The following is a 72,089-nucleotide window of genomic DNA, read 5'->3' as shown; positions in this document are numbered from 1 at the left end:
CAGTAGTGCTGACCAATGAGACACAGCATGACATACTCCTACAACCAAGAAGTGTCTTAGCTGAACTCAACGCCATACAGCGAGTGCTTCCTGGGGCAGGCGAGAACAAGACCAAAGATCCCTCAACTGATCAGCTACAACCTCCACAAGTTTCCCCACCTGCATTCAACTTTGCAGACTCCCCCATACCTGCTGAATGGAGAGAGAGAATAGAGCAGACTCTAAGAGCAATGTCAGATGTGTTCTCACAGCATGACTTGGACTTTGGAAGAACCGACAAAGTGAAACATCACATCAACCTCCACGATGAGACGGCCTTCAAGCAGCGAGCTCGCCCCATACACCCTCAAGATATCCAAGCTGTCCGAAAACATCTCCAAGAGCTGCTAGATGCAGGTATCATCCGAGAATCCGAGTCTTCCTTCTCCTCTCCCATCGTGGTGGTCAGAAAGAAAAATGGTGACGTACGACTCTGCATCGATTACCGGAAATTAAATGCCCAGACAGTGAAAGATGCCTATGCCCTGCCCAACCTAGAAGAGACCTTCACAGCGCTGCATGGATCCAAGTGGTTCTCTGTCTTGGATCTCAAGTCTGGATACTACCAGATAGAAATGGAGGAAGAGGACAAAGCCAAGACTGCTTTCGTGTGTCCATTGGGATTTTGGGAATTCCAGCGTATGCCCCAAGGGATTACCAACGCCCCCAGTACATTCCAGAGGCTCATGGAAAAGTGTATGGGTGACATGAACCTGAAAGAGGCCATTGTCTTCTTAGATGACATCATCATATTCTCAGAGACTCTAGAAGAACATGAAAGAAGATTGGTGCGAGTCCTCAACCGCCTCAGAGAGTACGGACTGAAGCTGTCAGTGGACAAGTGCAAGTTCTTTCAGAAGTCTGTGAAATACCTGGGGCACATCGTATCCGAGAATGGTGTCGAAACAGATCCCGACAAGATCAGCGCTCTAAAGACTTGGCCTAGCCCGAAGAACTTAAAAGAACTGAGATCCTTCCTAGGGTTCTCAGGATACTACCGTCGGTTTATCCAGGGGTACTCTGGGATTGTCAAACCGTTAACTGACCTAACAGTTGGCTACCCACCTCTGAGAAAGACCAAAAGACCAAGAGAGAAGAATGGGCAGTATCACAATCCAAGAGAGCCCTTTAATGACCGTTGGATTCCAGCATGCCAGCATGCTTTCGACACAATCATCGACAAGCTGACCACTGCCCCAGTGCTGGGTTTCGCTAACCCTACACTCCCCTACATCCTGCACACTGATGCAAGCACCACTGGCTTGGGAGCTGCCCTTTACCAAGAGCAAGAAGGACAAATGAGACCCATCGCATTCGCCAGCAGAGGCCTGTCCCATAGTGAAGCTCGCTATCCTGCACATAAGCTGGAGTTTCTAGCCCTGAAGTGGAGTGTGACGGAAAAGTTCAGTGATTACCTGTATGGGAATCAGTTCACTGCCATCACTGACAGCAACCCACTGACCTATATACTCACCTCAGCAAAGTTGGATGCTACAAGTTACCGATGGCTGTCAGCTCTGTCCACCTTCTCATTCACACTCCAGTACCGTGCAGGGAAACAGAACTTGGATGCTGATGGTCTGTCAAGACGTCCCCATGGAAAGCTAACAAACGATCCTGCGTCACAGAAAGAACGTGAACGAGTCCAGCAGTTCATCACACGTCATTCTCTGGATGAGAACCTCATCGAAATGGAACCTGAAGTGATCCAGGCAGTCTGTGGACGTCACCTATTCCGGCATGACCCAGAGAACGAGTCACCTGAGCCCTGCATCACACTAGTTGAGTCCCTTGCTATTCATGCAGACGCCATCCCTGCCATCTACGAGCAAGAGGAAAGTGCAGAAGGAACATCCACCATCCAGCACCTGTCAAGAGAAGACCTGAAAGAAAAGCAAAGAGCTGACCCCAGCATCAGAGAAGTGATACTGCAATTAGAGACTGGGCAGAATCCTCCATCAGCGGTACGACAAGAGCTCCCTGAACTCCCATTGCTGCTAAGAGAATGGCCTCGGTTGGAGATGAGAGGAGGTGTTCTCTACAGGAAAAGGAAAGAAGGAGATAATACCAACTTCCAACTAGTGCTGCCTAAAGAGCTCAGAGTAACGGCGATGAAGAGTTTGCATGATGACATGGGTCACTTGGGGATAGAGAGAACAACAGACCTCCTGAGATCCAGATTCTACTGGCCCAAGATGGCAGCTGAAGTGGAAGCAAAGATCAAGACATGTGACCGCTGCATACGGAGAAAAACACCACCTCAAAAGGCTGCACAACTTGTAAACATTCAAGTTTCCCGTCCATTAGAACTGGTCTGCATGGACTTCCTCTCCATCGAACCCGACAGAAGCAACACGAGCAACGTCCTGGTGATAACAGATCACTACACCAAATATGCAGTCGCCGTCCCCACACCCAACCAGAAAGCTCGTACTGTGGCCAAGTGTCTCTGGGAGAACTTCATCATCCACTACGGGTTCCCAGAGCGCTTACACAGTGACCAAGGGCCCGACTTCGAATCCAAGACCATCAAAGAGCTGTGTGAATTGGCCGGAATCAAGAAAGTAAGAACAACTCCATACCACCCAAGAGGAAACCCCGTTGAGAGATTCAACCGAACACTTCTGAGCATGCTGGGAACCTTGCAAGACCAAGACAAAGTGCATTGGCGTGACTTTGTACGACCATTAGTGCATGCCTACAACTGCACTAAAAATGAAGTCACCGGATTCAGCCCATATGAATTGATGTTCGGGAGGCAACCAAGGCTGCCTATTGACCTGGCATTTGGAGTCCCACTCAAAGAGCGTCCTCAAACATCCCACTCAGAGTATGTACGCAATTTGAGATCTCATTTGGAGGAGAGCTACAAAATAGCAACCAGCAATGCTGCCAAAAATGCTGCTAGAAACAAGGCCAGATTTGATCGACACATCACAGAATCTGCACTTGAAGTTGGAGACCGTGTGCTAGTAAGAAGCGTCCGCCTTCGTGGGAAACACAAATTGGCAGATAAGTGGGAACCGGCAATTCATGTGGTGACAAAACGTGCCGGTGAGCTTCCAGTGTACACCGTAAAGCCAGAGAACCAGAGCGGACCCCTGAGAACTTTACACAGAGATCTCCTATTGCCCTGTGGATTTCTCCCTGCAACAGAGAACCAGTCAGCCCCACCTGAAACAGCCACATGCCCCAGGACACGTCAGAGAGTTCGCTTGAATCCTGCTGAACAAGATGTAGAAGAGGATGGATATGAGTCAGACGAGGATGTGGCAGTGCACTGGAATGCTGCAGAGTCAACACCTGTGGAAAGTAATTGGCATCCCTGCGGAGTAGAACAAATTCCTGAAAGAGAACCTGGAAGAGAAACAGAACTTGAAGAGGAGACCTTACCTGAGAGAGAACCTGGAAGAGGAATCTTACCTGAAAGCGAACCTGGAAGAGGAACCTTACCTGAAGGAAGAGGAGCCTTACCTGAAACAGAGCCTGAAGAGGAAATCTTACCTGAAGGAGAACCTGAAAGAGAAACCTTACCTGGAAGAGGACTTGAAGGAGAAACAGAATCTGAAAGAGGAAACTTACCTGAAGAGGAAACTGGAACTGGACAAGAAAGTGGTGCTGAAGCAGACGAGCCAGAAGTAACTGGAGTGGCAGCAGACGAAGATGTGCAAGATGCTCCTCAGAGACATTCCAGTAGACACAGAGCTCCACCAGACAGACTGCACTACACTAAATTGGGGAATCCCCTTGTATCTATTGTACAGTCACTTTTTCAAGGCTTAAGTACAGCATTCACAGAGACATTACAAAGTACGTATGTCCCTCAGTCAGTTGTGGTTAAGCAGCCAAGTAGGTGTAACGGGACGTACACACCTTTGAGAGGGGAGAGTGTAACCCCCGGTTACTAGACCGATTAAATAAATAAATAAATAATCATTTTATTTAGGTGACTACTATTGATATTTAGGCTACATTATTTAATTTAATAAATAATTAAATAATTAATAAATAATAATTAATTTAGGCATGTGCAGTAACCATAACAACTGTCCCTGTATAAAAAGCCTGGGTGAGCCCGGAATGCTCACTCTAACTGCACTTGAGGGGAAACTAGAGACACAGAGACAGAGACGAGATCAACGAAAAAATAATCGATAGAGAGAAAGGAAAAAAGAGAAGAACAACACCAATCCTGGAGCAGTATACATCCTGCTGCTAAAATCCAAAGAAATAGCCTACTTGGTGAGTGGAAATGTTTATTTTGTCAAAAGTAGACCAACTTTTTAGCTAACTGTAAAACCCAGTAGCAGCAGTACCTGCCGCCATAGCAACAGAGGTTGAACATTCCAAAGCAACAGTTAGGATGGGTGGCAGTTACTGGCCTTTTTGTATGGTGTGTTGTGGTGTTTCATGAATGTAATAGCCTACTGTATATATATTTTTCTGTTTGTTTGAAATATTAATAATATAAATAATATTATAATCGCAAGGTAACATAATTTAGAGTTAGCGTTTTAATAATTATTTGTACTGGCTGTGTATTTTCAAGGCCAGGAGCTTGTGTGTGTGTGTGAGCCCGATCATCACCCCCCCTCATCATCATCCCATCATCATCATCATCCACCTCATCATCATCCCCCCTCATCGTCATCCCCCTCATCATCAACCCCCTCATCGTTATCCTCATCCTCCTCATCACCCCCTTCTTTATCGACAACTTCCACTACCTGATTCTTCAGTTCAGATGGTCGGACAATACAGTCTGAACTGAAGTGGCGAGCCAAACCCCACTGAACCTGGACTGTCAGAGAAGTTGATTTCTTTTTATTTTATTTGTGATATTATTATTTTTTGTGTGCTATTCATTAGCCTACTGTTACTGTTGTAACTATTTTTATTTATCTTTGTTTATTGTTTTGATTGAGAGAGGGATAAGTTAAGGAAACCACCTGTCAGTAAGATCCGCAATAAAATAGGATTTAAAAATACAGAATTAGAAATAAATTAGACAATTAAAATAATAACTAAATTAGCACTAAACTGAGAATTAGACATCAAATTATACTTACCTGACAGGTGGATTTGTAAGGGAAAAGAGGGAATAATTTGTGTATTTCAATTTTATCTTATGTGTTATTGTTGTTGTTATATGTGATTCTGAAAGAAAGAGATAAGAGAAAGAAAAAGAAAGAAAAGACGAAGAGAATCGATTCACATTGGAATAAATTTGATTATTTACTTTTTTAAACATATGACAGTGACCTCTTGTTGTTTTCTTTTCTACTCACACCCATTTCTCCAGAGCAAATCTAATCTTCTGAGTACTGGCCCACATCTAAGTTTTCATTTTATTTACTTTACATTAACTGGTTCTTCCTTTTACCAGGTGTTACATAATCAATCATTTTTAGGCAAACTAAAACAAAGGTGACTGGTTCACGCTAGGGCTGTCACTTTTTATTCGACATTCGAATATTCGTTCGATTGTGGGGGGAAAAGTTCGTATTCGAGCATTAATGACCTGCTCGATATGCAGGCTGCAGCAAAGATTCTCTATTTACCGTCTTTGGCTGCAGTGCCCGGTGCCTGCATAGCGCCGCGGAACGTCCACCGGACGCGGAAGGGCCGCGAACAGCCGAGAAGCGGAGCCAGTTTACTTTCTGTGCCCATATTAACCGCTGGTGTGGTGTCGCGGCGTGCACCTCCGCGGCCGGCTCGCGCCGTGCAGCGTCTGGTCTATTTTGTGTGAGAGCCGCGAGCAATCGCGTCAAGCTGGGCAGGAAGTCAAACATGAAACAACGAGAGTATCCGGTCAATTTTCAAAATAAAACACCGCGACTGTGTGTGCTGCGGCTGCGGCGGCGCGGGGGGGGGTAATAATCGAATATATCCGAACGAATTACGGGTCATTCAATAATCGTTCGAATGTCATTTTTCTAAAAACTGACAGCCCTAGTTCACGCTCCTCACATGTGAATATCTTTGGATTTTCTTGGTCGTGTTTGACCATAAATTGAAGATCTGTGACTTCTGGCCTGACAAAGCCAGCTATATGTAGACTCTGTGAACATCTAATGGCTTTTATTAAAACAGTTTTATAGATTACACAAGAAAAGGTGATGACCAGATTCGTCAATACTGCAAATTATCATCAGTTGAACCCTAACACACAAAGTCGTAGCAATACGGTGTAAATATTCTTTCATGCCCTGACCTCTGATTGTTGACTCTCAACACCCAGACCAATGAACACACTGAAAACACAATGTCTGTATATGCTGTACCAAGGTGGCAGCACAAAACAAGACCAATGTGCTGATTGCAGTGTCCATAACAAACTCTTTTGGCTCGACAGACAAGAAGAGGTTAGCTGAAAAGAACAAAAGCCTCTCAAAGACGGTTAACCATTGTCACTTTGATACATCAACTGCCAGTTTATTGGGCTCACTAACTATAAAGTAATGTGGTCCAATACAAAAGCCCTTTCTGGAAAAAAAAAAAAAAAAAAAACTCAACTTGATGTTTGTGGTGCCTTTGAGGGACGTCTCTAACATTGGTCCAAATGGGTTCAATGTGACTTGGTGTGAAGAATCAAGTGCCCTGTCAATGTACTTTACCTACATGACTAGAAAATAATAGATCATGAAGTACGAGCAAGACCTAAATTACAAAGGTATCCCATAGTTTTGTAATTTATGCTGGTTTTACACCAACTTTCCATGACTTTATGAGTTAAAACATTGAATTGTGACATATAAGTTACATAAAGCAGTACAGCCAGAAAAATAGGACATTTTTTATTACGTTATTTGTACAAATCATTTCCCACTGTGACTGTTGGAAAGATCATCAGGTCTGTTAGATCTGAAGGAATGCTTTGTTTGGTCTACTGAATGAAATCACTGTTTGCAATCTGTACTTATTATACCCAAGTGTAGAAAAATGGATTCAGGCATATGCCAAAAGTGCCACACTGGAAGCCTAAGAATTTCATTAAACCGTTGTCACAATGCTGATATTCTTCCCCTTGACATATCAATTCAGGGCTTTATCTGTAAAAAGGGAAGAAAAAAAAAAAAGGTGGAAAAAGCCTCCGAGTCCAGAGAAAACAGAGAGCCCTCTATTTGACCCCGGCTCTTCACCGGGACAATAGGGACCACCATCCAGGTCTATGTCCCCACTGCTCTGACCCTTAAATGCCTCGGCTCCACCAACAGAACTACTGACAGTAAGAAAATAGGTGGTGGCATGCAAGGTTTCCTGAAGAGCAGAAGAAGAAAAGCACCTCTGCTGTATATGGTTTAGAGGTTGGACACCAGATATAAACCAATAGCAGCTTCTTTTACACTGTATTAGACATTTCAAAGTTGATGACAGTCCCTTTCAGTGGCCCATAAAGAGGCTTTTGTTAAGAGTCAAGCACTGGACTGTATTTCAAGCCATGAGGAGGAGGCAATGAAAATGAGTGTGGTGAAAGAAAGAGACTGTTGCATTCTCTTGGAAAGCTTGAGGTGAGGGTGTTTGGGACATCGCAAATCTGCGGTGAAGCCTGATTTTAAGTCTTTAATCCCAGGCCAAGATGAGTCAGTATGGATCATATAATGCATGGTGAGGGATTATTACCATGCGGGTCACATCACGTGAGAGAGAGAGATGGGTCACTGATGTGGTCACTGTTTGAAGAGCAAAATCCTTCCAAGAAACCTGCAGAGTAAAGATTCAAAAATTGCACCTTCCTCACTCAGCCTCCTTCCTTCCCACCACCACATTTGCATGCCTGCACTTGGAGCTCAAAGTTCAACCCCAAACATGCAGCAGCACTCTTACACCTGTGTTGCATGGAAATGCTGCATATAGCCTACGGTCAGGTATAGGGAAATAAAAAGCAAACACACACACACACACACACACACACAAACAAACAAACACTATATTACCAGACAGAGCAGATGCGACAAAGCACCATATGACTTTAAACATAATCCCTGCTTAACGAGCAGCGCTTCATGGGATTGTCTGGTCTCGTCTCTGCATGCAGGACCACCTGACCCGAGAGAGCACGCATCGAGGCCACGTACGGCACGTTCAAACTTTTTTTTTTCTTATCCAAAGAGGTCAAACAAAGTGACCATGCATGCTCGCAAACGCACAAAAATACCTTTATTAGCGGCCTATCGTTCATATTTAAACAAGGGTGAATGAAGCCGGTGGTGTACCCCTTTGCTTTGCATCTATCTATGTCCCATGCGACTGCAAAGCGTTTCACTTACCCGGCTCTCAAGTGTCCTCCCCCGGGCTCTCTTTGGACTAAAACGCCACTCCACCTCCGCTCTGCTGCTGACTCAGCCGCTTGTCCTCCTTGGGGCCAGGTAAATCGTCCGGTGAGCGTCACGACGTCAGGTAAATGTGTAGTAGCCTACACGGTAACGCTTTGGCCCCCGTCTGCACCACCACCACCACCACTACCACCAGCAGCCTCTTTGTACTTGTCTGTCCACTTCGGCAGCAGCCAGCAAGTTGTGCACCGGCGGTCATGCGCAGTCGGTGCTCAGACAACAGGCTCAGTCTGCTCTGCTCAGCGATGATATGAAGGTCAGCTAGTGCCACAGGTGTAGCTTACCTGGCGGAAGGTTGCCCTACTTTTTTCTGTCCGCCGCGCCAGCTACAAGAATATCCTGTTGGAAAAAGTAAAGTTAGCGTAAATTAGCTACATAAACACATAACGGCTCACACAATAAAGTTAGCCTTTTAAAAAACGATGAAATCATTAATATGTCCGGTATCTTTAAATTACTTTTGTGGTAAATATGTGAAGCTTCTGACTAACTCTATCATCAGAAAGAACAAAAGTTGAAAACTAATGTTTACATACCGAATTTAGTGGACGCACTAGCTGGATATGTTTTTCCTCCGCACAAGAATATAGTTCTAGGTTGGTAACGTTGGTAACGTTCTTGAGATGAAGCTGTTGTTGTCACTTGGCGGATTAATATCAACGTATCTCAGTTGTTGTGTGGTCTTTGGCTAATTTTAACGGTCTATTTAATCTAAAATGTATTGAAATAATGTGATGTAGCCACTTGTAAAAACAGAAGTAGCTACACGTAAACTATAAAAGTAAAACTAAACAGTTGTCAATCAGAATATTAATTATATAAATTCACAACACATGTCAACAGTGTGAGACGGTGCACAAACAGTCAAGAGCCTGGGAAATGAAGACAATGCCGCCATCTTGTGACGGTTTGTTTTAACTGCACGAGATGGAGCCCAACAGAAAATGTACAGTAGAGGAAGTAGAGACATCTGCTGTGGTAAGATGATGGGTTATGATAAAGAGGATGGTGATGCGATTACAAAGTATTAATTAATGTGTAGAGCTACTTTTTGGTTTCTACTCTAAACGTTGAGCTTATAATAAAATGAAGCTTTAAACGGGTGTAAAGGTTGTGTTGTGTAAGTTACTAGCTTCTTCACTCAACACTACAACTTTAGCCATAGCCTAATTTAAAAGTGCATAGGGTTTTCACTAACTGTGTTTGGCACTAACTACTAGGCAGAAATTGGTTTGTATGTCTGTACTAAAGCCTACAGCCAGTTTAACCCATAGACTGTAAAAAGAAGGTTTAACCAAAGACGGTTTGGTTTAACTGTGGCAGCAAAAATAGCTTGCTTGTTTTTTGACATCCAGACCACATTGGACTAAATAGGCTACAGAAGAAAAAAATCACTATTCCTAGACTGGTTTAATCTGGACTTTTTCTTCCCTGAGAGGCTTTGGACTCTTTTAAACATGACTTCAGATCTGCAAAACTCTTATTCTATTGTTAAAAATGGAAATGGGTGAGATTTAATTTGGCATATCAGGACTATAATGTCAGAGAAGCTAAAAATTGTATTTAGCCTAAATCAAGGCTTTCTTTAGTTGTGGTTATGACCTGTTTGAAAAAGTCAGTGGGTCAGCCTTTTTGTGTTTTCATGAGTAACGCCTTCACAGATCTGCACCAAAGAGCCTTTAGTTTGTCTGGGGAAACCAGTCCAAATTTGACAAATCATACTCCTTACTTCCTAATACAGTGGTAGCCTATAATCCCCCGTATAGCACTAAAGCTCTGCCCCGATGTCAGCGGAGCGTGATCCTTAAAGAGCAACTGAGATTCAGTGTGTGTGTGTATGTGTGTGTGTGTGTGTCAAATAAGGAGGCCATCATCGCTAGAAGTGGATGCTGAGCAACAACCTGTGATGGAAGTGAACAGTAAACAGCACCAGTGGTGTCTGGGGGAGCCAATGACAGAGGATGGTGGTAAGAGAGAAGAAATTAAACTATAGTCCTGATCTAAAGGAAATCTAAATAAGGTAAAACAGAAGTTAGACATGATCTGCCTCTGATTAACAATGCTATTTTCCAGGTGGGCACCATTAAGCAACAAGACCCAAATTTTGCCCCCCTAAAAGCAGTGGAACTTTTTAAAATCATTTCCAACCACTCCAGTATTTTATAAATCATGTTAGGTACACTGAGTGGGCTGCCTGGTACAACAGTCAGTTTAAAAAAAAAGGGGGAAATTTCCTTTTGTAGACAAAATGCATCTTGTGCTATTTGTCATCTGCTGATGCACAGTATACTTGTGGTTGACACATTGGTATATCTGCTCAGTCTCGACAGCCTCCATCTACTGTATTTATCATGGCAGCTTTCCTGTATCTGGTGAGTCAAGAATCCTACATATTAACACTATTGAGCGACTGTAACTGACAAAAACAGTGAATTACAGGATGTCAGCAGTGCACCATGGTGTTTGTGGTTGAAAGTTTCCTCAAAGGAAGATGTTAACATATAGATTAATTAGTTTCCAAGTGAGAAGAAAAATAATTGTGAGACTTGACTCTTAATCATGGAACTTCCCTGCCATCACAAATACCCACTGTTGCCAAATTGTGCATGTTTAAAACAAACACAACTTTCAGATATTTGGTTTCCATCTATCTTGGTTTTAAAGGAATTGAAGGCACTTGTTGGAAAGTTTTTATTGCACTTAACGTAAAAGGTTATTAACCAGTCTCTCATCTATGCTTAGGTGATGTGATATCACACATGTTTTCTGAATATTTTATCATTCTTTCGGGCTTTTTGTCAAAAACAAAAAAGGGTGCAAAAACAGTGTTCTCCAACTTACTCTGCTGCTAATTTTCACCTCTTTCCCTTTTGTAACATATTTCTGACCACAGACACTGCAGACACGGCTATCACCTGTCCAGCACAGTGTTGTTAAACCAAAAACGCCACAACTACAACGCTCCAGGGTGAAAGAGTGAGCTGCAGTCTGGAAACAAGTTCTAAAAACACATAATCAGCAATTGATGCATTTCACAAAGTAAGGTTCCAACACTTGCTTTGCTTACAGGGGCAACAATATGTATTAGTAAAGAAATTTGAATTTTTACTAAATACACAACAATGAACAAACTTCAATACTTGCTGAACGAAGCAGTTTACAAAGCACTTTTGTCTGTGGGCGGGCTAACCTTTCTATTCTGACATCTAAAATCGGGAAATTCAAATGCTTGCACATGTTTCCTTTGTTGATGACAGATGGGTTTCACAAATGCTACTACAGTACCCTAATAATGCTAATAATAGATGGCAGTGTTGGTTTAGTCCGTTGACCGCCTTTCTTGGGGAAGTTGTCTGTAGTCAAGCGTGATTTCTTTCTTTTTCTCAGCTGGATCGTTGCTTTTGCTTTACTTTTGCTTTACTTTTGCTCTCCGCAGCTCAGTCTCCTAAAGTTCTCCCAAAGTTTTGTTTTACCTTCAAACTAAGAAGAAGTGAAATGGAGTCTATGTCTACAGTAGTCGTTAAGTTTCTTTTTTTGATAACAGTTGGCCTCCAGTTAAGGATTACTGTCATGTGAGTGGGGACAGTCCTTAAACCTGGTAATTCTGGCAATTCACTGACATAAATAATTATGTGATTGTGCAGTTTAATTTAGGTGGTGGTTCAGTTTGAATGGCGATATGGATTGTACCTTATACTGTGGCAATGCCCAAAATCCATGGCAAGGCCACCCTAACCTTAAATCTGACTATTATATAGTATAATGATAAAAAAAAAAGTATTACTGGTACTCTTAACGGTTCTTTAAAAGGAAATCTACATTATAATTTACACTCTAAAAAACATTTGTGATTAACTGTCAAATCTCTCCAATCTTTTATTACTTTGAACATTTCCGATTTTCTATGTTTTGGTTGTATTCTAGTTGTGTGTGTCAGATCGATTGGATTGACCTCCAATAGCCAATAGTCAGTTATTTGCACAAAATACAAGATATAATTTTAAGATAAAAACACACACACACACACACACACACACACACACACACACACACACACTGGGCCCTTTTCTTTGTGATCTACTTGAATAAAATCCACCGCTTTCTGTCAGATCTGTCTTCTAGCATTGGCCAATCAGAAGTAGAGCTAACACTTGTTTTGTCCTCATCTTCAAAAATCAGTTGATATCATTTTGTTGAATCACAAACAATGATTCAGAGCAATGAATGACCTTCAGTTGGGTATGTTTTCCACACCCAACTGAATTAACTAGAATTGAAAAATGGGAAATGAAAAATGCTGAATTTGATTAAACTGTTGCAAGAGTTGTTACAAAAGTTGTGATCCAAGGTTCTTTAAATTGAACTTTTTCTGTTCCTATACAATACTGAGTAGTACACAATGATTTCTTGGCGAAAACAGTCAAATATAACGAAATGAGGAATGGGAGGAGGTCAAAATCTTTAAATTTGAATTTAAATTTGGTTGAAAGAGGATCAGTTCCCAAAGTCATGCTTGTAGTCATACATGAACTGCAGTTTCAGTTTTACCAAATGATTTACAAGAAAAGAAGGTGTATGTCTAAGATTCATCCATTCTCTTCCGCTTCATCTGGGTCCGGGTCGCGGGGGCAGCAGTCGGAGCAAGGATCCCCAGACTTCCCTCTCCCCAGACACTTCCTCCAGCTCTTCCGAGGGGACCCCAAGGCGTTCCAACGGCCTGGGTCTTCCTTGGGGCCTCCTCCCGGTGGGACATCTCCGGAACACCTCCCGAGGGAGGCGTCCAGGGGGCATCCGGTACAGATGCCCGAGCCACTTCAGCTGGCTCCTCTCGATGTGGAGGAGCAGCGGCTCTCCAAGCTCTTCCTGGGTGACAGAGCTCCTCACCCTATCTCTAAGGGAGCGCCCCGCCACCCTGCGGAGGAAGCTCATTTCGGCCGCTTGTATCCGGGATCCCGTTCTTTCGGTCATGACCCCGAGTTCATGACCATAGGTGAGGGTGGGAACGTAGATCGACCGGTACCGATCCGCCTGTCAATCTCACGCTCCATCCTTCCCTCACTCGTGAACAAGACCCCAAGATACTTAAACTCCTCCACCTGAGGCAGGAACTCTCCCCCGACCTGGAGGGTGCAAGCCACCTTTTTCCGGTCGAGAACCATGGCCTCGGACTTAGAGGTGCTGATTCTCATCCCAGCTGCTTCACACTCGGCTGCAAACCGCCCCAGTGCATGCTGAAGGTCCTGGCTCGAGGGAGCCAACAAGACAACATCATCCGCAAAAAGCAGAGATGAAATCAAGTGGCTCCCGAACCGTACCCCCTCCGGCCCTTCGCTGCGCCTAGAAATTCTGTCCATGAAAATAATGAACAGAACCGGTGACAAAGGGCAGCCCTGCCGGAGTCCAACACGCACCGGGAACAGGTCTGACTTACTGCCGGCCATGTGAACCAAGCTCCTGCCCCGATCGTACAGGGACCGTACGGCCCTCAGCAGAGGGCCTCCGACCCCATACTCCCGGAGTACCCCCCACAGGATGCCACATGGGACACGGTCGAAAGCCTTCTCCAGATCCACAAAACACATGTGGACTGGTTGGGCAAACTCCCATGTGCCCTCGAGCCTGCAGAGGGTGTAGAGCTGGTCCAGCGTTCCACGGCCAGGACAAAAACCGCATTGTTCCTCCTGAATCCGAGGTTCGACTATCGTATGATGAACCCTACATGGTTCACGCAGAAATAGTCAAGGTTGGAGTGCATTCGGAGCTGGAGGTCGAGTGGGTCGTTCACTAACCATAAGGTTGTTGATTTGATGCTTGACTGGCTGATTCATCGGTGTTATCTGGAATAATGTGTAAGTGAATGTGGCAGGTATGGTTGTGTGTTTTTAGTGGGCGATGGGACTAAGTAATAGTCTCTTTCAGTCCATTTTAAAACAGATGAGAAAACTTTTGATAGTATGAATGAGAAATGGGATTAAGCAGGAAACAAAATATGAACACCGTGCACATAAAACCAGTTTAAGTTAATGGTTCATTGTACATTTCCTCTGTCACCAACCTGGCTGTCACATGTGTGGGTCGTGAGGGTCAGTTGAAGCCTCATTAGGAAAAGCTTGTGAAATGCTTCATTATACTGCCAGTCATTGTACCTGAAAGATTAATTTCACTTTATATATATATTCGCTTTTAAATATTCACCTAAAAAAAAAGAAAACCAAAGGCACTCTTCTTTAAATGCGTAAAAGCCTATATTCAAACATGGCTATTTCATATAGAAAAGAGAAAAACATAATAAAAGTGGTTAACAGCCCACACGTTTCACCTATTTAAACTGGAAATACACTTTGTCATTAAAAACGTGTATCATTCATTGTTATTCTCTCTCTGTCGGTGCACTGTCTCCCCCCATCTTGTGGTTTGTTCACGGGTCTCCAGTCTGATCCCAGCACAGCATTTACTGAATATGACGAAGCCAATCTAAATTTACACTTATTTTCATAAACGGGAACTCAAGTCTAAATTGGGAGGTGATAACAGTCCCCACAATTAATTATTTACCAGAAAGGATGTGGTTATCAGCCAGGGACCTCCAAGCCAAATACAGAAGTGCGGCTATGCCCAAGCTTGGTTGGGTACTCTCCAGTATCTTTACCACCATTTTCTGTTCCTGATTCTTTACCAGATTGAATCCAGACTAATGTAACTAAGTCAGCTGCGTCTATCCTGGGCCAAAATGTCATTAAGCTTGATTTGGATTTGCCTGCAGTTTCAGTTTTTTGAAATTCCCTCATCATGACCTAATATGAAGTTTAAATGGCATAAAACCAAATGCATAACAATACATGGAATATTCTAAGATAACGGGACAGATATAAAAAAAAAGTTTCTTATAGTAGTACAAAACCACCTGCAGATGTCGTATATAATACATTCTGCTCTGTTTATTTGGTGTTATTTGTAGTCTGTCTGGTATCTATACATGACAATAAAACCCGTCTGGAAATCCATTTATTTGACCAACAGTATAGTTGACATTCTTTAGCTTGAGTTCAATTGATATCATATAAACCACCGGAGGTTTTCAAAATGTCTGGATGTCAGTGAAGCCATCGACCAACTGCCTGAACAGTCTCACAGATTTTCCTTGATGTTGACTATCAGTGCTTAACAGGTTGCATGAAATTGTTATTGCTTATTTCTCATTGAAAACATAATTGGTATACACCTCCTAATGAATAGGATCAGTGTTGCTCTGTTTATTGCGTATAGTACTGTATGCCGCAATAAGCCAATGATAAATTACCTTTTTTTCGTCATTTAGACTGGGATGGCACTCTGTAGCTGATATTTACATTAAAGCAGAAGTGAGTGATCCGGTCGTTTTCGCTAATGCTGCGTTCCAGGCAGGCTTTTGAAATCGTAAATTACAGCTTCAAGTCACAACTTACGACTTTGTAGCGTTCCAGGCAACCCACTCGTGTTTTTCCGACCTGTTTTACCGGTGAAAGTCACTATAACGGCCACTCGTAACTTCCGACCGGTGAACTCGTACCAGATCGAACTGGTACCACACTTCACGGTCGGAAAAATAGTTTCCTTGAACGCACCATAACAGTCCTCGTCGCTACGTCACCACATTCACGGCGTTCCTTGGCTGCACACACAGCCCTGCATGCCGTTCTCTCTCCTCATTGGATAAAAACTGTAGGATACGATAAATGTTTTCTCTTCGGCTCAGAGCAGAGCAGAGGGACTGAGAGACCCGTGTTTCAGTCCAAACACTCTATGTAAGTGATTGCTGTCGGAAGATATAACTATTTAAGACTTATATTAACACAAATATATCACTCACTTCTGCTTTAACCTTTAAAGGTGTAACGTGTTACAGCAATTTAATGTTCTTTCTAAAAGTACATCAGATTTGGTGGATGGTGATGTATGTAATTTCAGAGCTGAGGCCCATCAATCAGTGATAAAAAAAAAAAAAAATCTTAAGATTTTAACCTCAGCTACAACCACTGTCCTACATATTATCATAAATGAGTGCTAGACAGTTACACACTCCCTGTGTGGTATTCGTATTCAAAAATAGTATGAATAATAAGTGAATATAAATGAACTGTAACACTGCATATTAATGTAGGTAATAAAAAAATAAAAAAAAAACCTGGCAGACGGGCCAATAAAATAGGCTGATCCAAATTAAGCTCATTCAGCAGAAACCCCCCTGAAAAAAACACACACAAAAAAAACACATTCTGCTGTGTCAAGAATGGAAAGTAAAGTTGTATTTCCTTATTTGCTGCTTTATAAACCCAGACTCTACTCCATTCACTCTCACTTCATTCTCACATCCTCATTGGCGCCGAGAGATCAAAACAACCGCTATGATGCTGAAACCACTGCTGCTCCTGGCTGCTCTGACTCTCTGCTGCTGCATTACCTCGCTCCATGGTAAGAAACTTTTCTCTCTATCTCTCTTTTTAAATAGCTTTTTCTTTTTAAATTTACAGCTGATTTTATTTTCAATTCAGTTGTCCAATTCCAAGCAGTTTAGTATTTTTGTAATTTGAGCAGCCAAAATGAGTGGAACAATAATATATCGTCTGCATACAGTGACATTTTACTAATGTTTAAATGGGACAACAAAAAGTACCTGTCCTAATTTTAGACACTTTATGTTTCTTTTATTCACCTTCATTAATATTTGAACATTTTTATTTATCATTGCATAAAATATTGAGAACATTTAAAACTTTTTCTTTGGAGCTCTCAACAATGTTTCTTTATCACTCTGACCCGAAGTCTGTATTTATATCAACCAATGACTCATTTTGAGATGTGGTTGAAAAGATACCAAGCTTTTGACGATTAAAATACCTTTTACCTTCTCATTTTGTTTTACAGGGTGTAAATGCATAAAGACGGCCTCTCATCGTATCCCTGTTCAGGCCATCAAGAAAATTGAGATGATTCCTATTTCAGGACAGTGTCGCTGGACTGAAATCATGTAAGTAGTGTTCTGATAAAAGAAAAACTCTTAAATTTCTGTTAATGTACAGTACTGGTACAGGAAGTAGCTTCATCCTCTCCAAGTAAAAACAGCAATAACAGAAAGTTAGGTAAGAAATATTTTAAGTAAAGTAAAAGGTAAAAGGCAGTTTGAAGTGAACAATTTGTACAGATATACCTCATGTTTTCTGAAATCGACGATTCTGACGACATCTACATAGAATCTCTAAAGTTTTGACCTCCAAACAGATGAAAGTAGAAAGCACAATATATTCCTCTGTGTAAAGTGGCAAACATTTGAAATATTTATGTTAACACAAACACATTAAAGCATCAATTTGACATGAGCCAAGCTACATAATCGCCTCTTGATGCCAGGTGGACCAAAGGCACTCAAAGCGAAAGTGAGAGTAAAGGAGTTCAAGTACAATATTGCACAAAAATGGAAAAGTTATCAGCGTGGACATCAACTTACACTTCTACCCACTGAGTTTTGTTATTGTTCACTGCTCAGATGGATTTAATCCAATGTCTTCATTGATGTCTTTCTCTCTCCCACTACCACAGAGTCACCAGGAGGAATGGCGCCAGAATTTGTGTGAATCCATCAGCGGTATGGGTCCAAACCATGCTCACTGAACTGCAAAGGTAACAACATGCCTTGTGTTCTTGTGAAACAAATCTCTTACAAATCAAACCACTTTTCTATTGGTGGTCATGGAGATGTAGTTATTCTGTTTTGTGTGTTTTTGCCTTTGGTTTCAATATATTTTTAAAAGCATTTCCAACTAATTCTGATCAGTGAAACACTTTAAAGTAGAGCTAAAAGCCGTAAAAGTCCTACCTCCTGCCATGTCAGTGGGTTTACTGACTGGTATGTTGTTGTGTCCAAAGGAAGGGCTGTGTCAGAGGAAGAGCTCTCTCTTGTGTTCAGCCTCATTTATTGTGATAACGGTAATAAACAATTTGCACTTCATGTGTTCTGTGTCATCCCTCATCACCATATACTGTAGCTATAAACTACTGTATCTGATGCATTAATCTGACTCATTCAATATGATTTATCATTCATTCTTATTCTCTCTTTTTGTTTTAAATTACAGGAAAAGTGAGGACCGCAATGAAACCACTCTGCCGCAGACTGCTTCCACAACCGCCAACATCTTCTGATCGCATTTCGTGGCGACATCTGACGTAGCGTTGGCTCCATTAGAGTTAATGAGGCTGTGAATGAACTGGTTGCATAGCTGAGCTACTGTCCAACATGAAAAAAGCCAAACATTTTATTCCATTTAACACTTTATGCTGTAGAGTTTTCTTCAATCCATCGACCTGATGATAGTAACTGCGTAGTTGATGCTTTTTTATGTACTTGAAGTCTTGACATCAATAATTACAAGCAAAAAAAAGTTTAATTGTGTTATAGTTTTTCCATTTTATTATCAAAAGCTGTAATTCTGTATAATTCCTTCTTGTAACTTTGAAAAAAAGACATTGTGAAGATGTTTATGACATTTCAAATGGTGCTGTCGACATTGCTCATGTGCTTGTGCATTTTTGTGTGTTTTTATTTTTTATATAAAAGAAATAAAGCACAGACAAAGAGACTCTTTAAAAAGTGACATGTTTATTGCCTACAGGAGGTGAGGGGGGGGGGGGGGGGGGTGTGGGGGATTGGGGGGTGTGGAGCAATGATAACAGGTGCTGTTGAGCATGTTTGGTTTCAACTGAGGTTCAACTGCTCACAGATCAGATACAGACACAGCAGCCTTTGTAGAAGTCCATCACTTGGTTCATACAGACGATGGTTCAGGATGTTTGGGAAGCACTTAGATTCGTTTGATTATTTCAAGATATTGATGGTGTTACAACTTCCTTTCTTTTGGTAATGATCTTAATACAATCCTGAACAGTGTTGTGATGTAAGTCCAAAAACAGCTCATACCAAATAATTATTTTCCATTTTTATAAAGATTTTAATCTCTTTCTTATTTATGTACTTGTTCTTTGTTTTGTTTTTTTAAGAGAAGGCCATAGACATTATTAAGTAAACTTTCAAAACACTGCATGCCCAACGATGACACAACTTCACTTTCATTTATTGGACTGCAATGTGCAGCAGTAACTCTAAGCTTGCGAAACAAAAGTGAAAAGGACGTCTACAAAGGCTGCATCTGCACTTTTTTTTTCTTTCACAACAACGCCACCTACGTCAGAATAAAACTTCCACTCGTCCTCGTGGGGCAAACAGCAACTGGTGTCACTGCCATATTCAGCTTTTTTTTTTGACATTTAATTGTCAAACACGATGCACACTTTAGATCGCACAGTACAAAAACCTGCCGTGTCTCTGACGCCGGCAGCTCTTCACCACAAAGCTGCAAGTTCTCCCTCCAGACAAAACAAACGCTTCCCTCCCACCCGCCTGTGGTGGTGGAGGATTGGAAAAAAAAAAAAAAAACAATGTGGTGAAGAGCTGCTGCTCGTCAGGAAATAGAAACTCAACATTTTTAGTTACATAGAACAGGTTTAAGTGCAGTTCTTCAAAATCCTTTTGAGGGATAATGTAGCACCTTTGTTGGTGTCTGCTGGTGGCTGAGAGTCCTCACCCAGTTTCACTTCGCCTACTGCACACGGGTGAAATACGTAAATCTGCTGAACGTCGCCCCAAAGGCAGAAACTTTAAAACACTTTTTTCTTTCTTTTTTTTTAACAAATGCTGCGAGGAAAAAAATGGTTAATTCCAAGAAACAGCAGTCTGGCATTTCTTATTGTTCTCAGTTTTGAAGATGAGACAGGAAACTGAAAACTGTCAAACCAACTGATGGGGTTCAGACCTTTTCTCAAAGTGTTTTGACACCTCAGTCTGTGCCTCCCACTGCTTTTATAGATTATATTTTATTTTATCATGGCCTAATGTCAGCAAACTAACCAGTGCATTAACCTGTGATCACTATTGTAAATTAACAAAGATGCCGTTTAAGATTTACTTAAAATTTCCTCTAGCATGCGTTTGAAAGGTTGTTATCAACTCAGCACAAACTTTGCATGATCTCATTTTGGTGTCACGTTCTTAGATTCCCTTCCACCGACTCCATCGTCTGCTGGTTTGGATGCAGCGACCCAACCTGGTCGACTTGTTAGAGCAGATTAAAGTCACTGTAAAGCCTTCCTTCAAATGCTTAACAATAATCCTCAATGAACCCAGTGAACATTACTGGACGTCTGATTGGCCTCTACAGACTCCTGACCTCATGTGGTGACCACACTGCTGTAAACTTAAGTATGGCGGGAAAAAAAAACAATGGAGAAAAGAAACAAAAAAACCAAAACCAGGGCCAGATATTGAACAACAGGATTATTATTAAATTTTTCTTTACATTCAGAAATCGCATGTGATGGCGGTTGTGGTAATCCTGTGGACAAGACAGCGGTAACTCTTTGCAGTGGTAATCTGCAAACACAAAACTCACCGAAGGGGAGGGAGAAAAAAACCCCACAAACAGGTGAGAGTGTGCGTTTCAACGACTGATTTGTCCTTGAACATTATGGATACAAAAAAAAAAAGATGTTTGTTTGCTTTTACAGTCTGAGGTGAGCAATGACTCCTCAGTTTCAACTCCTCATGACCACATCCCCAAAGGTTGGTTCAGGAAGGACTGGCGGGTTGACTGGATGACTGGATGACTGGATGACTGGATGAATGGATGGATAAATAGATGGATGGATGGGTAGATGATGGTGCTGGGTTAATCTCTGAGCGTCTTGGTCTCATGGGCAGTGCTGCTGTTGGAGGAATTGTACAAACTAGGCACGTTGTTTGTAGAAAAAGTATGCGAGGTGCGCTCTACAGAAACAAATCAACAGCTCAAATGCTCACAGGTAGTGACAGCTGGGTATTACTGTGGGGAAACGTAAAAGACGTGGCTGTGGATGATGAGCGTGGAGAAGACGGATGTGGAGGGATCTGGGAAGCCATTTGTAGGGGAAAACTCAAGATGGAAGACATCAAATGAAAAGAAAAACAAACCAAAAACAAATCTTTTTTTTTTCTTTTTTTTTAATTTTTATTAAGCATCATCTCAGAGTTTGCAAAGCTTTGAGATGACACTTAAAAAAATGTGCACTGGAGAAATAAAAAGCAATCAAGACAAACTGCTTTTAAACCTAGAACGTTTTATCTTTTCTTCTCAAAAAAACGTGGTAATACTGAATTGTACAAAGTACCAGTTGAAAGACTGACTGCATGTTGGAGACAGAAAATGCCCGTAGTTTAAAAACAAAAGTTGGAGAGAGATGTTTTCGTCTCTACAAGAGTATCGTGGACAAGTGGAGGTGGTATTCACATATAAGATCTTAGTGCACCGGGCAAAAAGAAAAAGAAAGTACAACACCAAGTACATCTTTGACTTGTGAGAAAAAAAAAAAAAACACACCCCTTTATCTGGAGAACGGTACATTCCCCTCACAGACGTGAAAGACGCCCTGTCGTCGAAGACAAGTTTAATTTCTGTACAGCTGTTGTACAAAATCAGAAAACCCTGTGAGGTGAGTTTCAGGAGTGAAGTATAGGCCTCGAAATGCTCACAAACGATCACAAGAGTCAAATCGTGCAACGGAAGCAAAAGCCGAGACTTTGCGTCCAGGCCAGTTTACACTGATCTGAATGCTGTTTAAAGCTGAGGTGTCGTGTTGTGCAGACACCATTTATCCAAAAAAAAGAAAAAAATATATAATTATGGCTTTTTTTTTCTTGAACAGAGCAAATGCTTCGTCTAATTAAACTACTTCAATCTTAAAAAGATCCAATACACTTGACTAGACACTACAGCAGTGAAAACGTGCCAGATGTGTTCAACGTTGCAAAGATAGTGCTGGGTATCAAATGCCGGTGTTTTGTTTTTGCACCGCCCAAAAGTCAATTCACTCAGGCCTGGCACTGACAGACCTCTGTGACCAACAAATGACACTTGAACTGTGTTTTATTTTGTTGAATCGACCATGAGATCATGACACAACAAGAAAAAAAGAGGAAAGATCAGAGAAAAGTCCTAACAATAAACACTATTTCTCTGTTTTTACTTTATTAGTTATCATGTGATCATGACCACAAAGGTTCTGACACATTAAGATTTTTTGCAAGGTTCAAAAATAATTGAATTTTCTTTTTAAACTTTGTCTAGGTAATGAAAAATGTATGTATCCTATTGGCTCCAGTATTGATACCCAGTCCTACCCTTGCATCCATTCATCTTTTAATAATGTCCCACTAATTTGTCCAACTTTCTCTAAAAAAAAAGAAGAAAAAAAAAAGCCTTACAACAAAACCGAATAAATGATTTAGTTTTAAAACTCCAAAGTGTCTCGAAACCAAATTTATCTCAACACCTTTTTTTTGTACTTTGTGACGACTTTAAAATTAGACTTTTTTTTTTTTTTTTCTTTTTTTGAACTTCCCAAATTCTGGGAACGGATCAAAAGTGCAGCAGTAGCTTTATCGAAAAGAAAAAAAATGCACAAAGACGTGGGACTTGTACTGCAACAGCAACAACAACATATATGTATGTCTAAGTACATACGTTACCTGTGCTTATAAAGGATTTTCAGAACAATAGCTTCCTGTTTGGTTTTGCTCGTACGTGACTCTGAGAGTCTTTAGTTTGAGAGGTACTGCTTGATGCATAGTATAGCCCTGAGTTACAACTTACATAAAGGGCTATTAGTTCTAATCGTCTCACACAAATATACAAAGTCTAGAGTCCACAGGAATCTTTAACATTAAGAGGCTCCAACGACCAATTTCATAGCGAGCCACTGGTAAATACATTCGGCTCCTGATCGCGAATCATTAGCAGATTCTTCTCAGGAAGATTGTTTTTTTTCTCTGGCACCAATAAATAAATATTATTTTATTATCGGCAGAGCATAAGTCACTCGTTCGGGGGGAGATTCTTTGGCCAGTCAGGTGATGGGGAAACAGGAGGACACTCTTTTCAGACCGCGGATGTTCGAAAGCACGACTTCAAAAAGTTAAAGTGTTAAAGCGCATTTGTTGGTAAAAGTCAGGATTGTGTTTCAAATACGTCTTAAAACATGTTGTAAGAAGCACGTTTAAGTCTTTGGGCTCATTAGGGTGCAACGCTAACATATTTGAGGGCTCATTTGGCCTTGGATTGATTGTTTTGTTACTTCATAGTGCTTCAGAAAACGCCTCTTTTAAACTACAGTGAGCGTAAATCAGCCAAGGTGAAAGTGAAAGTGAAAGTGAAAGTACCTCTGCAAGTAAAAAATATTTAGCAATGATCGATACAAGACCCGTATCAGAGGAAGAGAATGCAGCTGAATGCAGCAGCAGCAGCTCAGTTAACATCCACGCAGGACCGCGACGAGGCTTTCAGGTTGGCGTTAGCCGATGTGACATCCATGTTCAGGCAACACCGATCCCAAAACAATGTGGAAAACGAGTCCCAGAGAAGCCGGCGTCAATTTGAAAGCCCCCTCAAATAAAACAGTCCATCATCCAAACTCCCAGTGCTGTAATGTGACCTGCAGCTGTGGCATGAGATGATTTCGTACTCCCGCTCCCATATGAAAACACACCAGTTTAGTGTTACAATGAACGTTACATTACTTTTAAAATGCCCAGTCAGCACTTTTAATCTTTTTTTTAAAAGAAAAACTGCAGGTATTCTCTCACCTATACGTGACTTTTAAGTGTTTTTGGTGTTTCTTGGCTGATCAACGTGTAAAATATGCACCGATGTAAACAAACCTTTGACGCTCCTCCGCCTACGAAAATTCATAACTTAAAATTCAGCTCTTCTTCGTAGTGTTACTGCTTTTTTTATTTAAAAGACTTGTCAAGTTTAGTTTGGTAGAGATGTCAGGTTCCAGTTCTACAAGACAAGTTGTGTTTTTTTTTACTCTTAAAAAAATAAAGATGATTTCACAGCTACGTGAAATGAGAACAGAAACCCAAATGAAGTGCGATAGATTTGTCTCACAGAGGTTGATGATAGTATCCGTGAAGGTTTGTCGTTTTTAGGAGCACAATCTACAAGCGGCCATGATCATGTCTAAGGCAAAAAACTAAAACAAAAAACAAAACAAAACAAAACATTGGGGGCGACCATAGCAGCTTCATCCCAAGCCCAACATTTGGTATCAAGACTTTTCAAGGGGAGAAAAAAAAGAAAAGAAACATTTACAGTGTGCAAAAAACACAAAAAGGAGCAACAAACTGGGCGAATACTTCACTCCTTTTAGGTAGGTGTGTCTCGGGATCGGAGGGGAGGGGGAGGGAGAGGGGAGGGGGGTGCAGGGGGGGTTGGATGGTGTCGGAGTTTGAACATGATCGGTAAACTGTACAGGGTCCTGTATAAAGCTGTAGGAGGAGGAGGAGGAGGAGGGAGGACAGTGTTTAAAAGGTGGGAGGGAGTTGGGGGGGTAAGGAGGGCCGGGGTTGGAGGCGAGGGGGGGTGTTGGGGGTCTTTCTCTCTCTCACTCTCAGGCTGCACTACCTGTTGACGGGCAGGTGCAGCCCGTTGAGGGGGTTGAGCGGGTGGGGCAGGGGGGGGTGCAGCTCCAGCTGGGCCAGCAGGGAGAAGTGGTCCGAGGGGATGTGGGGGTGGGGGCAGCCCGTGATGTTGTTGTCGACCAGCCACTGGCTGTCCAGCGGGCCCATCAGGCCCAGGACGCTCATGTGGGTCTTGGAGAAAAAGATGTAGTCAATCACGCCCTGCGGACACAAACACACGGAAATCAGGACATTTTCCAAACACAAATAAGGGTCAATGACGTGTTGCAACCCAATGTCAAGTGGTGAAACCGGTATTTTTTTCCATAAAAATCTGACTACATACATGAAAAATAAATCTGGACTCAAATGTGGAATTAATGCAATTCACTTTTGCAATGCAACACTGTTTCTTGATAAAAAAAAATTGCATAATTTGTCACATTATTTAGAAGAAAAGTGGTGTTTCTAGTATATGTCCTGACCAATGTTGCCGAAATGCATTAAAAATTCAAATACAGAAACACAGCAAAAAAATCCATTTCAATGAAATGTTTTTCAAAAGAAAGTATATATTTCTTAAGTACACCTAATAAATAATATTAATATATTATTACAAATACACTTAAATCCACTGTAGGTGGATCAACTATTGAATATGTATAATTATTTTGTGGTTACACCATTTGACATTTTCAGGGGCATTCAGTCTTACTTTAAAAAAAAAAAAAAAAAAGGTTCAAATGTCATTTCAACTGACATAAAACCAAAATGAATACAAAATGTGCATTTTAACAAATCTTTTACAGTAAAACAATTCTTTAAAGATATTTCTGAATTGCTCATCTTGCCAAACCCTTATTTATCACTGACCCATAAACATAAAGGTTCTGGAAAAATCTGCTTCTTTATGGTCATGCTGAAACTTGCACATGAAGATTTGTACGACTCACATGTCTCGATTACGCAATTAGCTTAGCTTAGCATAGCATAAAGAGTAGGAACAAAGGTAAAACCTACTGTATCTGAACTTAACAACATGTCACTTCTTTCCTTGACAAACTGTGATTCATCATTTTTTTTAACTCTTTGTTTTTTAATAGATTAAACAAGTGATACAACCTGGTAATTAATGAGCTTTGCAGTTCATGTTGTCACGGTGTCAATCTTCTAATTTAACTCTACACAAACAGAAATGCAGCAAATTTCCCAAAATGACAAACACTTTCGTCATCACAAAGCAGCTGCCCTCTTCACTTCATGACCAGGATCAAAAATGTTCACATGATCTCTTCATTAATCATGTCGCTCCTCTGACTTCATGCCAAATGACTTTTTTTTTTTTATACGAAGATTGAGGAGACACAGAGACTTCAATTTACCCTCTTCAGATTTTCCATTTACACCTATAAAATATGTGCACGTAACACGTTCTTGGATCAATTTTGACCGAAAGTCTTTCGGTCTAAGCTGAATCACAATGTCACAGCTTTCCAACTGCACATTTCTCTGATGAGGAAACTGGAGGCGACGGCATCTACGGTGGATTTGCCAGTCAAAAATAGGAAAATTTCACGTTCACGTTTTTGTTTATGTAAAGGAAACAACTTCTCATGCGTTAAGGCTCAACTTCTTTCCGGAAACCTAATTTTGGCCTGGTACAATATATGAGTCACTTTCATCGCTTTGGACGGAGGATGTCTGCGTGCTAATGAACCGACACGCTCTACAACTTTACCATTAATCAGTCACCAAATGGATTAATTTGTTCATACGGAGGTAAAAACCCAATGACGGCATCTGAAGAGGAACTACAACAAAAACATAAGTAGGTTTCTAAAAAAAGGATCCCCTCCAAAAAAAAAAAAAAAACATGGATCATTTTAGTGTTTCTGTATTTTGGATAGTGAAGATTTGCGCAAGACAGCCGGGGAAGTCCATCGTTAATTACTATTGCGATTACGAGGAGTACAGCTGCAGCCTGAATGACGCATTGGAAACCAGAGGTGAAACTACAGACTGTATACAGACTGATACAGACTGTATCTCAAGCAAAGCGCCAGTGAGGGTTTTCCAAACCCACCGGGCGCCCACAGAGAAATATACTCAGAATGGTATATAAAACATCCCACATGTATGAATCTGTCTAATAGATTCAGGCTTCAACGCCTCTCACTGCTCAGCTGTACTTCATTTAACCCCAACACTGTACTGAACAGAAAGTGTGTAGGCCTAATGACTGTATATAGTGTATTCCAGTCAAAATCCATCGCCTTAGTGATTCAGATGTAGCCTAATCTGGTTTGGTGCAAAGCATTATCACATTACTTTCATTTAAAGTTTGGGTTGAGACGTGTAGTTTTAAGGCAGAAGTAAGTGATATATTTGTGTTAATATAAGTCTTAAATAGTTTTATCTTCCGACAGCAATCACTTACATAGAGTGTTTGGTCTGAAACACGGGTCTGTCAGTCCCTCTGCTCTGCTCTGAGCCGAAGAGAAAACATTTATCGTATCCTACAGTTTTTATCCAATGAGGAGAGAGAACGGCATGCAGGGCTGTGTGTGCAGCCAAGGGACGCCGTGAATGTGGCGACGTAGGGACGAGGACTGTTATGGTACGTTCAAGGGAAACTCGTGTTTTTCCGACCGTGAAGTCGTACCAGTTCGATCTGGTACGAGTTCACCGGTCGGAAGTTACGAGTGGCCGTTATAGTGACTTTCACCGGTAAAACAGGTCGGAAAAACACGAGTGGGTTGCCTGGAACGCTACAAAGTCGTAAGTTGTGACTTGAAGCTGTAATTTACGATTTCAAAAGCCTGCCTGGAACGCAGCATTAGCGAAAACGACCGGATCACTCACTTCTGCTTTAAGCCTGCCAATGATTAAATTGTGGGAAACCAAAGCACAAACGTAGTGATCGAGAGACGATGGCCTGTTTGCTCAGTTACGCTCAAACTCCAAAACCTCAAAAAGCCGTGAAATTCGATTCCGTTTCGAGAGTTCGCTTGTTCTAGAAATGAACGGAAACCAATTGGAGACGGTAAAACAGACCCAAACCGCCTAAACTCGTCAGCTAACAGGATTTGTCAAACTTGCGATCAGACAGTGGAGGCTTTTAGTTTTTTTTTTTTTTTTTTTTTTTTACCTTGAAGTCATATGTGTAGTTGGTGTAAGGCATTAGATTGCTGTCGTAGGCGCTCTTCAGCTGGAAGCTGTGTGTGATGCTTCCGTTGGAGTTGCCGTTCTTGCCGTTGCAGCTGAAGTTGGTCAGACATTCGTTGTAGCGCAGCTCCTTGAAGTCCTTGTGGTTCTCGGCCACTCCTCCGTTGCTCAGGTATTCCACCACACCTGGAAGAATGAGGATGTGTGTGAAGGTACAGTAGTACGGCACATTGACCCTGAATATCTCTTGTTTTATTTAAAAGGGATAGTTCAACATTTTGGCAAATTTCACCTATTGCCATAAATACACAATCCAGCAACTCAAAAACACTCTCATGGACAAGTTGTGACCTGCACATCCGCCACGTTATGAAATAATCATGTATAATTATTTAACATTATGGCACATTAAGCAAATACTCAGAACTACTTGCGCTTTTGAAATCACTCCGCCCAGCAGCCGTGTCTGGAATGTAGTTCCGGCTACGTATTTCCCTCTAAAACAACTCTGTCTGGTAACGTTGTGTTATTATCTCATAGCGTGGTGAATGTGCAGGTCACAACTTGTCCACCAGAGCGTTGTGGAGTTGTTCGATTGTGTATTTGATGAGTTTGATGAGGGAAACCAAGAAATCCCATGAGCCTCCGTAGCGTAGCTCTGAGCAGCTCACGGCTCTGCTACGCCGTTCTAAAAACAGCTTGCACAAACCTACTGCTAAGACTATAGGGATTATGGCAATGGGCCAATTTGCCAAAATGTTGAACTCAGGGTTCCTACAGCTTAAGCCAACTTAAATTCAAGACTTTTTAAGACGTTTTTTAATGCCACTTGAAATGAAATTTAAGACTTCACACTTCACATTAAACACAAATGCAAAAAAAACAAAAAAAACATCACCACATCTATTATAGGGTTAGGGACAATTTTACCCACTTTCCTATGTGGTCCAAGGTAAAGTGACTGCTACATGAATGATTGGGGGAAAAAAAAACAGATTTGGGAGCTGGTGGCGGTAAGAAATTTTGCGGTGACGGCCGCCACTAACTTCTCTATGTCAGAATGTTACCAATTATTTTGAGATTTGAGACTAATTACAATAATAAAATCCCACTTACCAAGTGTTAAGACCTTTGAAAAATGTATTTAAGACATTTTAATGCCAATTAAGGCCTTGTTTTTAGATCAGGGATGCAAACGGGTCAGGACCAAAAAAGAGAGGAATTTCCCGGGGGGGGGGGGGGGGGGGGGGGGGGGGGGGGGTAGTTCAACCCCAACCAAGTATTGAGTGCATATAGATGGACATAGTTTTCAGAAGGACAACATTTCTATATTAAAAATGCTTAAAAAAAAACAAACTTTGCAATATTTCCATTTTGGAGATACTGATTTTTAGGTCTTCACTGAATGTTAGTCATAATTATTACTATTAAAATAAACTGAATAGATAAAGACATGGGATGTTTCATTCAGTGTGTAATGGACATATAGGCCTATAATGTGTTAGTTTCACTTTAATTGAACACATTCTACATCGCGGAGGCGACGTCTTTCCACTCAGGGCTTCCTTCACCTCTGAAACGGGGCAGAGCTCCGTGGAAACACCTGCCTGACACAGCAACGTAGGGAACCGTGCATGTCCGCGGCGTACGGCTCCACATGCACGGGGGGAAAAACGACATCGCTGTCGCACCGATGTACGCGGATACGCGCCGCTTTAATGAGCGCGCACGTCGCGCGTCTACATTGGAGGTAGGCTGTTATCAGTATAATCAGAGACAACCATGAATGAGTTCACCTCAGTTTCACGTGATTGTCACTGTCAGCCTGTTAGAAAAACATTTTACTGACCCCAGCTGAGACGCTGAGACCCCCCCCCCCCCCCCTCCCAAAAACAAAAACTCTTCGGATCTGAACGATTCACACAAGTCACCTAATTGGTCATGAAAAAAGCGAGTTTCGCTTTTCGGCGCGCTGTTTGCATCCATGTTAGATTAATGAATTCAATGCCTTTTAAGACTTTTTAAGGATCCGTAAGAACCCTGTGAACTATCCCTTTAACCCCACGATGGCCTTTAGATTCGATTTTTTAGTGTGGTGACAGTTTAACGAAACCAACCGACCAACCGACCGACCAACAAAGAGTGTGAGCATCGTACCGGAGTCGGGCAGCGAGTTGAGGTCAGCACACAGGACGATGGGGATGGAGGATGGGTCGGAGGTCGGCGAGCCGGTCGCCACGGAGCCCGAGGCCCTCTCGGCGATGCTCTTCAGCTCCGAGAGGAACATCATGGTTTGGATCAACTTGACGTCCGAGTACTCGGGGTCCCAGTGCATGTGGGCGTTGGCTACCAGGATCAGCTGCCTCTCCTGTGGCGGCTTCATGCCTGAAAACAGGGATGTAAAAAAAAAAAAAAAGCTGATTGGCTGACCCAGTATATCTGCAACGTGTTTATTTTAAAAAGGAGGAATTATAAAAATGTCAAAACCCCAAAACTACCAAAAAAAAAGGTTACAAGTAGTGATGGAGGTTTGTGAAATCCCACCAAACCTCCAAACAAATCATTGCTTTATTTTGGTTGAGTAAAAGTACAGAGCTGTGATGCAACTTAACTCAAAAAAAGTGCTGAGGCAGTATAAGAGAGAAAAAAAATAATCCAAAAAAAGGGAAAACAGAGATTTTACAGAGCGTCAATGAACACGGATTCAAACCACAAACAGGAAGTCTGGCTGCACACGAGCATCACTATGAAAAACGGCCAATATTTCACAAGCAGTGGAAATATACCCACAGCCACAACACAACAGACCAGTCAATGACATCTAGTGAATTCTGTTGAGATCTGATCAAAGTCACAAGTCTGACACCTTGTGGCCAAATCACGTTACTGTACTGTAGATGATGTTATTACAGTTTTTCTCAATTGCTAAAACACTAAACCCTGTTGTCTGAACCAAATTCTCAGTTGCCTGAACCCACTGATTGAATCAGTCACTCTTTTGTCAAAACCATGAGCACTTTTCACCTGTTTAGACACAACTTACCAACACATTTTCATTGTGATGCACCTGTGTTGCATAATGCTGAGCACAGGTGGCAAAAGTCAAACACAAGTAAAGCACAAGTTTCACCGGTTGAACACAACAACTCAAAATTGATCACACTTGTGTCCAATGATGTGAGGGCACATATACTGTAAGCCAGTTCAGGATGAAGTCCTGTGGCCTGATCCAGTACAGAGAAATGATGTTGTGGCTGAGTTGTGCACTTCTCATTTCTATATTTTTGTACTTTATTTTTATGTAGGTTTACTGCATACAAGTGCTAAATGCTCAAGATTTCTATTTGTTTTTGTACTGTACAAGTGCTACGTGTAAAATGCACAGGATTTCTGGTTTTTGTACTTTTTTTTTTTTACTGTACTATGTGCAAGTGCTAAATGCACAGGTTTTTTGTTTTGCAAGAGGAGAAGATGAGAGACGACGGGGTGAAGGAAGAAAGGATGAGGGAGGGAGGGAGGGATGAACTGGGAAGAAAAAAGAAGAAGGGAGGAAAAGGGGATGACATGGATGTGGGGAGGGAGGGAGGAGGGTGAAAGAAAGGGAAGGAGAGAAGTGCTACAGTGTAAATGCACAGGTTTTTTGTTTTGCAACATGCATTTAGCCTACAGTGAACGATAAACATTTATTTCTACAGCTTCATGTGCTGAGCATTGTGTTTTCTATTTTTCTATGTAGTGTTTAGTGACTGCTCGGTAGTGTTTTTAATTTTGATTGACTCGGGGCACGATTTGACAACAAAGTTCAGTTTTGGGCACAGATTGAACTGTTTTGAGGTGAAAGTTTGGTTTTGCAAGAAGAGTCTGAGGTTTTGTGAATGTAGCTTGAAAATTGGGGTATGTGTTCACAGTTTAGAGAAAATGAGAGAAGCTTTCGAGAAATGTGTCTTAGCAATCGAGAAAAACTGTAATTATTTGACAGATGCATTCATTTGGATCGCTAGTTACAAAATAAATAACCATTGTGCTGTGGTTTCATTTTGGCTACAGGGCGAAAAAACATCTATAGTCGTTGAGTAGTGGACTGTTAATCAGGCTCAACAAGCCATAAATGCCCCTTTATGAGATGTTCTACATTGAGATAATTAATTGATAGCTAAATAAAAGTCCTGCTCTGGGAGGCTGCTGGGATACTTAATGCATTGCTATGGATCACAGCTCAATGAGACAGCCATCTTTAGAGTTAAAGGGATACTCTTACCACCGGAGAACACGTCCTTGTTGACCTCGAGCAGCACGGCCACCCCGATGTTGTCTTTGGTCATCACTCTGTTCAGCATGACCTCCGAGCCCTCCGAGTTGGCCATCGCCACCTGGTTGAACTCCACAGTGTGTTTCTGCACCATTGTAAACCTGCAGGAGCGGCAACAGAGGACTGTTAGACGGACTCTCTTCTAGAGTTAAAGGGATACTACACCCAAAAATGATAATTCACCAATTTTCTACCCACCATCGTCATGCCAAGGAAGGGTTTAGAGAACTCAAAAGTCATCAAAACGCTTTAGGAGTTCCAGGGGGGGTCCGACTGGCAACGGGTTTTCATATAATGGCGGTGCATAGAGTTCACTTTTGTTTGGTCCAAAACACACACTATGAAACATCCAGATACCTCCATACTGCTCGTCTGTACTGACCCAAGTGTCCTGAAGCCGCCACATGAAAAAGTTGTTTGAAAAAAATTAATGTGATCTCTGTTTTTATCCTTGTTGTAGCAGTAGCTCCCAGTGGCAGCGAGAGATTTGCTCCGAGATATTGTTGTGTTTACATCATATATCCAATGGTTTACAACGACCAACGAACATCTCACAGCAAATCTTGCCCATCTTGTGCAGCTACTGCTAAAATAAGGCTAAAAACAAAGATCAAAAAAAAAATTTCCGAACAACTTTTCCATGTGGCGGCTTCAGGACACTTGGGTCAGTACAGACGAGCAGTATGGAGGTATCTGGATGTTTCATAGTGTGTGTTTTGGACCATTCAAAAGTGAACTCTATCCAACACCATTATATGAAAATCCGTTGCCAGCCGGACCCCCCTGGAACTCCTAAAGCATTTTGATGACTCTGAAAGTTCTCCAAACCCTTCCTTGGCATGACGGTGAGTAGAAAATTGGTGAATTATCGATTTTGGGTGAAGCATCCCTTTAAAATCTCTCAGCTTTTCCAAGGAAACACAGCGTAGGTATCACCACTAACAATCACTACATGGTCTGTCAGTTTCAAATCAATTTATGTAAAGCTCCGCCTCCAGGAATATCGTCTAATTTCACACAGCAAACACTCTTGTTTGTCCGAGCAGCGCAAAAACAAACAAACCTACCAACCTACCAACACCTGTGAAGCACAGAAGGTTAAACTCACTTCTCGGTCTTGAAGAAGACAGCGCAGCCGTCCACGTGCTTCCTCTCCTGTTCAGACACCAGTTTGGCACGAGACTTTGGACAGAAGTAGCCGTCGTAGCCGCGCTCCTTTAGCGTTTCCAGAAACATGGTGTAGTACTGCTCCGTCTCCACCTCCTGCAGCACACAGGGCCAGAAAAGAGAGAAAAGAGAGAAACCATGAAACGTTTGTGTCGTGGTGTCAGAGAGGTTTTATCAGTATCTCAGTGATCTGTCCTCTGAAGATGAAATAAAAAATCGACCAAGACATTTTCAGACAGAATGTTTTTCATGTTCACTCAGTTTCTCTTTTAAATATTCTGCTTGATAAGTGAAGTTCCCATTATACATTTTGACAGAGTATCTTCTACTGTATATAACTTTACATGTCACAGGTGGATTTGAATTTTTATCCAAGTCCATGAAGGACATCGTTGTTTCCTATGGAGCTCAATAACATCCTTCAGTATCATTTGACATACAACAAGAGATGTGGGAACATACTGTACAATGTCGGCACATTATCTCCATCATAAGATTGTGGAATATGGAAGTCAAGTTAACCCCCTTACACTCTCTTTCTTTCTTTCCTGGGATTTTCCTGATTTTTTAAAAGTTTTTCAGATCCAAAATGTTCCCAAAAAAACCTCCAGGTAGCGTGGAAGGTGATTAAACACGGCGGTGAATTTCTCTGAAGTGATATTATTAACATCAAATATGGGGCTTTCCAATCAAAGGAAAGTAAACACGGTATCCCAACCCCCAAGGACCGGCACCAGTTAATCAGTGATGCGTCTGCCTCTTTATCTGTGGCAGTAGACAATGGCTCTGTTGTTGTGTCGATGGAGAACGGTCGGACGCTGCGAGTCAATGCGAGCAGCTGACACTGACACTGATATTTACAGTAGTGAAGAGACTGAAAGACCCAGCAGAGCCGATGCTGTTCATTAGAAGTCAGCGGGAGGAGACTCCTTTACAAAAAGAGATGAGGACGGAAACAAGACAAAACTTCAAATAAGGCGCTTGGGTCGATTGTGGATGCGGCGAGCACACAGCGGGAGTCTCAGCCCGACTCGGCTTTCTACGAAGCTTTCAGGAGGAAACAGGTTTAAAGATTCAAATAACACAAGAATGATGCAGCAGGCAATGATCACACACTTTCAGTAAACGCACAAAGATGAGGTTATATTGGGAAAATCTTATGGAGGTTGTTGAAAAGTATTTTTCCAAATATAATCCCAACGTTTATCCTGTGATCTGAGAGGACACGACCAAAGTTGGACCTGCAGGAAATGAGAAAACCACTAACAAGAAACTGGCCGAATGTAAACGCATCAAATCAGACACAGTGGCTGGAAACTGTCCAGGACGTTTTCATTATGGAAAAGTTGACAGATCTTTTCAGAGTCAGACAGAATTTATTTTAAAAGAACTAGGAAAAAAATGAACATTTATAAGAGGCTCAATGCCAAATTAAAATAGATGTACATAGTAGGCCTAAGTTTGTCCACTGAAAACTACCTGTATGGATCCTGTGGGGTTTAAACTCTGTAGCCCTAGGTGTGTCAGTCAATCCACCCACCAACTTTGGTTCAGGCTAGAACATTTGACCCACTTTTACGGTAGATTACTGTCAGATTTGATTCAACCAGAAGATGAATCCCCTGGACTTTCCTTAAGGTTGGTTTTCAGCCATGAGATGCTAGGTGGAAGGCAAAGAGCCTCCGTTCTCACTCGTAACAAGTCACAAGTCATGTAGTTAACTATGACAATTACTCCGGAGCTTTTTAATTAAGGTAAAAATGTAGCATAGCCATGGGAAAATCCTGCTTAGTTCCTCTTTAAACTCACAGTGACAGGAAGCAGGTATGTGAAAGGAAAGGTGATCAAAAAGTACCGCACATTTCAATAAGACTGTTTCCCTAGAAGGAACATGATCACAGTAAGAGATTCCCTTTGTTCATTTTCACTTAAAATGACATAAATACTCACATAGAAACAATAACAGAAGCCTGCTTTCTGTGTGTTTCACTGGAAGTTTGAGCTTTCAGTTAAGAGGAACAGGAAGACAATCTTCCTCCTCCACCTGTGGCGTCGGTCTTTTACCTGCAGGCTGATGATGTCGGCGTCACAGCTGGTGATCTCCTCCATGATGCCTTTCTTCCTGTACTCCCAGTTGAGGGCCCAGGACGGACAGTAGCCGTACAGCTGTCGCGTGGCGTACTTGTCGCACAGCACGTTGTAGCACATGACCGTGAACGTGGCTGCAGGAGAAGACGGACACACAGGAAATACAGAATAATTTAAATACCTACAGTAGAACAGCAAATCTAAAAAAAAGTTTTTTAAGCATTTACTATGTGCAAATGCTGGGGATTATCTCTAAATATATATATTTTATATTAGGCTGGAACATTTTATCTCATGTGTGAAATGACAAAGGGGAGGTCATGACACTCCCAAGGCTAGAAATGAAATGTTGATTTAAAAACATGTAGCACTTTATCTAGCAGATGTTGCTTTAAGCACAGTCTCTTGGTTCGGTTTCATTTTGCGCTCACATTTGAAACAGAAAAGGCTGTTTTCATTTTTCAACCTTTTATGTCTCAGTGTGTTGTTCCTACACATGCTGTCTTTTGAATTCATCTTTTGCTGTTTAAATGTGTTGAATAAAGACAATGTTTTTGTTATTAATCCAATGCAACAACAACCACATAAATCTCTTACATCTCTGCTCCAATTAGTCTCTTAAGTGTTTTATTTTTCTTCCTTTCATTTACTTTCAGGACAAAGTGACAGCCAATGTTGAAAGCTGTGAAACACTGGGCGGCTTCGCATGTTGGCAAGTGACGAGGAAAACAACAAACAAACTATCAAATCACAAAATTAAAACAGTGAAATGTCGACAGTGAAGTAAACACAGAAAACTGACTGTTCTGTGACTTGGAAAGAAAAAGATCAGGACGAGACTGAACGTGGCTGTTTGGGAGTAAAGCAGCGTCTGATTGCTGCAAAGCCAAACGAGATAATCAGCATTGATATAAGCCAATCAGAACAGAGGAGGCTCTGAGTCTCTCTTCTGATGAAAATTGATTCACATAATAGTCGCAATTCTCATTTAATACGATTCAGAATCGATATAAAATGTCCCAAAATCGATTTTAAAAAATAAAAAAAATGAAACAAATCTGCTGGCTGTCGGCCTCCATTTCCTTAGAATTTAAAAGGCAGCATGTTTAACTACAATATTTTCTTAAAAAGAGGCACTTAATTTTGTTACTTAAGCAATATGTGATATTGCTTTTATGCAACAGTTTCAACAATTCCATCTAAGCATGGATAAATGTTTAAAACTCAATAAATGTGAAAAAAAGACACTTTAGTCATTATGTCTTGCAAAGCAGACTGGAGTAGATCATGAGGATCCTTAGTTTGCACACCGACAGACTGAAGCAGCAAATCATTAGGAATCAAATCGTTTTGAAATGAAAATCGATTTTGAATCGAATCGTAGCCCCAAAAATCAGAATCGAATCGAATCGTGAGATAGTAAAAGATTCCCACCCCTAGATAAATCACTCAGAGAAACCAAATTATTCTGCAGGTGTTGGATGGTGAGCCCAGCGTTGTTGTGACATCACAAAGTGACAGGAAGTCCTGACGGCTGGTATCAAGGCTCAGTTTCTCCGTACAGGCCGTGTGCATTTCTCTGTGTGGACTGAGGCTTTTGATACTTTCACACTTAAAGTAAAACAAATATAGATAGTCAGATCAATAACGTCTAAACAAACAGAGACTTCCCTCCCTTACCTGAGGGGATCATTTGGTCTCGCTCTTTCAGAGTGATCCAAGGTCTTTGGGGCAGCTGCTCCGGGTGCACTGGAGACAGGTTCAGGACAGCGGGAGAACGAGGATTAGTGTTCATTTGTCCACGGCAAACACAATGGCATACCTGCTATTATATACAGTACCTGCCGTGCTGAGGTTCACAATAAACCGCAGGTTAAATAATGCATGAGCTCTGATAAACGGCTGCGTGTGTGGTCAGGTGACGTTGCGTTGGTGAGGGCCATTTACCTGCGAGATTGTCGAGCATGTAGTTCAAAAGCTTTCTGGTTCCGTCCGGCTCCTGGTACAGATTGAGGATGTCTTGGGACAAAGGGTTTCCTGCAAAACAACCAATCAAAACCTTCAAATGAAAAAAAAAAGAATAAAAGAAGCATAATACAAACAGAAACTCAATTAAACGCTTTCTTTATATATATATATATAAAAAAAATGTTTTTGCCTTCACACACAAAAACTCCTGATATGACTGATGTTGGGTTTGTGATATCGATTAGGTTCAAATTTGCAGCAGATTTCAGAATAAAACACTGGATGGTGGTGGTGTGGTGGGCGGGGCTTTGGGTGACTGCTTTGTTGTGACATCACAAAGTGGCTGGTTTTAAGGCTCAGTTTCTGAATACAGGCTGTGTGCATTTCTCTGTGGACTGAGGCTTTGATACTTTCACAGTATTAATATAGAACCTAGAGCTGCTTTATAATCACACTACACATGGACATCTACCTTTATACTGTATGGAGCTTTAACACAAACATCTACCTTTATACTGTATGGAGCTTTAACACAAACATCTACCTTTATACTGTATGGAGCTTTAATACAAACATCTACCTTTATACCGTATGGAGCTTTAACACAAACATCTACCTTTATACTGTATGGAGCTTCAACACAAACATCTACCTTTATACTGTATGGAGCTTTAACACAAACATCTACCTTTATACTGTATGGAGCTTCAACACAAACATCTACCTTTATACTGTATGGAGCTTTAACACAAACATCTACCTTTATACTGTATGGAGCTTTAATACAAACATCTACCTTTCTATAATGTGAAAAATTTTAAATTTAAAAATTGTGGTCTGATCATCCTTATATTTCCAGCCACATGCCTGCACTACAAACCACAAGATTCACCTAATCTCTGTGTTTTCTGATAGTAAGTGGTACAGTGGTAAATTAAAGATGTCAGAAGAATACAATCAAGAATATAAAACTAACCACCAAGTCCAATAAAATGGGTAGAGAGGGATCATAGTAAACACTCACCTTTTAGCCCCAGGGTTTGTAACTGGAAAAGCCTCCCAAGTTCATAAGGCAGAACTCGCAAAAGATTGTTGTTTAAAAGCAATTCCCTGCAACAAACGGACACAGATGTCAGTGTTTTGTGTTTCCGTCTTTTCTTTTCTTCACAAACTTCTCTTTTGTGGGTTACTCCTTGTGCTTTTTCTTTTTTTTTTACTGGTGTCAAAAAACATCTTCTGCTTTGTTGTCACTTCACTTTTAGTCTCTCAGTGAAAATGCGCCTTTGCTCGTCTTTTTTTTGGGTGCCATTGTCAGTTTTTAAGGCGAGATGCTTTTCAGAGCCCAACAGTATAAAACTACTCTCACCCACATGTTTGTTGTAAAATCTTCCACTTTTCCCTCAGAGTGTTGGATCACTGTGTGTGTGTGTGTTTTTTTTTGTCTATGGGATTCTTCTGTCACATAAACCCGTTGAATGAATTATCTACTTTTCCTCCCCGGAGACTATAATACACATAGTCTACAAAAAAAAAGAAAAGAAAAACGCTCTGTGTGTCATTAGTGAAATTGAATCCTTTATGTCAACTTCAAGCAAGTGGACAAACGCCAACGAACATGAGGCCGAATTTGTTTGCTTCCCATTTAAATGAAGAATTATCCAAACGCAGCAGCAGAGACAATGGGCCTCGTTCATTAAGTCATCGGCCGATACCATCGGTCGTAGGCTACATCAAACATTCATACCAAGTCTGAAAGCTTCACTGCTGCTGCTGCTGCTGCTGCGACCACATCCATTTACTTCAAACAACAGCTCATATTTGTCCTGTGCAAACAGCATTAATGGAATAATTACAGATTACCCTGTTTCCTGATGTGCCGCTTGTTGGCTTCCACATCATCACAGAACAAAAAAGGCGTACGCACGTTTAAAGGACGGGCTCAACTGTTTTCAAGTCTGCTTTAGAAAAATAAAAACAAAACAAAAGAAACTGCTTTCCTTTCCGCTAACGTGCATGACAGAGGACAAACTCCACAGTCGTACGCCAGAGTTATTTAAATTCAGTGGAAAAGTTTCAATGTGTTTTTTTAAAGTAGCGAGTTCCTCTTTTTGTGTTTTGCCGAACGTCATTTATATTTGGCTTTGAATAAATGAGTCAAAGCTGAAGGTCACAACATTGGGAGGAAAAAGAGGAAATCTTTGGATGTTTTTTTTTTAACAGTTTACTACGTCCACTAACTCATCTCCTGCACTGAGGCAGTCGATGCTTTAAAAAGTCCTGGTTGTACTGGGCCATTGTGGACAGTGTCACCTGGTAATAAGCAGATTTGTCTTGTACTTAAATTTATATTATCATTAAAGGGACACTTCACCCAAAATCGGTAATTCAGCAATTTTCTACTCACCGTCATGCCAAGGAAGAGTCATCAAAACGCTTTTGGAGTTCCAGGGGGGGTCCGGATGGCAACGGGTTTTCATATATGGCGGCGGATAGAGTTCACCTTTGAATCGTCCAAAACACACACTATGAAACATCCAGATACCTCCATACTGCTCGTCTGTACTGACCCAAGTGTCCTGAAGCCGCCACATGAAAAAGTTGTTTTGAAAAAATTAATTTGATCTCTGTTTTTATCCTTGTTGTAGCAGTAGCTCCCAGTGGCTGCGCGAGATTTGCTGCCAGATGTTCTTCCGTGTTGACATCATACATCCAATGGTTTACAACGACCAACGAACATCTTGCGCATGTGCACAAACATCAACAGAGCCACTAGGAGCTACTGCTACAACAAGGATAAAAACACAGATCACATTAATTTTTTCTGAACAACTTTTCCATGTGGTGGCTTCAGGACACTTGGGTCAGTACAGACGAGCAGTATGGAGGTATCTGGATGTTTCATAGTGTGTGTTTTGGACGATTCAAAAGTGAACTCTATCCGCCGCCATTATATGAAAATCTGTAGCCAGCCGGACCCCCCCTGGAACTCCTAAAGCGTTTTGATGACTCTGAAAGTTCTCCAAACCCTTCCTTGGCATGACGGTGAGTAGAAAATTGGTGAATTATCAATTTTGGGTGAAGTATCCCTTTAATATATTGAAAGACAATGTACCTATTGCAGTGTGAAATATACTGTGATGCTATTACTGCAGAATATAGAGCAACTCTCTAACATATAATGATCAGTTTTTCTTTCTCGCCCTCTTGTTTTGAAAATCCAGGATGTCTAAGTGGAGATGTTTACGGTATTCCACCGCGCTGTCCCTGAACGCGTCATTATCACCACCGCCACCGACCCACCTGAGTGAGACCATGTTGCCCAGTTCGGCGGGCAGGCTGCGGAGCTTATTGGACGACAGGTTCAGGTAGACCAGGTGGGGCAGCTTGGCGATGTCCGGCGGGATGCGGCTCAGGTTGTTGTCGTTGATGTGCAGCGCCGTCAGGTGGGTGAGCGTCCACAACGTGCTGCTCAGACTCCTCACACGCCCTGCACACACACACACACACACACACACACACACACACACACACACACACACACACACACACACACACACACACACAGGTACAATTGTTAAACACACAACTCAAAACAGACTCACTTCACTTCATTGGACTTCTATTGAAAGCGGATGTGAATAAGCTTTTTCTTTTTCTTTTTTTTTTAAAAGATGCTGGTTTCCATTGAAACCACAATAATTTGGGTGTTTTTTTTGTGCCAAAAACCAAAAGAAATAAATTCAGATTTTCAGACAGGATAAAATTGTTTTCACTGTGAAAAACCCACAACATGATGTGTCACTAAAACCTCCAATTAAAACCAGACAGCTCTGGGATCTGTTACTGCACTTCAATACAGAGCTTTTTTCTTCAACAGCCTCCATTACATCAGAGCTAAACGACAGTAACTTATCATTTGATATGAGGAAACTACAATAGAAACCTGTTGTTAATCATTAACTTCATCAACCTGAGGGAGTTTAATCATTAACATTTCTTTCAGTTTCACATCCATTCAAGTGTGAACCTCTTGTCACTGAGTCTGAAGCTGTCCATTCACTTCACAGATTTCTTCTGTAATTTAAAGGGATAGTTCAACATTTTGGCAAATCGGCCCATTGCCATAATCCCTATAGTCATAGCAGTAGGTTCGTTATCTTTATTTGTCGGTGCAAGCTATTTTTAGAACGGCGGAGCAGAGCCATGAGCTGCTCAGAGCTACGCTACGGAGGCTCATGGGATTTCTTGGTTTCCCTCATCAAACTCATCAAATACACAATCCAACAACTCCAAAACGCTCTGGTGGACAAGTTGTGACCTGCACATTCACCACACTATGAGATAATAACAGAACGTTACCAGACAGAGTTGTTTTAGAGGTACATTTATGCAAAAACGCTGATGTGCATTCCCATTGGGGGCAGTTTTTCAGCAGCAGTCTCTGTATTTACCTCTAAAACAACTCTGTCTGGTAACGTTCTGTTATTATCTCATAGCGTGGTGAATGTGCAGGTCACAACTTGTCCACCAGAGCGTTTTGGAGTTGTTGGATTGTGTATTTGATGAGTTTGATGAGGGAAACCAAGAAATCCCATGATGAGCCTCCATAGCGTAGCTCTGAGCAGCTCGCGGCTCTGCTCCGCCGTTCTAATAATAGCTTGCACCGACAATTAAAGGTAACGAACCTACTGCTATATAGGGATTATGGGCCAATTTGCCAAAATGTTGAACTACTATCCCTTAATCTTGAACTGGTTGGATCAACAACAGGTCAGGGAGAGCAGATTTGTTTTGTCACCAAGACTGCAACTCATTAATTTGTCATTATCGATTCATGTGCGGCTCAGCTGTGCTGCTCCGCAACACAACACGACGTTAGGGAGCAGTTTGCATCAACACATGTGAAACACCGGCGACTTCCTGTCCCGCAGAACTGGAGCCAGCAAACAGGAAACGACACGACACACTGGACCGTCCTGACCTGTTTCTAGGGTTACAGGTGCAGAGGGGGAGGAGGAGAGGGAGAGGGGGTGGGGGGATTAGTTGGACTGACCAGATATCTCCAGCTCGGCCCAGTAGGACTTCTTCCCATTCGCCGCCTCCTCGGCCGACATGATGGTGTAACATCTGCGGGGATCTGGGGGATCATATTTTTCCTTTGGCATACCTGTTAATCTGAAACACACAGAGCAGAGAGACAGGGTTTAGTTTGATTTCATGATTTCATTTAGGTGGCACCTGCTTTTTATTAAGAGAATTAAAAATGAGAAACAGTTAAGAAATGTGAGTTTTTCAACTTTTTGTCATAAAAAACAATGAAAAATCCACTTTTAAGATCTAGAACATAACGATGTGGCGCCATAATGACTAATCTATTAATCAAGAAGATAATTGTCAGAGTAACTAATAGTGACAAGACAACAAACATTATCCACTGATTAAAAGATTTTTCATACAGGGAGAGAGCATCAAGGATTAAAATGGATAAATATTAACATAATTAAAGCATCATGTGACCTAATTGCGATTTGATATGAAATAATTTATTTATAATCAAAAAAAAATACTTGGTAAAAAATAACATGTTAAAGCAGCAAACATATTCAGTTCACAGTGATATAAAACAGACGGACAAGCTGCAAGTCCTTATAACCAGAGAATGCCTCCCTCCCTGATGAATTGATCATTGATTAACACGGCTGATTAATTTCCTGTCAATTAAAGGGACATTGTGTAACTTCTCCTGTTATCTATTCACGAAAATTGATTATTTCGTTCAAAAGTATGTTTTTCATTCATCAATAACATAATCCCCCAATCAACAAAGTGAAGTGTTCCTTTCAGCTCTGAATTAGCCGTTCATATCATTCATATCTACATGGACCGGGTAAGCTCGGTGCTGCTGCCATGTCGTCGTGTCGCCATGTTTTTACGTTCGGTGGCAGCGTGACGGTAGGAAACCACGGAAACTCACCGCGTTACACTGATGCTGCATTCACCTGCAGTCGGGCAGACGGCCGTCGTCGGTAACAAACCAGATGTCATTTTAGTCACAGAAGTGTATATATACAATATGACATCGCCATGACAACATATTGTCACGTGTATTGTTTTGCCTCGTGCTGACGGACCACTTGTTTACATAGAGGCTTGTTTATGCCGTTACGTGCAGCGGCTGTCGTCCATCTGCCGTCTGCCCAATTTCAGGTGAATGCAGCATGAAAAATACTATTGAGTCACTTGCGATATACAACCACAACGCTAGATGGGAGTAATTCCTACACAATGTCCCTTTAACTAATCGATCAAAAAACTAATATTGCTTCAACAAAAAGAAAAACAACTTCTTGTTCTGACTGTAGTGAGTTTGAGCTGAGAAATCTGTGGCTTCTGCCTTTTACTCTGAAAAGCCAAGTGTGACTAAAAGTTGTAAAATCAGTGTGTTAGTTGCAGAAACACACTCACACACACACACCAGAGGTTCATCTCTAGCTCAGTCCGAGCCTCGATAACTGTCAGACAAGACAAAACCCCCCAAAAAAGTATTTTCCAGTCACCTGCAAGTTATTTCCAGATGCAGATATTTTTACGCAAAACCTTTTTTAAGCAAATAAATGTGTGTGTGTGTGTGTGCAGCCGGTGACCTCTGCAGCCACACACACACACACACACACACACACAGACACACACACAGTTTACTGGCATGCAGCTGCAGCATGAAGGTGATTTCCCACCATGAGGCCGACACAGCGCCGCAGCCAAAGCCCCAGAAGCCGCAGAGGAAACTGAGCCGCCACCAGAACAACTGAACTGACTTCCACACGTCGACGTCGGCGCCTTTGATCGTCGGTCAGACTCAGGCGCTGCTCGTGATGCACGTGAATGATGATTCAGAAATAATAATGCGTTGACGACGAGGGACAAAAAGGAAATCAGACTTTTCTTGAGCAGCTGTTTGGACCCGTGTTGTTAACGCTGTGTCTCAAACCACAGAGACCGAAGATGTCAACAGTGTTAAATGTTTCCCACGTCATCTCATCCCTCAAGATGATGTGTGTTTTTAAAAAGGAAAAGGCAGGATTAAATTTCATCATCGACTTTTTCTTGGTTGAATAAAACTTTCAGACACCAGTGTTCAACCAGTGTTCAACCAGTGTTCAACCAGTGTTCAACCAGGACTGGGTGATAAAACCATAAAGATATGAATCACGACATAACTTCTCATGGTCGACAGATTTAATTTGTCCGTGTTTTGCAGAAGATAAAAACTCAAATCAAAAACAACCTTCTCACTTATGAGAAACAGGGAACATTTAAAGGGATAGTTCAACATTTTGGCGGAGATAATAACAGAGAGTTGTTTTAGAGGTAAATTCATGCAAAACCACTGATGCTCGTTGCCTTCAGGGGCAGTTTTTCATCAAGCAGTCTCTGAATTTACATCTAAAACAACTCTGTCTCACGACGTTGCATTATTGCCTCATAGCGTGGTGAATGTGCAGGTCACAACTTGTCCACCAGAGCGTTTTGGAGTTGTTGGATTGTGTATTTGATGAGTTTGATGAGGGAAACCAAGAAATCCCATGAGCCTCCGTAGTGTAGCTCTGAGCAACTCGCGGCTCTGCTCCGCCGTTCTAAAAATAGCTTGCACCGACAATTAAAGGTAACGAACCTACTGCTATGACTATAGGGATTATGGCAATGGGCCAATTTGCCAAAAATGTTGAACTATCAATTTAAACCTGAGTTATATTGTGATATATCAATATCGACTTACACCAGGGAAGGGAAAAAAAGCGACTGTTTGCACAGATGCTGTGTGGATTTAAAGAGCTTCGACCTCCGTGACACAGATGTTGAACCACGGTGCCACAGATCATGATTTACTTTGATTTCAACCCAAACTTTAATTAAATTAGAGCTGCTCTTTGATCTAACTTGGACTCTACAGACAGTCATCTTGTTGTAAACAGTCACGCTTACACACATATGACATTATAACACAACATACACAACGCTGTTACTACCACACCTCGTGTCACAAAATATAAGGCATGAATGTATTTGAATATAAGAAGAACAGGCTGCTTGTTGTATATATCTGTCAAGAGTCTAATTTAACAGCTGAAACTCACTATTATTGTTATAAACTGCTGATTATTTCCTTAATTAACCATTAAGTCTCAACATTAATATGGAAAAAAGTCACTTCACTCTTGTAGAGAAAAGAAAAGAAAAGAAAAGCATCATATTTCCACATCTGAGCAGCTGGAACCAGGAAAGTTTGTCATTTTTCAACTAACCTGGTCTTAAATACTTAAAAAAAAAACCTATACAGTGTGAGAAACATGACACTCCGACTAGCTGCATAAACTCGACAACATATTATCACCTTCAGCAGCTATTTTTCCAGTTTTGATTGTAAACACTGGTGATTAATGCGACACCTGCTCCGTCAGCAGCTGCAGCAGTAAATCAGGGCTCAGAAATAAATAATATTATTATTACACAACTTTGTTATTGTCCACATCTCTCTCAACACCATGCGCATGAACTGAGGACGTGTGTGCACATGGAAAAAGTAAAAACAAACTATAGTGCATCAAACTTTTAGGTGCAGTTTGGAGGTATTTAAAAGCATTTCCACTAAAATATTGCACTTTTTACTCTATTACTACATTTATCTGACAGCTACAGGTGGTTTGCAGATTTGAATTTACATCAAAAACATTAAGAGTTTATAAAATACAACACATTTCTTATGATTAGAAAAGTAGTTTCTGACCTTTTCGACTTAAATTCATTCATAATACGTCATTATATTACATAAGTGGACGTCCACTCCCTGACGGTGTGCAGTGAACACAACAAACAACACATGCATTAGTGTAGATACAGATTAATGTGCATGATAGTTCATATTATTGCACATTAGCAGTGATAACAATGATATTTTCTGTACAGTGCATGATATAACACAGTTTAACCAGATTACAGTTAGTTACGGTGACATGCTGACTGCACACTGTGTTATTAATGCTATTTATGACCTCATCAGCCCTTTATATTATAATGCAAACACTTTCTTCAATTCTGCACTTTCCCTTTTATTTTATTTTATTCTACTTTATTCTATTTTATTCTTTCACATGTTGTGTTGATAGTTTTTTTTAGTGTACTTGCCTGCTCTACTCCCACCGCCGGAGGTTGGCTGAGGGTGAATAAGTTTGGAGACGACTTACATAACCTGTTTACACACTGACTACTGGGTCACAAGTAAGCGGCAGCAGCGGCTGCAGGCTGATATACACACACACACACACACACACACAGACACACACAGACGGCCTGTTGGCTGCTGCTGCTGCTGCGGCCACGGCTCTGTGTCACAATCACACGGCGACAGGCACGAAACTGAAGACTGTGAGTCTGTGTGAGTGTGTGTGTGTGTGTCGTCATAATCATCACATGTCCCCGATCATATCATATCAACATGTCACACACACATCAATCACATATTTATATACAGCTCTGGAAAGAAATTAAGAGACCAATGCTTCAAAATGATCAGTTTCTCTGGTTTTAGTATTTATAGGAATGTGTTTGAGTGAAATTAATGAACAATTTTGTTTTATTCTGTAAACTACTGACAACATTTCTCCCCAAAATATTGCATTTATTTGCAGAAAATGACACCTGGTCAAACAAAAAAAAGGTCCAGTGTTTTAATTTAGACCTTGAATAGTGCAAACAAAACAAGTTCATAGTCATTTTTTTTTTAAACACACAACACTGATGTGATGAAAGATTTCAGAAATCAATGTTGGTGGAATAATCTCAATTTTTAATCTCAACAGTGGTTTTTATAATCTTTATTAAATATGATAAGATGTCCTTGTGTTGAAAATGTTGATTTATTAAGAACATTTGGGCTTGTTTGGTCTCTTTTTTTTCCCAGAGCTATAGGCTATAGGTTAAACCCTGAGTCTGTTGCTGTTGCTTTTGTTGCTTTGGAAACCGGTGGACCTGTGTTGTTTTATGTTGTGTTTTGTTTTGTTTTTCTTTCTTTCTTTACAAAGCCATGTAGTTCTCTTCATTTATTTGTATATATTATTATTATTACTATTATTATTATTATTATTATAAGTGGGGGAAAAAATGTAGCCACGCCAACTGCACCGACAGCTGACAGCCGAGTATCCAAACATAGCTCCATAATGTCAAAAGTGACAAGACACCACCACCACCACTACATACTACACCACTACACCAGCAGCAGCAGCAGCAGCAGCAATGGGCCCCATGGTGGACAAGTTCGACCCCCCTCCACCACCGGCAGCTGTCACACCTGACAACCATGAGGTGAACACGCGTTTCTACCCGGTCTGACACCACTAAAATAAAATAAAATAAAATAAAATAACATAAAAAATACAACAACGTTACAACCACCATCCCCCCCCTCTCTCCTCTCTCCTCTCTCCCCGGCTCAGTGAGCTCGAAGCACGGGGCTGGATTTGCGCTGCGCCCGGTGCTTCAGCAGCGACTTACGGACGGAGGAAGAAGAAGGCGAGTAGGTACAACAACCATAGGAGGAAAAAAAAAAGAAGGGGGATTTAAGTGTGAGATTTTACATTTAAACCCGAGGCAGTCCCGGGTATAAAGAGTCCGCAGCGTGGGTAAGAGAGTGTAAAATGTCACGTTACCTTCATTCGGGGGCGGTAGAAGACGGTTTATGGGGGGAATCGGTGGAGACATGCAGGCAGACGCGGCTGTTGAACCCGTTCAGACCCTGAACGTCTCGGAAACAGAAGGAAGAACAACAAACGCGACTTCCGCTCGTACTCGCCTGGTCCGCACACAACATCTACCCCCCGTTTTTTTTTTTTTTTTTTTTTTTTTTTACCTCAACCAAAAATATTTCTTTAAAAAAAATAATAATTACAAAAAAAAATGAAGAATTTTAATCTATGTAAAAAATAATTACAGATAAGTTATGCCCCAAATTTAATGGTAATCGTCACCAAACTCCGTTCAAATTTTGCAATAAATATCAAATATACAGCCATACAAACTATGTGGCTTGCATTGTTTATTTTTTCTCGTTGCCAGGAAGCAACTTTGATTTTTTTTTTTGCATGTAGTTGATCCCAGACGTAAAATTAGACAAAAAAAAATCTTATTACTGTGAATGCTGAAATGGTGTTTTGTTTTGTTCTTGTTCTTGTTTTTTCTTTTTTTCTTTTTTCCTTTCTGTGTCATTGTCTTGTTTTGTATGATTGTTAGTTGTAGTTGTTTGGGATTTTGTTGTTTGTATGTTCAATAATAATAATAATAATAATAATAATAATAAATTTTATTTATAAGCGCTTTTCCAGAAGCTCAAAGACACTTTACATATGCAGTTAAGAACACAAGATATTCAATTAAAAGCATGATTTGTATGGACTGATTAGTCATTTTTAAACCAAACCAAATGAAATAAATAATTTTTAAAAGTTGATCACAAAAGAAAACGCCCAAATAACTGTTTGAGATTAGTGTAAAAAAAAAAATGTATGAAAATATAGCGTAATGTGTAAAGTGAAGATTAAAAATCTTGAAATGTTTGAGGAAAATGGTCTGAACTGTTGAAAATAACGAATAACTGTTCAAAAAAACCTTGGGACTAAAACTTTTTTTTTTTTTTTTACAGTCTATGGACTAAACTAGACTAAAGAGTTGGAAAAACCAAAGTCATGACGTGAGGAACTCAGAGTTCAACTTTTTACTAAACAAGTCAAATATTTAACATAAATAGTAAAAACTGGTAGGCCAGGTGTGTGTTGAATGCAAGAGTTGGACCTAAAAGTTGCATAGAAATACTTTTTGTTCGGTTTAGTTTTTCTAATTAAAGAATGTAAATATTAAAATATAAATCTACGGCTTTTGAAAGGTGTTATTTTTTTATTTTATTTTTTACCGCTCGGGCGGAACCGTCGAGTGCGTCGTTGTTTCCACACGGACCTCAGATATTCCCAGACATGGCAACCTGCACGCGGAGTGTGTGGAAAGGTCAGTAGTTTTTGTGCAACTTACTTTCTTGCGACTGACATTAAAAATTATTAATTAATCCGCTGAGAGAAATTTATGTTAAATCTGTAGAGTTTAATATTTTGTCTCGGTTTAACGAGCCGCAGCCTGTTAGCTTAGCCTAGCTTCTCTGTCCGCTTGCTCCCTTCATATGTGTTATTTTTTACTTTCTCTTGGCTTATTGAACAAATACACTCATTGATTTATATATATTACGATTATATATAAACAACTATAGTTTTTGGTTGAATTCGGCTCTATTATAATTAAGAAAGGAGCTTTAAATGAAGTGAAATAAGCTGTTTTTTCCCGATTAATTCATCAACTTTAGCTGAGCGTCTTATAACCCAAAACACGTCCTTGATGGGGTTAACGATCTTTATATTTATATTTAATGGTTTATATGTATGCAGAATTGAACAATTAATATGAATGATTTCACTGAATAATGTATAGGCTAATATCTGTCCTTGCTCTTAAGAAGCGCGGTCTTTTAATTGTCAGATTTCTGAATGAGGTTTGATTTGATTTATTTATAAGCACATGAAATGAAAAAAAAAACCTATATAAAGCAGCACGATGAAAGAGTACAACAACAACAAAAAAACATAATATAGAATAGATACAACATATCAAACGTGTGCAGGAGAAACAAAAAACAAACAAACCCTAAGGGGTTGTAAATTCAACATTCAACATAAAAAGATGTACAATAATGTGAAACGCATCACAAAACAGTTAAGACAAGTGGAAGTGGAAGCAGGTGGTTATGCATTGTTCAACTGGGCCAATATAAAATTAATTATTTGCTTCTTAAAAGAGTTTAAACTTGTGCAGGTTCTAATGCAAATAGGTAACATCTGAATCTAATTGAGAATTGAGAGTAGACGTGAAGAAGGTGGGATAATGATTATTTGCTGACCCTGCGTCGAAGTGATGAATTTGGGGATTGAACTGAAATACAGAATGAAAACAGATCAGAAGTAACAGGTTCCCTGAAAACAGTTTAAGTGGCCTAAACTGCTCAACGTCTAAGAGCAGTAATACAGATGTAACTGTACATTAGTTTAACACACACACACACAGTTAACATCTGTCCCTGTCTGCACAGGACTAGAAACTATTAAAAACGTGACTCACATGTGTAACCACATCAACATCAACATGATTGAGCTTCTCCCATCACATGTCCTTACAGGCAGACCTTTAAACTTTAATATGGGACTTTGAGCATGTAAATTACTGCTGTGTGAACAAGACCAGTCTGGTTTTAAATTTGGAAAGCACATTTTTGTCTTCCAAATCATCAAGCTCAGACTGATGTCTTGATAATAATAATAATTTAAAAAAAAGATACTGGCACAGGCAAATATTAGCAGTTTTATTCCAGTCTCATGCAAATAACAGAGCTGGTGCTCTTTTATAGAGATTACACTTTGTTACACAGTTTGCATGGCATCCGATAGTGAAATTAAACAGACATTTTATGGTTCACATGGTTTATGCAAAATTAAAATGCAATTTACAACAGAAAAAAACCCAGCAGAAAACAGCAGCTCTGTGTCTTTAATGGCGGTCATCATGTGTGTGTTGATTTCCTCTCTCTGTTTGTTTTTCTGTCCTTTCTCCCAGTTTTAGCAGGATGTCAGAGGCAGCTGCTGAAGGCCGGCGGTCCGACCCACGCGGCCGTCTCACAAACTGCACAGAGGAATCTCCCCGTCAGGACTTTTGCAGCCGCCAGGTGAATTTACAATCCCACAATTTTCACTTAAAGGGATAGTTCAACATTTTGGCAAATTGGCCCATTGCCATAATCCCTATAGTCATAGCAGTAGGTTCGTTACCTTTAATTGTCGGTGCAAGTTATTTTTAGGTGGAGCAGAGTCATGAGCTGCTCAGAGCTACGCTACGGAGGCTCGTGGGATTTCTTGGTTTCCCTCATCAAACTCATCAAATACACAATCCAACAACTCCACAACGCTCTGGTGGACAAGTTGTGACCTGCACATTCACCACGCTATGAGATAATAACAGAACGTTCCCAGACAGAGTTGTTTTAGAGGTAAATACAGAGACTGCTTGATGAAAAACTGTCCCTGAAGGCAACATGTATCAGCGGTTTTACATGAATTTCCCTCCAAAACAACTCTGTCTGGTAACGTTGTGTTATTATCTCATATCGTGGTGAATGTGCAGGTCACAACTTGTCCACCAGAGCGTTATGGAGTTGTTGGATTGTGTATTTGATGAGTTTGATGAGGGAAACCAAGAAATCCCATTAGCCTCCGTAGCGTAGCTCTGAGCAGCTTACGGCTCTGCTCCGCCGTTCTAAAATTAGCTTGCACCAACACCCACTGCTAAAACTATAGGGATTATGGCAATGGGCTAATTTGCCAAAATGTTGAACTATCCCTTTAAAGTGACTTAGGAGAAGTTTCCTGTTGACTGAGTAGACAAGACAAGACAGGAAGAGGCTGTGATGAACCAAATGTTTTTCATTTCAACGTTTGCATCATCGTTTGTCAGGCCACAAAAGAAAGACAAGAAAGAGGAGGCGGAGAAGGAGAAGGAGGAGAAGAAGGAGCAGAGAGTGATCGATGACACAAACAGACACAAGCCTTATGGGAAGACGGCGTGGGCGCCCGTCGACGACGTCTACGTCATGAGGTACTACCCCCGGACCGCCTACGACGTGTCGGACGCCCTCGACCTGCTGAAGAGCTTCCAGCTGCTGGACTTCACGCCCAGCGACCAGAACGTTTACGTCGACCTGAAGCTGAACATGAAGCTGGAGAAAAAGGTAAAAACATCTGCAACAGCTCTGAAGTTACAGTTTTACTGCTGCACCAAGGTTTCTAATAGATATTGCACATCTTAATAAACCATCACTTGATTCATCAATTAATCATTTGACAAAATAAAGTGTTTAGTAGTTATAATGACAAACAGTAATTTTCTATAGTAAATGATAAAGAACTGTTTGTTATGCATCACAATAAACTGGATACAGCTGCGTTTTGGACTATTGAATGAATGAATTAATGTATTTTTATTTTCGAACATGTATATAAAAAAATATATGTAACTATTTGTACATACAGAATAAATAAAAATAAAATAAAAAAAAGAAATAAAAATAGAGTCAAGACATAACAAACACAGCATATTGTTCGAAAAAGGAGAAGAAGTAAAAAACGTTTTAATTTCCCACCCCTTTTTAACTATTCTTCAGTTTGTAACTACTACATAATACATAATACCTATATAAATATATACCATATTATATACACACATAATAATTATCTCAATCCTAAATAATATAATACACCTATATAAATATATACCCTAAATACACATCATAAATTGATTATCGATCCGGCAAAACTAGATATTTTAAGGCTCCATCTCAGTGGTGGAAAAAAAGTTTGCATGCATTTGTGAAATATTGCATTGTTCACTGTTAGGTCTTGAAGTGCAATTTCTTTAATTACAGTCACAGCCAAAATACTAAACAAATCCCCCCCCAAAAAAAGCCATTAAAAACTTCCAAATTGATTGGTTCCATAAAAATTACATACGGCATTTTGAGTGTTGGGTCATTTTAGTACCAGTGATACACTAAAAGACACAGATTTTGTTGCCGTGCTTCGTCTCTATATAAAGTCAGCACATTTGAAAGTTCTTCAGAGACAAAAATGTGCAGGGAATTGTGTAAAAATGTCACTTTTTTCCTCCGCTGTAGACGTCTCTTACATTTTATTATTTAAAAAACTTGACTTTGACGATGAAAAATTAATGAATTGCAGCCGCAAAATCCCGTTAATTTCCACTTTGGTCGACTCTCATTGGTAAGAATGGTGTGAACATACAGCTTCAACACAAACTGAACATACATGAAGGAATAAACTATCATATTAGTCTGCTTTTAAATACTTAAGATAAATAACATAGTATGGTAACATAGTGTGTATAAATTGATATTAAAATATACTGAAATGGGTCAAAAACAGCAGAAAATGATAAATCTTGTGTATAATAATCCTGTAGGTGTCCTTTATTAATAAATCCGGTACATTTGAGGATTAAACTGTCACATCAGTGTCGCAGCTTCCTCAGAATAGACGAAGACGTCCTGACGGCGGCTCATCAGCTGCCAAACTGTCGTACTGTGTTATCCACTCGTTTCTACAGACTTGGCCGACGACGGCTGCTGCTGCTGCTGTCACCTCGCCTCCACAAGGCACACAGATATTTACAGCGTCAAGCTCTGCAGCACGAGCACTTTTAGATTTAAGCAGCTAAAAAAACAAAAAAAAAACACCACCATGGCACAGAGGAGTTAAAGGGGAATTGCTTTTTTTTTTTACAATCTGGACCTTATTTCTAGCATAAAATGCGATCCTTTACTCACCCAGATAACTTTGGTGTCATTACAAGTCAAAATTAGCTCCAGCCGAGAGCCGTGTATATCCGTATAATGTGAGTCTACAGGGCAGCGCAATGCAGCCTCTAAATAACACATTATCCGCCGCGAAACTCGTTCATTTCACCAATATTTAGTTATGATAGGCTAGTGCTATTCCCCTCTGAGTCCGGGGAGAGGTTAGTAGGTCAACCTACAGACCCCGGATGTTGATAACAGCTAACCCCGGACTCAGAGGGGAATAGCACTAGTGTATCATAACTAAATATTGGTGAAATTAACGAGTTTCTTTTTCTATTTCTTTCATATTGTTATTTTATTTAACTTGCATTGTTTTGGTATGATTTGATTCTGTATGATCTTGCCATTGTTTTTACTTTGATATTTACAAATGTATTTATTTCATTTGAAGTGTTGAAGTGAACCCCTTGCGCCCTGACATTCGCTGTTGAAATGCATCCATGGAAAACTCAATAAAAAGAATTTTGAAAGAAAGAAATGAACGAGTTTCACGGCGGATAATGTGTTATTTAGAAGCTGCATTGCGCTGCCCAGTGTACTCGCATTATACGGATATACGTATGCGGCTCTAGGCTGGATCTAATTTCGCCGGAACGACTTGTAATGACATCAAAGTTATCTGGGTGAGTAAATGATATATATTTTATGCTAGAAATAAGGTCCAGAATGTAAAAATAAAATGGCAATTCCCCTTTAAAAAACCCTTCTGAGTTTGTTTCCACATCACCAGAGTGGTGGAGCGGCGGTTGCTGCGTCCACACCGTCCACATGAGACGCTCGTCAGTCGTTCTCCACAGATCTGAGCAGGACCGGTGTTCCTGTGCATAATGAATGACGAACACACTCCTCCAGAAAAATTAAAAATTGACGTGACGGCGCTGGAATAGATTTAATACTTGATTACCTCAACTCGCTCTGTGATTGACATCCATCCTCTTTATTTTTATTCTTTTTATGTGTTGTTTTCTTTTGTCTGCAGCTGTCTGAGTGAAGCTGACTGTGATAATCGACTTGTTTTTCTCTCTGCAGAGACGAGTGGAAGCCTTCGTCAGCACCGTGCACTTACCTCACCCCTTGCAGATGGAGATGAACAAAGTTTTAGTTTTCACCGAGGTAAAAAAACCCAGCTACGTTTCCTCTCCTCTCTCTCTCCTGCTCTTCGGCCTCACTGAATCTTAATTTCATAGCCAGTTGATTGTCTGTTGTTGATGAATTGTTTTAATTCGGCCAGAACATGATTCAGATGCTGCTGCAGCACCTTTTTATTTGTCACCCTGCTCGTCGTCTGTAATGGATGGGCTCAGGCTCAGGCTCAGGCTCGGTTGTTGTTGTTGTTGTTGTTGTTTTCTGGTGAAGCCTCCGCTACGAGCAGCAGTTTGATTAATAATCCTGTCGAGCAGCTCGGGTTGCCAGGTTGTGACTTTAAAAGGTGCATTTTAATGACCGTAATGAATGGCAGCAGCAGCGGCGGGGACAGCGACACACCTGAATCAGACTGAAATGGGTATTAACGTTGCCTCTGTTGTGTTTTTGTTTTGTGGTTTGTTTCTCTCTGCAGGACGCCAATCAGGTTAAAGTTGCCCGGGACAACGGAGCCGCGTTTGTCGGAGGAGCCGAGCTCGTACAGCAGGTGGGTGAGCTGCTGCTCATTGTTTCCACACCAACAAACCAAACCAAAAGTCATTGAATGGATAGTTGTGGTGATTTAACACGTGGCTATGTGTCATAGTCTGTGTGTTACCTGCAGGAGATTCAGATCAGGTCCCAGTTTATTCAGAGTTTTAAAAAGTATCAGATAAAAATTTGTCATTTTTCATTAGAGTTTTCCTCCCACACTAATCCAGATACATGAACTGTCTCTGTCTGCACTTACTAGTATTAGTTATATGTAAAAAGAATAAAATTACTCAACAGGAATGTTGTTTTGTAACCTCAGAGAACAACAGAGAACAATACGATCCACAGGTGATATGTCGGTGGTTCCAACTTTAACCAGCTGATTGTAGTGGATTTTAAAGCTGCAGATAATGAGCTCTGCAATAAATAATCTAGCCTTGTGTGTAGTGTATAGTACTATACTGACAGTGAAAGCAAATATGACTGAATAATTGTTAGCAACTAAAGCTTTAAGAACTGTCCAACACATTATTAAAACTGTAAGGAGAGTGGGGAACCATCATCTTCAAGGAAGAAACGTGGTCCAATGTGACCACAGAGTCCAGACCTGAACCCCATTGAGAATCTTTGAAAAATTAATGCAACTCTGGATGGAAATAAATGTTGTGACATTGCAGAAATGATCGAAATGAAAGCCGTAATCAAAGCTAAAGTCGGTCTAACGAAATGTTAGAGTGTGACTTTTTTTTTTGTACGGGCAGTGTCTCAACTCTCTCCAAATGATCAGCATCAGTTTCCCATGCGGGCCTGATGTTGTGATGTTGATTTCAGCCCTGTCGTCCTGTCCCGTGCTCCTTTTTGTTATGAAACGGATGTAAAGTTAGAAGATGTGCGGACTAGTTAATCAGACAAACTCTCAAACCTCTGAGCTGCACAGTAAAAAAAAAGTACCAAAGTTACGAGGGAGGGGCAGTTAAGGTTGTAGATCTGGTACATGAACCTCATCTACAGCAGACAGACACTGACGGAGAACTGCAGCTGTTCTGCTGACGACGTGCTGCCTCCGTCCGCTACGACGTGACCAGTGTAGATAAAGTCCAAAGGCACCGTGGCGGCGGCGGTGGCGGCGGGGTTTCCTTTTCTTGTCGCTGTGTTTGTGTCAGACGAGACTGGAATTCAATCATCGATCAATGGCTTTATTTGTCCCCGAAGAACAGTCGGTTTCACAGCGGAGAGAGAGACAAGATAAAAACACAAAGCACAGGAAGATATGATACAAGACAAAAACAAAACAGAGTACACAGGTTTAAATCACGTCGTCTCCTGGAGTGAAGCAGAGACAGTAGCTTCAGAAGAGGTGACATAAAAGAGAGATTTAAATCTTAACAATAATAAAAAATACAGATATAGTGAAGCTGATTATTTATATTACATTTCAGCTTGTGGTTTGTGTCATATAAACAGAGGAAGCTTCACCTGCGGCTATTAAATCAGATGTTGTATGTATCAGCTTTAATGAAAACTTCACAGTCACCGTCTTTACAAGTGGTAGAATCAGTGACACAATGTCAAATTCTGTCAAAAATCAAACAGGAAGAATAAATCTTTGCTCCGTTTTGCACTTCTTTTGTTTGTTTTTCTTAAAGTCTATCATGTTTGATTTCATCTTGATTTTTATTAACTCACGTGACATTTCCAGATCCTGGATGACGAGGTTTCAGCGGACTTCTACGTAACGGTTCCAGAGATGCTGCCCAAGCTCGTACCGCTGAAGAACAAACTGAGGAAGAAGTTTCCAAAGAGCAAGAGAGGTGAGACCAGAGGAGCTTAGTAAAGGATGATGTTTATATATACTGTATATAGCTCTGGAAAAAACTAAGAGACCACTTCAAAATGTTCAGTTCCTCTGGTTTTACTATTCATAGCTATGTGTTTGAGTAAAATGAACACTTTTGTTTCATTCTATAACCTACTGACAACATTTCTCCCAAATTGGAAATAAAAATATTGTCATTTAGAGCATTTATTTATTTGCAGAAAATGGCAACAGGTCAAAATAACAAAAAAAAATCTGGTGTTTTCAGACCTTACAGTATAATGCAAAGAAAACAAGTTCATATTCATTTTAAAACAACACAACACTACTTTTTTTTTTACTTTGTGTTGGAGTTCAATAGACACTGGAATCGATGGGTACCATACATGTAGAGAAGCTGATTTATTAAGAACATTTTGGACTGGTCTCTTTATTTTTTCCAGAGCTGTGTATATATATATATATACTGTATATATATTTATCTCTATATATTCTGGTTCTGATCAGTTCTTCTCTCTGCGTGTCTCAGGCTCCGTCGGCACAAACATTCCCAAGATGCTGCAGCTGTTTAAAACGGGTCACGAGTACATGGTGGAGAACGAGTGCTTCGTCAGGACCAAGATCGCCACGGTACGACATGACAGTTACAGCTGCTACAGCTGTGGTGACTGATTAATCATTTAAGTTTAAGTTTTTATTTGCACAACTGTAGAATCAACAAAAGAAATGAAATAAAATAAATAAAACATGTGCGGGTGAGGTAGAAACCCACTCTGGGCTTATCTTTAATTAAACCTCACCTATAAAAAGTAATTACACAAATAACAAAACAAAACAAAAGAAATAGTATTACAAACAAAATTATACAAAATAGAATAAAATAAAGGAAACAACAATTCATTTTAAGTTAAAAACAAAGGAAAAGGGACAAATTACAAGGTTTTTTAATTACAGAGTCTGAATTATGTACAACAATGTTTTAATTTTTAAAAACTAGTTAGATAAAGCAAAAATCTTCGCACATCTATACATCTATAGGTGCGTCGGAGGGTGACAATTAAGTCCAAATTAAACAAATCAGAGTTCCCACACACACCAACCAACTTGGCTGCAGGAACTCTTCTTTGTTTAAAAACTAGTTAGATAAACATGGTTTTTTTTTTTGAGTTAAATGCTAAAAAAGCATAGATAAAATAATGAATTCAATTGGTTATTCAGGATCAGGATAAACGTTATTGTACAAGCTGCAAACACAGTTATGACATAAAACACAGATCAAATAGAAACATTAAGAAGAAAAGGTACAAAAGGTTTTGCAGTCAACAATTATTGCACATGTCCAAAGTGTTGCACCACATTGATGTTTCTGAGAGGAAACTAAAGTGCCAAACAATGAAGATAAAACCAGTTATGATATAAATGTGAGTTACAGCAGCAGCGTCTGTGTGGAGCTACGTACATCCAGTTCTCACGTTTCCGTCCTGGGAGAGAGAGACGTTTCTATATTTTAAATGTTGAAATGCTCCGAGCTAAAAAGGAAAATTCAGATGAAACATGTATAAGTTTGTTTTCCCAACAGGAAACTGGAACATGAAATCAGTGCTCTCGGAGGAGGAGGACTGAGTGTGTTTAGGCATCGAGTACATTTTTTATAGGCTTAAATATTTTCTTATTCCCCTGCGTGTGCGTGAGTGAGAGCCTCCATCATCTAGTTTTTTTTTTTTTTAATTTGCAAAACTTAGTTTTTAAGTTTCCAGTCCAGTATTTTTCTAATATTGCTGTGTGATTGGAAGGAACAGAAAACACAAACTCGTCCACTCACAACAAGCTCCATGGAGACATGAAGACTTGTAGGAATATTGTATAATGTAGGATACCCAGTTTTTGTGGAAAACAGACACGGAGCGTTGTAAAAGGTTTGACACTAGAAATGATATCTAGGACCTTCAAGGATCACAACCTGGGTGGAAAACCTGGTCAACTAGCTGCTGGAAAGCTACAGGGGGCCAAAAAAAAACCTTTTGGGGACATTTTTCTGGCGAAATTATGTAAATGAAAATATTTAGGTACTACAATGGCATAAATAGTCATACAACTATAAAATTTGGCAGACAGTATCTTGACACATAGGAGAAGGCAGGAAAAAGAGATTCTGGGGCTTGCTGTAACTGTATTTTAAGATATCACCCTCAACATCCCAAAAAAGTACTGTTCGCCTGACAAATTCTCATGAAAATTAATATTTTTCAGCACTTTATGGAGAATATCTATGCCTAACATGTATATAGAAAACTTCCTTAATTCATAAGCTTCCATTTGAGTCTAGTATAGCCTTTCTATAATATATAAAATGTTGACTTGACTTCTCTCTCTCTGTGCAGCTGGACATGCCCAAAGAGCAGATCTTATCCAACCTGCAGACCGTCCTGATCGACGTGTGCTCCCACCGACCGGCCGACATGGGTACGTACCTTCACCAACACCCCACACACAGTCGCTGCAGTCGGTGCCTTCAACCCTTCAGAATAAAATATCACATTACTCACTGATTAAAGCTGGCTGCTTCTGGTTCCCAGCTCTGTAATCAGACTGGTGTAGACAACAGCCAGGTGGTTTCATGAGGCTCCTTTTGTTTTTTGTTGTTCTGATGTATGAAAAAAAAAAGAGGAAAACATCAGCATATCAAAACATACGTAGCTGTTACAGTATTATAATTGTGTAATGTTAAAATTGCTGAGAACAAAAACCTGCATATATTTGTATATTTATAAGAAAAAAACAAAACTAACTAAAGACAGACAGAAGGTGGGATAACAAAAAAACAATGATGAATCAAAACGGGATGTATGGGTTTGTAACAACGGCTGCATTCACTTGTAGGGAGACCTAACAACTATATTATCTGAGTTTTGATATGTGTGTATAAGACGTATAAGACCAGGCAATCCTTCAATTAAACCAACAGAGAGATGGACAAAGAAAGTAAGTGGGCGGAGACAAGTTATTTAGTTTTTAGGATGTGACTGTGACATTTGTACATAGGAGACCCTTTTTGACCACGACTTTGTGAATTTATCTATTTGTAAGGCAAGGCAAGGCAAGTTTCTTTGTATAGCACATTTCTGCAACAAGACAACTCAAGGTGCTTTACATATTAGCAAAATGAGAACATAAAAAGCAAACATTATTTAAAAACAGACAAGCGAAAGAATTAAAACAGGTATAAAAAGAAGTAAAACAGAAAGGGAGACAGAGTAAAAAAAGATATAAAATAACAGAATAATAATAATTTGTAAGGAATCTTTTCCATTATATATAGTATTTCAATAACAATATCAGTCCATTCCTCTATTGTGGGGGAGTCAGGATGCAGCCAGTGTCGTGTGATGGTTTTCTTGCCAGCAACAATCAGAGCACCAAATAGGTATCTGTTGAGATGCCCTGTGAGAAAGTTGTCCAGTCATGTTTCAAGCAGTTTCCAGACTCCCATCTTGACAAACAAGTCACATTTTCATTCACATTTTGATTTTGAAGGAAGGGATTTAGACCTGACTGTATCACAACAACATTATCACACATTCAATATTCTTGTGTTTTTACTTGATAGTTTTGATCCACAAGAAGAAATATTTCAGGTTTTAAAGGTGTACAGAAAAGAAAATTGAATTTGAGCCCACTTTGGGTCATAAAATTAATGTGATAACTCATCTTTCAGACGTTGTAGGCCAAACTTTGTGAAAAATTCTATTTTTGAGTAAATCCGGGATGAAAGTGTGTATTTTTTTTTTCGCATTGGATAATGCAGGCGCACGGATTATACGTCAGCCTGTACACGATTCATCAGCCACTGATATTGGATCCGTCATTCAAACGTATTAGACACGCACACACACACGGAGCTCGGGCTCGCCCCAAGCTTTGAATATCCCGCCCGCTCAATAACGACCAATCAAATTCGTTTTCCTCACTCGGGTAAACTCGTGTTGCAGCTCGTGACAACTCGGCGCGACAAACAGGACAAACGGCCATTTCTGTACAGCTTTAAGAACCAAAAACCATCCGAGTGTAGTTTAATATCTCCACTCAGCTCGGCTTCATAATCAAACATATGGAAATGTACCTTTTATATAAATCTATCTGGAGAAATGACATCACATGTGGAGTGCACAATGTACGGTAATGTACTTTCTTGTCTGAAAAAAATATGAATTAAAACTTAATAAAGTGACATATGAAGGGTTCATAACTGGAGCACAACCAATGAAAGCAGCATGTATTTAAAGATTAAATATAGAAAATACATATATTTTTTAGTTAAAGAACAAGAACAAGCTCCGTGTGTCCTGGTGAGACAGTCACTTCTCCTCAGAGGAGTTCATTCATTTCCATTTTCTCCACTTTGCGTTCAGTAATAATAAGATGCAGAGCGCAGTCATCTGCTAATAGACCCTCATTACAGCGCGGCGCTTAAATGATCTAAAAAATAATTGATTCTGAGCCGGCTAAATAAAATATCATTAACGGTGCTGCTGGCCGCCGCCGCTGCTCCTGAAACAAACCGCACAGCGTTTCAGAAAACCGCTGACGGAGGAGGATTTAAAACCGACGACCCTCTGTGACCTGGAAGTTCTCATCAACATCTCTTCACTCCACCGTCCGACTGGAATCTCTCTCCTGAGGAACCGCGTGTCTCCTCAGCACAAAACTAATGACTCTTCCTCTCACTTTTTCTGCTGTTTCTCATGAACCTTGAACTGGCTCCATTTGTTTGAGACTTTCAACCCTCTGAGACTGGATGTTTTAAAGGGATACTTCACCCCAAAATCCATAATTAACCAGTTTTTTTACCCACCGTCATGCCAACTAAGGAAGGGTTCGGAGAACTTTCTTAGTCATCAAAACGCTTTAGGCTGACAACGGGTTTTCATATAGTGGCGGTGGATAGAGTTCACTTTTGAATCGTCCAAAACACACACTATGAAACATCCAAATACCTCCATACTGCTCCATATGAACTCTATATACACAATCCAACAACTCCAAAACGCTCTGGTGGACAAGTTGTGACCTGCACATTCACCACGCTATGAGATAATAACAGAGCGTTACCAGACAGAGTTGTTTTAGAGGGAAATTAATGCAAAACAGCTGATGTGCGTTACCTTCAGGGACAGTTTTTCAGCAAGCAGTCTCTGCATTTACCTCTAAAACAACTCTGTCTGGTAACGTTCTGTTATTATCTCATAGCGTGGTGAATGTGCAGGTCACAACTTGTCCACCAGAGCGTTTTGGAGTTGTTGGATTGTGTATTTGATGAGTTTGATGAGAGAAACCAAGAAATCCCATGAGCCTCCGTAGCGTAGCTCCGAGCAGCTCACGGCTCTGCTCCGCCGTTCTAAAAACAGCTTGCACCGACAATTAAAGGTAACAAACCTACTGCTATGACTATAGGGAGTATGGCAATGGGCCAATTTGCCAAAATGTTGAACTATCCCTTTAAACGTTACATGTTTATGTGTGACACTTAATACTTTTGAGGCTGATAATACATCTGCAGCCACTTCTCTGCTGGAATTAAAACAGAAATGAGGACAAATGATGCTGCATACGCCACATTGTTTTCCTCCAGTACAACTTTATTTTAAGCCAAACCAAAAACTAAATCCATTGTTTCTTGGCTCAACTCATTATCAGCTCTCGTTTTAAAAAAAAAAGTATACAAATGAACCAAACAAGCAGAAACAGAAGTTTTCCTCCTGAAGCGCTGAAACTTTTCCGCGCTGCGTCAGACTGGAGGAAACCTGCAGCATCAGATGCTTCTGTTCAGCGTGCGGCGTGCGCTCTCAGTAAAAACCGGCTGCAGTCTGATGATGACGATCCCCGGGGGAAGCGTTATCACTCACAAACGACTCAGTCAGCGCCTCGTTCCTCGTTCCTTCGCCCCCGTGACTTCTCATCGGCGGAGCGGCTCGTGGCGGCGTCTCGAGCCCGAGCCACCTGGGCTCCATTGAACTCCCCGTTTGAGTCGCTGCCAGAAAACATTTACGCAGCAGTTCAGCTCCTCGACAAGAGGCGCATAAGGACTCTTCGGCAGAAATTTAATTACATCTACAGCCACAAGTCAAGGATCAAGAAGATTTGAATGTGTAGAATACTTATTGTCAACTCTGCATGAAAAGCGCAGTCTTTAAAAAAATATATATATTATTATTACTTTATTCCCATTATGGTTTGGAGAGCCGACGGCTGCACCGTGGGCAGAAACGAGTGGAAACTTCACCGGCAAAACGTCCACAAACTGAGAAAGGAAAGGAGAGCGTTGTGCATGTGAAGTGAATGCATCGTGTGGGTGAGGCAGGGGAAAGTGAAACCCCCCCAGGGAGGCTTAAGAGTTATTATTCATGACAAAAGCACAACTATTTGCTGATACGTAAAGAACCTGAATGCAGAAAAACAGTCGACAACAGGGGTAGGTGATGCTGAAGTGAGTGAAAATGGAAAGAGAGAGACTGCAGGGAATTTGTGCTTTTATTTGTGTTTACAAAATAAAAGAAGGCGAGACGGAGAATGTGTGGGCGAGAGATTGAGAGCAGCTGTTAGGAAAAGTAATCTCATTCAAATGTAGGCTTTATATATGTGTGTGTGTGGGGAAAGTTCATGGAAAGTTAGTTTATTGTTATTTTTCAGCCTCACAATTATTTTTTAAAGCCATGTCAGCGGCAGACAGGCAGGTTTTCCAGGATGACAGTGTAACAGCCTAATAGGTAGAAGTTGTTCAGTCGGCCGTGTTCACTTCAGATATGATGGAGGCTTTTCTTCTCCAGATGCTGCTGCAGAAAACTAAACTAGTTCAGTAGCTCTTTTGTCGAAAAGAAAGCTCTCTTATCAACAGTAAAAAATTGGCATCAAAAGCCCGATCAAATCAGATTCGTCTTGTTTACTGAGCCGGAAATAAGGAAACTAATGATTCCTACAGTACAGTATGCTCCTCCTCAATACAAACGAAGTGAGCTCAGATCATTTATAGGAAGATGTTATATATATATATACAGTGCTCAAAGCCTTAAATCTCAAAAAGCTCTCCAACAGTTTAAAGGTCCTATATTGTAGGTGAACTGAATTTATGGATATCTGCAACTTTGTGATGTCATAACGAGGCAGACACTGCTCTCAGTCATGTCCCAAGCGCCGCCTGTCCGGACCCAGTGTCCACACTGCAAAAACTAAAAATCTTACCTATAATATTTGTCTTATTTTTATTCAAAATGTCATTTCTAGTCAAAACTAATCTAATTATACTTGAAATAAGACTCATCACACTTTTTTACTTTTTCCAAGCATATTTTCACTTGAAATGAGTAGAAAAGTCTGATAGTGGAGCAAGTTTTTTTCTTTCTTATTATAAGCACAAAAACTTGCTTTCACTGGCAGATTGTTCTACTTATTTCAAGTGAAAATTTTGATTTCTGTGATTGTTTTACCTGAAATCGGAGAAACGACAGCCAATCACGAGAGAGGATCTGAACCTTTCGTCTGATTTGGGAAAAGCCTGAGAGAGGAGAAGTAAAAAAAAAACTACACTGAGTTAGTTTTTTGGTTCTTAAAATGGACAATTAGATCTTTTTTAATGAATCAACATTTAAAATATAAGACCAGAGAAGTGTAAAATATAAATCTACAAAATTCTGCCTGATGTGTTCAAGCAATAGTTTTAGTCTCTCGAGGTAAAAAAAAATGTTGTCTCTCGTTTCACATCTTCAAAAAACGAGCAGTTCTATCGATCTGTTATCAGTTGAATTGCTCATTTTATGAAGATGTGAAAACAAGAGAAAACAAATTTCTCTTTAAGATTGAACAATAGTGAAAATGTAAATGATATTAAACTTCTGCCTTGATGCCAAAGGGGAAGAACCGAAGCTTTAAAGAATTATTAGCTGAATGGGAAAATATGGTAAAACTGACTTTTGACGATCTCAATCTGACATCCATCACTCACATTAAAAACAAACCTTTCCAGATCGTCACAATGACCTTGTTTGTTCTCCCCCCCTTTTTTTTTTTTTTTATTAATCTCCTCTTCCAGGACCTTTCATCGAGCGAGCCATCATCGCCAGTCACACCAGTGAAGCTCTGCGGTTCAAGAGCGAAGACGTCTTACCCAAACCAGCGGAGAAGGAGGCGGAGCAATGAGGCGGTTTACTGATTGTATATAATAATTATTAATGTGCTGAATAAAGTGTTTGTCTTGAGTTTGGCTCCGTTTGTTGTGCTGCCTATTATCGATTTTAAAACAATATCCTCCTGGGGGAGTGAAACCAGGACAAAGCAAGACAAGGTTGACCATGAAAGGACAGTAAAGTGACTATTTTTTCCGCCGCCAACAGGAAACTACAGCCCATAAATCAGCTGATACTGTCACCGGAGGTCTAGGAGAAATGTTTCATGTGTGTTCTGGAGAGTCCAACTCTTTACTCCCCGTCGGAGAAAGTTTGGTAGCCTGTGTGTCGCAATTACTCAACACAGAAAAACGCCTGATGGGCCTTTTCCACAACTCGTTTCCCATTTTCTTTTTAAACTTTCCTGTACAGAACTTATATAGAGCCATCCATCATTGAGTTGACTTCTGTTATATCAGTTTGAAACCTTTCAAACGAAAAATAAAATAGATAAATAAATGTAGCCACAGTTTAATAACCTTGTAAAAATGTGAGTTATCTGAATACCGTGCATTTGGTTCTCCGGGTTTTTAGACTTTGTAATAAACGTCCTTGAGTACAGTCTCCTTCAGAAAAACATTCACTGATCCGATGAAACAAGATTGGTGCAAAATACAGTATAACTGAGCCTTTTTCTTGGATGAATTCATGTAACGGGCTCATGTGAAGAGGCCAAACTCATTAGAGATGTAAGGATGGTTTGATCAAGGTCTTTAAACTAAAAGGTTTCTGGTCCCTGCAGTGAAAACACACCTTCAGGCTGTGTAAACTGTGAACAGTCTTGGTCTAACCTGGGGTTTCCAACACCCCAATGGTTCCCTCAACTGTTTTATTTGGGTTTAGATCAGATTGGTTTGAAACCCTACGCCACTGGTGCTCTGTCCTTCGTAACTTTGGTGTTGTTGAACTTAGTGTGTCAAACTTATTAGGCTACTTTTTTTAGTTTCAGAATTGTTGCTGAATAATGTCTAATTAATTATCAAAGTGGTTGCCAATTGATTTTCTGTCAACCAACCAACCAAGCAACCAACCAACCAGCCAATCAATTAATAATTTCCTCTTTGGGGGAACTGGTCCATGTTTGGGGGAAATGATAAGCTTGCTAAGTAGCTGTAGTACTGTAGTAATCAATAGGGTGGAGATCCTTGGACCAGAGGAGAGGAGAAGGCTGACGCAGCAGCACATTGATGTAAAAACTGTGAGGTTGACTGCACATGCTTATTGCACATGCTTAAACTCAGATGTAGTAGTGGCCTCTAAACAGCAGGAGGCAGTGTTGACTTGGACTGTCCTGTATCGACATCCACTGACGGTTTCTGCCACCTGTTGCAGCTGAAACACAATTCACACACACCTCACTCTTTTTTAACACATGTGGAGCCTTAATAAACATATTAATTTAAGTAGGCTGCGTGTGAGCGTGATATAGTGCCTACTAACTGTACAAACTTTACAAAGTGTTGGTGAAAATGAATGAATGGCCTTTTTTAAAAAAAAGCTCTGACTGTGACTCAAGCTTCACATCTTGAAGGAAAAAAAAACCTACAGAGAATTGTGTTAATTTAAATGCTGGTTATTATTTAACTTGGGTCTAAAGGAGTCATTCAACAGCCTACTGATGTAAAGTGCGACGGCGAGATTTGGGACTTTTAACTGGATGTAGCCTATCACTCCGCCACACAAGTGTTCATCAACCGTTAATTTAGATTTGGGACAAACTTTACAAGGATGGAGAAAAAAACAAACAAACATTTGAGTTAAATGATACCTTGTCCATACTAGTCGAAAAAGGGAAGACAAGAAGCCTAAATACTTACACGCACACCTGAGGTAGCCTATACCATTAAAGTAGGCTAACAAGCTAGCTCGGAAGATGTTTGTGTTGCTTGGCAACAGTTCAGTCCACTGCAAAAACTAAAAATCTTTCCAAGAATTTGTCTTATTTCTTGTCAAAATGTCTCATTTAGTCAAAACTAATCTCTTTCCACTTAAAATAAGAGCCATCACCTATACAAATTAACTTGTTTTTCACTTGTTTCAAACAAATTTTTACTTGAAATAAGTAGAAAAATCTGCCACTATCAGATAATTTCAAGTGAAAATATGCTTGAAAGAAGTAAAAAAAAGTGTCTAAAAACAGAGTCTTATTTTAAGTATAATGAGATTTGTTTTGACCAGAAATTACATTTTGACTAGAAATAAGACAAATATTCTTGATAAGATTTTGAGTTTTTGCAGTGTAGCGGTGTGTGTGTGATGTTCAAACAGGATACAAAGCGAAGTTTAGGTCAGTTTTTCATACTAGTCCTTGACTTGAAGCCTCTTGCCTTTTCTCCTCAATTGAATGGGATTTTTATAGTTTAGTTTGTGTTCAGGTTTAAATACCTAACCATTGAATGGAAGCTTTAACTGAGCCTAGTGATATCTATCCTGGTATAAGGCTAAAAAAACAGCATCATGTCAGACTGCACTCACCATGGTTATCTCAAGCTGACACCAACACATTATGTTCCTTGGAAAAGTACGGAACGACTTTAAAGTCCCCAAAACCACAACAGTGAGGGTGGAAAATAACTATCTGTTCCTCAGACTGTGTGTGTGCTGAATTAGCAGCTCACAGCCAATTAAACATCTATTCCTGCGCTGCTGTGCAGGTTGATATTCAAGTATGAGATGGAGATAAGCTTTTATTGGTCCCCATGGGGGGGTGGGGGGGAGTCGGGCTGTTGCAGCAGCTCAGGTAATAGGATTTGGCAGCGTGGAGACTTTATAGGAGGAGGCAATGAAAACTGGGGAAATAATGAAAATGATGAAATGATGACTTCAATCAGTTTTAATGTTGACAGGAACTTCTGTAAACGTGTTAGTTTGACCCCTTCAGGCTCGTATTATATCAAATATGGTTATCCAGGTTTCTCCCATAATGTATTTTTATTATTATTTTTATGGTTTCACTCTGAGCTTGTAGATGTGACATCATTTCCACCTGCTCTGTTGCTCTGCCTGAGGTTTTTATTCCTTTTTCTTTTTACCCTCTTTTTCTCGGGGGCAGTTTTTTCCTTATCTGATTACATTCAGAACAGAGTCTGAAAGCCTATTGAGCTAAATTTATCGTGTGATTTTCTTTTTTTGGGGGGGGAGCTTTGTGTTTTCAAACTCACAGTCTGAAGCCTCCAAGGGGTCTACTCTTGACAGAGGGTTTGCAGCTCCGCACAAAGAAACCTGCCAAGCCTGAAACTCAAGATCTTTTTTTAAGGCAACTTACGTATGTACATTTATTCCGATTGATCCTGAATCAATCAATCCCAAAGCAAAAACACTGAGTCAAAACACAGCCAGTGGCATTTGTTTAAAAAGTCTATAGTCTTTACATCTAACACAGGTCTTTACTGTTATGTGGGGTTTGGGATCATTCTGCTTATCAATTAATTGCTATACAGTAGCTACAATGCAACGTTTTGATGTTGTTTCTCTGTTTCGTATCATTATAAACTGAAACCTCAGGGGTTTTTGGACTGGAAAGACGTCTTAGATACACATTAATTGATCATTAAAGTGCTCCATTGTTTCATTTACATAAACAAAACATACTGTAGGCTATATGCACCTGCACTGTTTTCTTTTTACCCAGCAGCCTCTCTCCCTTTCACCATATCCCCCAGCGTCTCTAGACAATCTCCCAGACTGTTACCTAGCAAAGCACAATGAATGATTAAAAAACAGAAAATGGTGCAGAATAAGTGTCTTCATCCATCTCTGAACATGAACCGAGAAGAGCATCAAACCGTGAATAACTTGTACTGTTCTGTAGGGTACTTATTATTTTTACTATTGAGGCGAAAGAGTCTTAAAAGATCACGACAACCAGAACTGCACTTTGCGCTGCTGCATCGGAAAGAAATGAGTTAAAGGGATAGTTCACCCCAAATTCAAATTGCACTCATTATCTACTCACCCTCATGTCGACTAAGGGCTGGGAGAAGTTTCAGAGTTATCCGTGCCTTTTTGGAGTTACAGGGGGTCTCGGCGTAGCAGTGCATGTCAATATAACGGTTGCAAATGGATACCACTTTTCTTCGTAACAAAAAGACACACCAAAAAACATCCAAATACCTCCATGCTGCTCGTATGTAATGTCCGTCTTGTATTGAAGCCGATTACAGTGCGATTACTGACGCCGGCGCAAATCGCACAAGATTTGGACGGACCAGGAAGAGGAGCTTCCGCTACAAACAAGCTTGAAATACAGACTTATTTAATTTTTTTCGAAACAATTTCGTTTTTTGGTGTGTCTTTTTGTTACGAAGACAGTTGGTATCCATTTGCAACCATTATATATGGACATGCACTGCTACGCCGAGACCCCCTGTAACTCAGAGAAGCCACGGAGGACTCTGAAACTTCTCCCAGCCCTTAGTCGACATGAGGGTGAGTAGATTTGATGCAATTTGTGCAATCTGAATTTTGGGTGAACTATCCCTTTAAAATTTCAAGAGACTCACGTGTCATGTGGTTTATTGAAATGACTTGTGTGGTCACTCTTGGTTTTCTGGATGTCAGGTTTTACACTGTGTGAGTCACATCGACGGTTGCAGAGTTCAGACAGAAGCAGCAGCAGCAGCAGCAGCAACAACATTAAAGCAGCAGGAAGAAAAAAAAACTGGTTCAAAGGCAAAACTGATTCTGATCCCTGTTTTTGGCAGAGGACAAAAGGGCCAAGTGCAGATCAGGTTACTGCCATGTGACACTGAGGAATCTCAGCCCTGCACTCACTCCCTCTGATTAAACATCACAGGCCGACGGTGGCAGGAAAGGAAGACAAGAAAAGAGCCGCTCACATCCACCAACCATAAAGACTCTCTGCATGCAACCTCAGAAGGTCATCATTATACAGATGTGAGCTGAGTCAAACACTTCTTCTGCAGATAATATGAACCACTGGGAGTTAGACCGTGATACTGTATGGAAGTTAGGTGCTATAAATATACAGCAAGGTCACTGACACTGCTGGAGATAATATTAGAATATATACAGCAGCCGCAAGAAGGATGACAATACAATAACTCCAGTGTGGGAAAACATATGGTGGTGAAATAACATGTTAAAACTGTTTATTAAGGTCAATTTTTCTCCTTTTTTTTTTTGGAATCAACTTTCCTCTGAACTCGTTCACTCGCTTTTAAGGTTTTACACCTTCACAGAGAATATTAGAGAAAAGGGGGATTTGTCTGGAAAGCTAATATAAACCTAAAACTTCAAATAAAAGCTGTGTGAAGTTGACGATCAGAGTAATATCGTAGAAGAGAGGCTCTCGAACGTTTCACTTTTGTGATCTCTTAAATTTCCTCTCCAACACATTAACATCATGCACCACAGGTAAGAAGAGGAAGCATAAAAACACTTGACACCTTCTGGTTCAGTGGACGTTACCAGATCGATTAGCACAGTTGGCATCTTTTATGTACGTTGCAGTGACGCTCACTCTCTGCTTTGTCCACAGACTGTGAAATAAAGATGGATGTGATGTAATGTCATCCTCTGGTTTCCTGAAGACGAGTTTTGAAGCTGCTCTGCTGTCGTCACCTTGGAGGTATGATGTGATAATAATACTTTAAACCTTTAAGGGGTTATTATAAGTTCGGTCTCTTTTCCTCTGTGCTGCTAACCCTCCTCTCCTCCATGTGCATTTGTTTTCAACAAAGCCGGTGAGAAATCAATCCATGGAGCAGTGGATAACGTTATTTATCATCTACCATGTTACCATATGTATATTTGTGTAGTCTTATCTGTCATAAACAAGAGATCACAACCTTTAATGTGCAAATCTTTCACAGTTCGAGTCATTGACTCCAGTGGCTGTACGAGGAACTGCAGGTTTTGGCCTCATTTCTTAAACCTCTGAAAGAGTTCAGGTTTATTTTGCCCCGCCCACTTTTCCTTTAAACGTTGACGTGATTGGTTCCTTAGGTCAAACGACACTATGAAGCTCGGGCTGCCTGCATCTCCTATTATGAATCATCCAATTAAATGACTATATAAAACATAATTAAACAGATAAATTGAGCACATCAACAACATAATAAACTTATATTTTCAATTTTTCATCCTCTCTTTGGTAAAGTTGTGCATTAAAGTTTTAACATGGAGATCATTTTGAATTAAGTTTTTCTGCCCCTCCCCTCCTGTTTCCTCCATTAGATTCATCTCCGGACATATAATCCTCTGCTTTAAGTTTATATCACACCAATGTGCCATAAAGTGCAGTGCAGTGCAGTGTCACGCTCTTAAAGCCACCAGGCGTTTAGATATGCAGCATAAAGGGAGGAT

The 72,089-nt window shown here is 40.5% G+C and overlaps 3 protein-coding genes across 4 annotated transcripts; 2 read left to right on the top strand and 1 right to left on the bottom strand.

The window, feature by feature from the left end:
• Positions 1–16,725: 16,725 nt before the first annotated feature.
• cxcl13 (chemokine (C-X-C motif) ligand 13) lies at positions 16,726–18,894 on the top strand. The gene is made up of 4 exons (XM_083980006.1): positions 16,726–16,826; positions 17,280–17,382; positions 17,952–18,032; positions 18,488–18,894. Exons 1-4 carry the CDS (start codon positions 16,760–16,762, stop codon positions 18,552–18,554), a joined length of 318 nt encoding a protein of 105 aa, XP_083836132.1. The 5' UTR covers positions 16,726–16,759; the 3' UTR covers positions 18,555–18,894.
• Positions 18,895–19,384: 490 nt separating this feature from the next.
• cnot6l (CCR4-NOT transcription complex, subunit 6-like) lies at positions 19,385–48,454 on the bottom strand. Of its 2 annotated transcripts, XR_014595654.1 has the most exons (13): positions 48,304–48,454; positions 42,651–42,772; positions 40,898–41,084; positions 38,622–38,707; positions 37,577–37,666; positions 37,310–37,378; positions 35,606–35,763; positions 33,483–33,637; positions 32,324–32,475; positions 30,223–30,450; positions 28,049–28,251; positions 22,441–25,122; positions 19,385–22,332 (listed from the first exon to the last, which is right to left on the bottom strand). XR_014595654.1 is itself a non-coding variant. In XM_083979927.1 (12 exons), the coding sequence occupies exons 2-12, from the start codon at positions 42,760–42,762 to the stop codon at positions 24,901–24,903; spliced, it is 1,662 nt and encodes a 553-aa protein (XP_083836053.1). In that variant the 5' UTR covers positions 42,763–42,772; positions 48,304–48,454; the 3' UTR covers positions 19,385–24,900. The 2 variants fall into 2 exon arrangements, 1 of the variants encoding a protein (XP_083836053.1); XM_083979927.1 differs by having other exon boundaries at positions 19,385–25,122.
• Positions 48,455–49,604: 1,150 nt separating this feature from the next.
• On the top strand, positions 49,605–65,795 carry mrpl1 (mitochondrial ribosomal protein L1). Its single transcript, XM_083979936.1, has 9 exons — positions 49,605–49,651; positions 51,302–51,410; positions 52,196–52,469; positions 55,143–55,226; positions 55,672–55,743; positions 57,430–57,541; positions 58,076–58,176; positions 59,928–60,009; positions 65,630–65,795. Exons 1-9 carry the CDS (start codon positions 49,621–49,623, stop codon positions 65,734–65,736), a joined length of 972 nt encoding a protein of 323 aa, XP_083836062.1. The 5' UTR covers positions 49,605–49,620; the 3' UTR covers positions 65,737–65,795.
• The last annotated feature ends 6,294 nt before the right edge of the window (positions 65,796–72,089 follow it).

The sequence above is a fragment of the Trachurus trachurus genome, assembly GCF_905171665.1.
Source record: "Trachurus trachurus genome assembly, chromosome: 9".
Lineage (NCBI taxonomy): Eukaryota > Metazoa > Chordata > Actinopteri > Carangiformes > Carangidae > Trachurus > Trachurus trachurus.
Note: the sequence above shows the minus strand (reverse complement) of the source record. Positions and strands in the feature narration are given on the sequence as shown.

What these genes read in the sequence shown, in the direction of transcription:
- cxcl13 (XM_083980006.1), top strand. Translation starts at nt 16,760, where the DNA reads ATGATGCTGAAACCACTGCTGCTCCTGGCTGCTCTGACTCTCTGCTGC. An exon ending in CTGCATTACCTCGCTCCATG is followed by an intron (nt 16,827 to 17,279) that starts GTAAGAAACTTT and finishes TTTGTTTTACAG; the next exon opens with GGTGTAAATGCATAAAGACG. An exon ending in TGTCGCTGGACTGAAATCAT is followed by an intron (nt 17,383 to 17,951) that starts GTAAGTAGTGTT and finishes CCACTACCACAG; the next exon opens with AGTCACCAGGAGGAATGGCG.
- cnot6l (XM_083979927.1), bottom strand. Translation starts at nt 42,762, where the DNA reads ATGCCAAAGGAAAAATATGATCCCCCAGATCCCCGCAGATGTTACACC. An exon ending in GGCAACATGGTCTCACTCAG is followed by an intron (nt 38,708 to 40,897) that starts GTGGGTCGGTGG and finishes CGTTTGTTGCAG; the next exon opens with GGAATTGCTTTTAAACAACA. An exon ending in CATGCTCGACAATCTCGCAG is followed by an intron (nt 37,379 to 37,576) that starts GTAAATGGCCCT and finishes ACCTGTCTCCAG; the next exon opens with TGCACCCGGAGCAGCTGCCC.
- mrpl1 (XM_083979936.1), top strand. Translation starts at nt 49,621, where the DNA reads ATGGCAACCTGCACGCGGAGTGTGTGGAAAG. An exon ending in GTTTCCAAAGAGCAAGAGAG is followed by an intron (nt 57,542 to 58,075) that starts GTGAGACCAGAG and finishes TGCGTGTCTCAG; the next exon opens with GCTCCGTCGGCACAAACATT. An exon ending in CCACCGACCGGCCGACATGG is followed by an intron (nt 60,010 to 65,629) that starts GTACGTACCTTC and finishes CTCCTCTTCCAG; the next exon opens with GACCTTTCATCGAGCGAGCC.